Source organism: Balaenoptera ricei, chromosome 1 (assembly GCF_028023285.1).
Source record: "Balaenoptera ricei isolate mBalRic1 chromosome 1, mBalRic1.hap2, whole genome shotgun sequence".
Classification (NCBI taxonomy): Eukaryota; Metazoa; Chordata; class Mammalia; order Artiodactyla; family Balaenopteridae; genus Balaenoptera; species Balaenoptera ricei.
In genome coordinates, this window is record NC_082639.1 from 192192295 (window position 1) to 192261545 (window position 69251).

Sequence of the window (69251 nt, forward strand, 5' to 3'; positions counted from 1 at the left end):
TAGAGAGCCTTCCACCCAACAGAAGGAGAAGGAAGACACTCCTGAGACCCGGGGTGGGCACAGGAGGGCAGGGGAGGCATGAGGGTCCTGCCCTCCCCCCCCCCAACCGGGTTCCATTCAGGGGAAGGAAGAAGTGTAAGTTAGGGGTAGAAACACCCAGAGAGTTTGGTGGGGGTCCCCATGCAGGAGTCACCCTCCTAGCTTCTTAGTATATGGACCCACAAATGGCAGGCCCCTTAGAAAAGCCCAGTGGTCCCCATGGGGCCACATCCAAAAAGGGACAGAGCAGCAGATTAGGTGTCTGGAGAGGTGGTCCTGTGCTCTTGTCCCCCAGCTCCCTACAGCCTTGCTGAGGCATGTGGTGCTTCTCCAAGGTCCTGCCCCTCCCCCATGAAGCTGCAGGAGGGGCTGAGAGTGCTGACTGGCACATTTGCCAAGGAGCTGCAGCGGGCAAAGCAGCCACAAGGCTGCAGGGTGGCACACACCCAGGCTGGGAAGGAGGTTTTGTCACGACCAGGACTCAGGCATCTTTGGGGCCAGGAGAGCTGAGGTGGGGGGAGCCTGGCCAGCCGGGGAGATGGCACCGCCCCCTTAGGAGCAGCCCCAGGGCCTCACCTGGGACGGGGCAGGGGGACCTGCAAACAGAAGGCGGAGGGCAGACCCCCACTCTCCTACACCAGGAGGGTGCCCTCGGGCACCCTTGAGATAAGCAGTAACAGCCCCGATGTGCAGTTTCAATGTTGAAGTCATCACTCACCCAAGTGACTGTGAAAGAAGACAAGACAGATTGTTATAAACCAGCACCCCAGTTACCTTAAATGGGCAAGTTGGTTTGTTTCCTGCTATTGGTCTGTACCATGATCAGAATCAGAAAGCGGGCCAGTGAGTTCCCTGGAATTTGGTATAGACAATAAGGTAGCTTCCTTTTTTTTTTTTTTTTGGTATATTTAAATATATTATGTAAACAATACACATCTACAAACCTAAAGCTTTATACCTAGAAACTGAGAGATGCCCCAGTCTTGGTCAGAGACCCCTGGCCTGGAGCGTGGAGCAGCTGTTCAGACAGGACTGGGCTGGGCACCAGGTCCCCTGAGCCCCCTCCCCAGGGGCTCGGCTCTGGCCTGCAGGAGGCTCTCCCCGGCCAGTGGGCTGAGTAAGGCGTCTCTCATTGTCAGACCAATGCTGACGGGAGAGTCAGCACCAACAGCAATTAGGGTAATTGTTCTGTTTAGACGTAACCAGACTTCACTGCAAGGGTTGAGAGAGTCTTCATCTGGCAGCAACCCTAGAGGGCTGCCCGCTGCTGTCCCGGCTGTCACAGTGGCCACCCCGCCAGGGCTCGTGGAGGGAGAGCGGGGCGGACGCGAGGTCGGGGTGGGGAAAGGAAAAGCCCCTGCCGGCCGGTGGGGGGCTCTGAAGCTGCCTCCAGCATCCACTGGCGCCGCCTTGCCTGCCCGCCTTCACCCACAAACGGCATCGCCATGGAGACTGACAGCCACGCCCGCCCAAACACCTCGGGGCGGCCGTTTCCCAAGGGAAATGAACCTCGGCTCCCCCTGACCTGCGCCTCCCTCCTGCCCCGACCCCCTCGGCAGCTGAGGCCCAGTTCACAGGCTCCCCAGCTGCTCCCAGTGGAGTCAACACACTCAGGGGACCTGGAGAGGAGCTGGGGCCCCGCCTCCAGGACAGTGGGGAAAGGGGAGGAGCCGGCTGGGACTCGGGGGACCCTGGGGACCAGGTGGACGTTATGCCATCACCTGGCAGGTTGGACTCTAGGATGAGAGGGGAAAGCACGGGCGAGGGTGGCCGCAGCAGCTCCCTGGCCATCCCCATCCATAAAGGGGACAGTAGTCAAGAGGGGCGCTGGTGGCCTGGCGTCTTCTGTGGGGTGCTGCCCTCAACCATCTTGCTTTATCTAATCCTCGTAACAAGCCTGCCAGGTGGGTGCTGTCACCCCCGTTTCACAGGCTCCGAGAAATGACGTGTTTGCCCAAGAGGTCGTTAGCCGATGAGAGGTGTCTTTGTCTCCAAACATTGAGTCTTAATTACACTGTTGTGGGTCTTAAACACATACACTTGTTCAGGACTTCGCAGCCTACAAAGTGCTCTCACACCAGTAGCCTGTCTGTTCTTCAGACAGTGCCCTGGGGCAGGTGGTAGCTGGGAGACCATGGCATGTTGGAGGGATCACCGTCAGGCGGCCTGGCCTGAGACCTGTCACTCTAAGCGTGGTCTGAGCACAGGCATCGCCGAGCTGCTTGTCAGAAGTGCAGAGCCCCGGACCTGCTGAAACAGAACCTGTATCGTAAGGAGATTCCCAGGTGATTCAACACATGTTCAGATTTGAGAAGCACCGACTTAGAGCAGCTACCCCAAACCCCTCATTTCACAAGCGAGGAAACTGAAACCCAAAGAGGCAACGACTTGTCCAAGGTCACACAGCAAGTTGGAGGCCAAGCCAGGCCCAGATCTCTGCTTCGTACCAGGCAGTGTGGGGGACAAAGACCCCAGGGCAGTGCTCTTTCCCCCTCGAAACCCATCCTCCCCTTGCCTATCCACCTCCCACTGCTCATTAAGCCAAGCCAGCTGAGCCCCAGTGTGACGGTCTGTAAGAAGGTCCAGCGGGGCTTCCCTGGTGGCACAGTGGTTAAGAACCCGCCAGCCAATGCAGGGGATACGGGTTCGAGCCCTGGTCCGGGAAGATCCCACATGCCGCGGAGCAACTAAGCCCGTGCTCCACAACTACTGAGCCTGTGCGCTAGAGCCCGCGAGCCACAACTACTGAGCCCACGTGCTGCAACTACTGAAGCCCGCGCGCCTAGAGCCCGTGCTCCACAACGAGAGAGGCCACCGCAATGAGAAGCCTGTGCACCGCAAGGAAGAGTAGCCCCCGCTCGCCGCAACTAGAGAAAGCCTGCGTGCAGCAACGAAGACCCAACACAGCCAAAAATAAATAAATTATATATATAAAGAAAAAGAAGGTCCAGCAAATCCTAAGGAAATTTCTGAAAAAAACAAAACAAAACTTAAACTCAGCTTCCTGTTGAAGCCTGGTGGACCATCCTACCATGAGGATGGACCTTGGGAACCAAGCTCCTGGCCAGTATCACAGATCAATAACTGGACGGGATCCCTGCTCTGGCTTTCCTCCCAGAGAAGCACCCCAGTTTACCCACCTGAAAAGAGGCGTCAGGGCCTCCCAGGACGCATAAAACTGCCCAAGCTCTCAGAGTGAAAGGCCCATCAACAGACAGGGCCCCATTCTGTTTGCTTGTCGGGTTTAATTGTGGCTGCACCGCATTAGCTGCCTAAAGACGTCCCATTAAGCGGGATGTATGAAGCCATGGCACCCTGTGGCGGGGGGGCCACGAGGCTGACTTCCTGGCCGAGGTGTGTACCTGGCTTTGTAAATTCCTCCCAGGGAGGTGACGTCACCGTGGCTACTTTTCCCCGAGCCCTTGGAGCACATTCTTTTCTGGGTACGAGTGAAACCAAACAAAAAGTCGGTGGCAAAGGGCAAGGGGCGAGAGGTTGGCCGTCCAGTGCTGGGCGGGAGCTGCTGGCCCCTGCGTGCTGCCATTGCCGAGGGGCTGTGTCATCCCGGAGCCCCTCCCCGGCCTCAGGGGCCGGCCCTGGGTCTCACACATCCCCAGCCAGGTGCCCCACGGGCTTGCTGGGAGGCCGACAGCTCAGGCCAGGTGGCCGAGAGCGTTTCGGAGTTAGTGTCTCCGTTTCCCAGGGCGGACGCACACATCACCACACACTTGGCGTCTTAACACCAGCAATGCCTTCTCTCACCGTCTGGAGGTCAAAACTCCACAATCAAGGTCTGGGCAGGGTTGGTTCCTCCTGGAGGCTCTGCGGAGGAATCTGATCCGTGCTCCAGCCTCTGGGGCTCTTGACGTCCTGGGCTGTGGCTGCACCACCCCACCCCGTGCCTTCTTCTCTGGTTCCATCTCCCTCTGCCTTTTCCTGGAAGGACACTCGTCATGGGCTCCAGGGCCCACCCAAAACGCAGCGTGACCTCATCTCAAGATCCTTACCTTAATTACATTTGCCCATATAAGGTCCCCTTCATGGGTTCTGTGGTCAGGTCATGGACACGTCTCTTTTGGGGGATGCCACAGTGTCCCCGACGACTGTGTGCTTCGGCAGCTCTGTCCACCCCAGACTGTCCCGTGCTGTGTGGCGGGCGGGCGTGGAGGGAAAGCCCGCGGCTCGGCGTTGCAGGAAGGACCTCTGAGACTCAGCTCGGCCACTGAGTCCTGCAGCCCCTCTGGGCCCCATCCTCACAATGGGGGCGTTAACAGGGGCGGACACTTCTCTCGGGAAACTGATGGGCAGATCCCAAGAGATCAGGACAGGAAACCATTTTGCAGACTAAAGAACTAGGTAAATATGAAACAGAGTCATGAATCCATGTGCAAAAAGACAAGAGCAGAGGCAAAAACCATCCAAGCCAGCCAGTGATCCAAAAAGTACTCACTCCTGAGGGCCACCTATGATTTCCCTTTGCAGGCCTAGGAGCAAAACTCTTCATCCTGGACCACACGTTTGCCTTCCACTGTTCTGCGGTCCCCACCGTTCCCTGAGTCCTAAAAGGCCTCAAGTTTTGTCTCTATGTCACTTTGCCCACCCTCCCCGGCCCAAGTTCTGAGCTGAGGGCAGTTGCAATGGGTTTATCTGGCTTAAGCAGAGTTCAGAAGTCACCAGTTTCCAAGACAGTGGGGTGGGGGACAGAATCTTCCGTGACAGAGGCCAGGCCGCCCAGGGTCTCCTTGGGGCAGGAGGGGGCCAGCACTGGCAGATGCGAAGTGTGTGGCGAGGCGCCTTTGGGAAGGAGCGAGAGGAGCCCGGCCCCCTGGCCCTGGGGTTCCTCCCCAGCTCCTTGTCACAACGGGCCCAGGTCCAGCTCCAACCCCAGCAGGGCCTCTGGGATGACAGTACCTCCTAGAAGGAGGGTGGGGGGACAACACAGTGCCCAAAGAGGCCTCTGGCCGCGGGACGTCGTAAGAGAACACGTGGTATGTCGCTGGATGGGCGAACACTCGCCGAGCCATTGTGATGGCTCGCGGGGACCTTACAGTGAGCTGGGGGACGCAAGATGTGCTGAGTGGCACGAGGTGTGGGGGCAGCGGTACGTCCAGCTCAGGACACCTGTGGGGAGGGGGCAGCGTGTGAGCTGGGCTGGGGGGGCGTGGCTGTCACGGGGTTGAGTGCGGAGGGGGAGCAGCGGCCCTGCCAGGTGACCCCCCGTGGCTCCCAGCTCAGGCCGGGCCAGGGGGAGATGACAGACGCTGTGGGAGCAGCCTGCAGCCCGGGGCCCCGCTGAGCACAGATGCCCAGGCGCCGGCCTGCTTGTTACTGGGGCTCCTGATGAGAAGGCACCCAGACGGGCAGTCCGGACCGAGGCGAGGGGCGACACAGACCCGGCTCTGCCTCCCGGCAGGATCTCAGCCCGGCCCCAGGCCTGAGCATCTTGGCTCCCACCGGTGCCCACCCGTGGCCTGGCAGGCTGCAGCCCAGCAGCTCCGAAGAGGAACACTGCCGGGGTGCCAGCTGCCCCGGGTGTGGCTGCGTATCTGCCGGCGCCAGCGGGTGACGCACCCAATTATCAGGAGGCGGTGAGGGCTGCGGCCGGGGTAGGTGACTGTGAGACCCAGGGGTGTGCAGCACCCGCCGGGGGCGGGTGGGGGGGGGGCTCACATCCCAGGCCTGCCAGCTCTGCACCTCCCACAGCAGTTCTGGGGCTGCGGCTCCACCTCCCAAATGCCACGATTCTCCCAGCACAGGAACCCGCTCTCAGACTCCCCTCAGGCTTGTCACCCAGCCCCACTGTCCCCCAAAGGGAGCAGCGACCCGGCCCCCTTTGTGAGGCGGGATCACCAGGCCCCTCTGCCCTCTTCCGACGAAGCAAGGGGTTGACCAGATGGCCTCTGAGACCCCCTCGACCTCTGATGTTCTGAGGTTCCCAAGGTCGGTGATGACGGAGTCACAACTGCTACAGGAGAGGAGAGGCGGGGGGGGGGGGGGGGTTGGCGGGGGGGGGGGGGGGGTTGGCGGGGGGTGGGGGGGGAGCAGTTCGAGGCGGGAGCAGAACCAGGGGAGGGAGGGTCTGGAGGGGAGCGCAGGTAGACAGGAGGTGCTGCCGGAAGAGGGAAGGACGCTCTGATTATCATTAAGCTCCTGCAGTATACCAGGCACCAGGCTAGAGGTTTGATAAATATTTTATACATATTTATGGTCACAAGAAGCCTGTGAGGTGGGTGTGACTAACCTCATGTCACAAAGGAGGAAACTGAGGCACAGAGAGGTCAAGTGGCTTGTTCAAGGTCACACAGCTAGCAGTGGTCCCCAAAGCCCCTGTTCTTGTTTCCCAGGCTGCCTCCTGGGAAGGCCCTGGAGTCTGCGCTCCAGCGGCTTCCGGTCCTGCACAGCCATGTGCCTCCCCGCCCCCGCCCCCCAATCCTGAGGCTGGGGTTCTGCCCGAGCCCAAGTCCTATCGCAGGTTTGCAAAACATCACTGCTGGCCAGGGGGCAGGGCAGCTGGAAAGGCGGGTGCTGGGTTTGCCGGCGTGGGGAGCACAGAACTGGAATTTTGGGTTGGCAGAGGCGCGGGGCCCAAGCAGATCTAGTGCTGACAGCAGCCCGTTGGGCCGGGCTGGACCACGGCTGGGTTATTCATCACCTTCCCAGCCTCCCCGGCCGCCGCCCCACCCACCGCACCCAGGGAGACCAGAACTGCAGCTCTGAAAGGTTCTGAGGTGCTGGGGGACAGAGCGCACACCCTGGCCTTGTCCCTTAGCCCCCCGGCCCAGCCGCCTAGGACTCACCCAGGCTCCCCCTGCTCTCCGGGCCTCGGCACCCAGTCTTCTGCTCGTTCTCCCTCCACTGCCGGTCCTGCCCCCTCATCTGGGCTGAGCACGGCAGAGGCGGATGAATGTGCACAGGCGCCCCTCTTGTCCCAGCCTCGGGCATGGGGGGCCCGGTCACGTGCTCTCATCGTCCAATCAGGGTCCTTGCGAAGGGCTTGGGGCGTGGCCTCTGCCGTTCCCAGCCCCTCCGTCTTCCGTACCCTCAGTGGGGGCCGGGAGCCTCTCTGCGGCCCCTCTGGACCCTCCGGGGAAAATGACCCTGGACGACAGGGCTGCGGGCACCCACACCTAGGGTGGCGTGAGGTAACACCAGGAGTCAGGTCCAGGGTCTGTCCATTCCTACCCTGTTCCCCTGAGGGCAGCGAGGCTCCAGGATTCTGCGAGGGGTCAGCACAAAGTCCATTCATGCAGATCCGTGGGAAGATGACTTCCTAGATTGGTTTCTCCCAAGATGACCAGGCCAGGGCAGGAGGGGAGGGAGTTCTGACTTCCTGATGTGGGTTTCCCTCAGGAAGTGCGAGTGCAGGGGGGCAGGCTCCTTGAGCTCCCTGGAGGCGTGGGGGGATGGGCTGGGGCCGCGGGTGCATCCCCGGGGTATCCCTGACAGCAGGTGGTGAGACAAAGGTCGTGAGAGAAATCAGTGTTTAGAAAGGCAAAGGCTCGACCAGGCTGCACTCAGCGTCCATTATCCCAGAGACCTGGCTCTGGAGCAAGAGGGTGGACTCGGTTGAATGCAGTAAGCATTTATTGAGCACCCAGTGTGTACCAGCGGTGTGGACGGTGGGGAAAGAGAAACGAAGAGCACACAGCCCCTGCCTCAGGCTAAGAAGGTGACGGGGGTGGGGGTGGGGGACCATAACACAGGTAGGCACCTGCTACAAAGTGTCCCAGGAGAGGGCACTGAATTCATTCATTGTTGGGGAATTCCTCGGCAGGGATAAACAGGACTGATGAGCTGACAGGTGGCAGGAGGCAGGGGTGGAGGGTCTTGTTCCCCTTGTTTCAGGCCTCTCAGTGGCCTCTCAATCCTCTAAGAATAAGATTCAAACCCCGGATAGAGGTCTAGAGGGTCTGGCACAGTCCTGTGCTGGTGGCCACTGTATTCACACATTGAGGCATTTGAAATGTGGCTGGTGTGTCTGAGGAGCTGAATTTTTTACTTTTTTTAAATTTATTTAAAAAAATTTTTAAATTGAAGTATAGTTAATTTATAATGTGTTTCAGGTGTTCAGCAAAGTGATTCAGGTATACATATATATATTCTTTTTCAGATTGTTTTTCCTTATAGGTTATCGCGAGATACTGAGTAGAGTTCCCGGTGCTAGACAGTAGGTCCTCATTGTTTATCTGTTTTATGTATAGTGGTTTGTATCTGCTAATCCCACGCTCCTCGTTTATCCTGCCCGCCCCTTACTTCATTTAGCTGTAACGGGTTCGATCAGCACAGACACAGAACATTTCCACGCAGAGCTGCGCAGGACAGCGCTCCCTGCCCACCTGTGTCCACCTGTGCGCACACCGAGGCCACACTGGTCTGTGGGCCCCGAGGACGTGCCAGGCTCATGGCCTTTACCCCATGGTTCCCTCTGCCTGTGGCACCTTCCCCCACTGCTGAGATGGGTGGCCTGCGCGCCCCTCTCTGACCCCTCCCTGACCACCGCTCACAGGGTGAGTGAGAGCGGACCCGGCCATCCATCACAGTTTTGTCCGTGGGGACTGGCCTGCCACCTAGCCGTTTAGCACTCGGGACAGACTTACATGACGGCCTGAGTGAGCCGCACGGCAGAGGGACGTATGTGCAAAGGCACAGGGGGAGGCATCGGCGCCGGGCGAGTCAGGAGGGCTGGCAGGAAACGAAATGAGAAGGGAGGCTACTGAGAGGTGGGGGAGGGGCAGCGGGGTCCCCCAGGGAAGGCGCTACAGCTCCTGAGTTGGGCTGCCACTGGGGATCCCACTAGCTGACCGGGGACTCAGCTGGAAGAGACCAGGCAGCCGGAAAGCCCAAAGCTGCCCGGGACAGGGAGGGGGCAGGTGAGGAAGGCCTGGGCTGCACAAGGGGTCCACCCAGGAAGCTAGCGCTTCCAGCTCCGTTTGGGGTTCAGGTGGAGGCGGCCCCCTCAGCTGCGGGGCTGGAAACAGCAAGGAGTAGCTTCAACCCTTAGAAGCAGCAGGAGCCCCAAAGGCGTCCTCTCAGCCTCCACCTGAGCCAGTGCTCCTACCCGGCCCAGCCGCCCCTGCCTCCCCCACCTCTAGGAGGTGAGCTGGATAGAGGCAGGAGCTTCGTCTCTTTCAGCCTCGTGTCCTGGGACGGGCCCTGCCTCGTGGGAGATCCTCACGAAATACTCATTGAACGAATGAATCCATATTCCGCTTCTCGGAGAGCCCTGAGTGTTGAGAGTGGAATCTGGGTCCCAGGCAGTCTGCAGGACAGGCAGCAGAGGATAAGACCCCCATCCACACTCATCAGCCCAATGTCTTTGAAGATGAAATTGACTCATCTTGTTTCCGAATCAAGTCAAAATTAACTTCTTTCGAGACACTTTCCCTAGACCACCCCACACCCTGTAAACTCAAGTCCACCCACACCCACTAGGGTGTTTCACCATCTAAAGACATGCCGTTCAGAGTGTGCTCACCTCCGGGGCCTCTGCGACCTCTGTTCCTCACTTGGGGATTGTGACCCTCTCCTCTGGCCTGTCTCAGGGGCAGGGCCCCTAAGGGGCGGGGCTTGGGCAAGCAGGAGAGAGAGGTGACAGGAATAGCTGTGGCCCAGACCAATCTTCCCAGCCGGAACAAACCTCCCTGTGGCCCCAGACCTGTGGCTTGAGTCACCTTCCTTTCTTTCTCCCAGGTCGGGGATCAGACTTGGTTCAGATCCCGGCTGCGCCGCTGACTTCATGTTTCTGAGTGTGTTTTCTCATCTGCAAAACGATACCTCCTGGGGGGTTACTGGGAGATAAAATAGTGTCTGCAGAGTGGACGAACTGTTGGTGCCGGCCCTCCCTCCATCCATGTCCACATCCAGACTTTGCTTCACCTTATTATTGGGGTAGGAGAGGCAAAGTCCAGAAGACCTGATTCAAGATTCTCCTGCTCTAAAAACCCCCATAACTGACAGCTGAATTATAGAGTGTTTGGGCTACGGTGGACTTGGGGAGCTATCAAATCTACCTCCTTGCTTTACAGATTTGGTGGGGAGGATGGAGGAGGGCACCTGTCCAGCATCATGAATCGAGTTAGGGATACAGCTGGAACTGGATCCCAGGTGGCCTGGCTTTCGTGCCTTGTGATGGAAACAGATGCTGTTAAAAGGTTGGTCCATGGAAGGCTTTTAGCCACTGCTCGTCACAGGGAAATCTCAAGGAGGTAGCCCGGCACCGTCACCGAGTGCCCAGGTGCTGGATCCAGGCTGCCTGTGCTCGGCCCTGCCTCTGCCACTTACCAGCCTTGTGACCTTGTTGAGCCTGTTTCCTCATCTGAAAAAGAAAGATGATGATGCTGGTACCCACCTCATAGGATGATCGTAAGGATTCAAATGAGATGGTCTATGTAAAGGGCCCAGACTGTGCCTGATTTGTAGGAGCACAGCAAATACTTGCTGTGGCTATCAATATATCAAAATAATAGAGAAGCATCTAGAAAAACTTCATATCTGGAAACCATTTTAAAGATAATCAGTTTCAACCTCCAGGGGCTAAGTATGGCCTATTATAGCAATATGGGCTACTCCTGTCACCTCCTTCAGGGCCCTTCTACATCCTAAAGGTGGCAAAATTATCATTATTTAAAGATGTAATTAACATTTATTATGGCTAGCGTATTAGGTTGTAGATGGGCCAAATGCATGATACAATGGACTTGTATTTTTACGTGCTGTCATGTATACTTTATAGGATGTTGGGGCCCTTCTGCCATCGGTGTGCACTGTACTTTAAGGCCCATTTTATAGGACTTTTATAAGGGAGGCCAGATAGTGTGGAGGGGAGAGCACCAGCCCTGGAGTCACCAGGCCCCATTGGAATGTAGGCTTTGCCACGTATTAACTGGTGACCACGGGCAAGCTACCTCCTCTTCGAGTCAGAAAACTGCAGAGGCTGGGCTGGACGATGTCCAAGGCTCTGTCCAGCCCTGACAGACTATGGCTCAAAGCAGAATCTTACAATCTGAAGTGATAATCAAGGTCTACAGGGGTTGAACTTTGGTATCCATGACATATTGTTGGTCACATCTCTGGTTTATTTGACTCTAAGTTCTTAGGGACATAACCCTCAATTATAAAACTATTTCTGTTGAATCCATGAGGTGCTTTACAATTTTCTGCTCTGCACGTGGATCCCAGGAATGCGTTACGGAGAACAGCTGGGCTCCTGCATATAACATCCAGGTCTCAGGAAGCGAGCGAGTGACCAGCATGTGGTCCCTGAGACCACCCCTGGGCTTCTCAAGTCTACCTCACAGAATTCCCGCCGAGCATAGATTCTGAGGGTCCCTTCCTCTGCAGAGCAGAAGGGCAAGCTGAAAGTGCAGGGTGTGAGCTGTGAGTGGCAGCTACAAAGGACAGCAGAGGCGATGGCTGGAGGAACCCAGAACACAAAGAAGCGGACCGGACTGCACTGCCAGTTCAGCACTGAATGTCCAGCATGGGAACCCTGAGTGGTCAAGAAGTGCATAAATGTGCTCAGGGTCTTTTGCTAAAGGGGGAAAGGCAGGGGTGTGCTGCCCTTGGAAAGATTTCCATCAACATAGCTTTAAAATATTCAGTTCCTGTTACACACCAGATTCCCTGGCGCCAGCTACCTCGGGGCCTGAGGACAATGCTACAAGAATGAAGCATCACTACACACGCCCCAGGGAGTATGCGAGAGTGCACACAACGTCCTAGGATAATAAGTCCACAACCGGGTAGTTTTAAGGGGTAGGCTACCTTACGGTTTTTCAGTAAGGATCTGGGTAGGATTCAAATTAGACTTAATTTACCTTAAATTAGCTAGTCTTCATTTATTCATCCATTAAAACATATTTTTATTGAGCCCCTAAGATGTACCAGGCACCCATTTTAGGGGCTAAGTCTGGAGTTTCAGAGACATCCACTGTTTACCTGGTGTTTCCCCTGGCATGCCCATGCCCTGGGGGGTTGGTTACTACTTTGTGGTTTTGCATCTCAAGTCTCATCCTGGTGTGGGCTTCAGGCCCTCACCCCCTCCCCGCAGGTTGGAAGCTGTCTTAGAGCAGAGCCTTTGGACCGGGCTGTGCTCCTTGCCGTCAACCTGGGAGCCCCCATCCACAGGGCTGGCCTCCGCAGTGACCTCTGCACGGAGGCAGATGGGCATCTGGCTGTGCACGGGGCCCAGTCGAGAAAGACTCCTTTTTCCTAGAGAGAAGTCTCTCTCAGTCCCGAGCTGAGCACGCACTCTATCCCTGAGCGCGCAGGACCGGGACAGAGGGCGGCTCCCCGGGGCGGAGGCCTCACCTCGGCAGGTCGCGGGGAGAGGGAAGGGGGACAAAGGAAGAGAGAGCACGGTCCAGGCTCGGGACTTGAAGCCCTGCCCCCAGAGCGCCCGGCCCGCAGCTCAGCGCCCGGGGCTCCGCTGGAGCGGCCGCGGCGGGGAGGGGGCGGCGCCGGGCAGGGCGGTATATCCAGTCCGGCGGAGGGCGGGCCCGCCAGTGCCTGGACCAGGACGCGCCGGGAGCAGCAGCCGGGAGCCGTCACGCGCGTGTACCGTCGCTCGATGGCGCAGGGAGCCGCTGAGCACGGGAAGAGCCCCCTCCCGCTGCCGCCCAGCACCCCACACACCCCGCACACCCCGCACACCCCGCACCTCCCGCACCTCGCATTTGGCCGCTCGCTCTCCGGGCCCGCGCCCCGCGCCGCCATGAACCACTCACCGCTCAAGACCGCCCTGGCCTACGAATGCTTCCAGTTCCAGGACAACTCGACGCTGGCTCTGCCGTCGGACCGGAAGATAAAGACCGGCACGTCGGGCTGGCAGCGCGTGCAGGAGCAGGTGATGATGACCGTCAAGCGGCAGAAGCCCAAGTCTTCCCAGTCGTCCACCCTGAGCCACTCCAACCGAGGTAAAGGCCGGATGCGCGCGTGGCCGTGCGCCCCTCCTCGGCGCCCCTCCCGGGCGGCGGGGCGCGGGGCGCGCGCAGACCCGAGCAGCGGTCTACTGTGCAGCCGCGGCCCGAGCCGCTCGGCGGCGTGCTCACGGTGTTGGGGGGTGGCGGAGTGGTGGGAGACGCAGTCAGGGCCGTTCTCGGGGGCCCAGGGCTTTCTCTTCCGCGGCCTGCTCCGGGGAACTGTCTCCGTCCGCGTCCTGTCTTACCCGGTCGCCCGGGGTCGTGCGCCTCCCTCACCCCGCCCCATCCTGCCCGGACTTAGCTGCGGGATCCCAGTGGCTGGCGGGGTCTGGGGGGAGGGCGGTGCGTGGTTGCCGGGCGGGCAGGGGGTCACGGAGACCCGAGTGGCGGCCCAGGAGGGGCGGGCGGCCGGGGAGGTGGCGCACGGAGCGGACAAGCCCTTGTGACTGCGCCGGCGTGGTAGCGGGAGCCTCACACCTGGAAGAGGCATGTGTGGTTCCAAGGTCGCCCCGGGCCAGTGCGGACCCTGGGGACTGAGGCCGGGAAGGGGTCCAGGATGCCCTCTTTCCCGTGGCTGAGGGAAACCCACTTTCCCACGGGATTTGCCCTGCCCCACGCAGCTTGCCTGGAAACAAGTGCCCCGAAGTAGGGAATTCGGTGGACAAGGTTGGGAATCCCCCGCCCCCGACCCCCGCCTTGCTGGGCCCTCGTGGTGGGCACTTGTCCATCTAGGTGCCGGCCTGGCCAGCCCTCTCCTCTTCACGGTAAGGTCCCCCACCTGGGGGCGGCCAGGAGAAAGGGGTAGGACCCCTGAAACGCAAGGAGGAAGGTATGATACCTGACAGGGCCCTGTGTGGAGGATTTTTAGACCAAACGCTTTCATACAGAGCATTCCCAGTGAGAATTACACACAAATCAGGGCACCTTCTATTTATTTATTTAGCTAAATTTAGTTAAATGCTAATAAAGACGCTGCAGACTGCAAACCAGTACGGGTCAACCAAGATTTATTTATTGAAAAAAAGAGATATATTGATCAAGTCAGGTGTTCATGAGAGAGCGGGGAGAATGGGGTTAGTAAAGAGGGGGGGACAAAGGAGATGAATCCTCACCCATTCTCCCACGCGCGCGCGCACACACACACACACACACACACACACACACACACACACACACCAGCTCACAATTTCAACCTCTGTGCCCCCGCCCAAGTGGCCACTGTAGAGCTGAGGGGGAGAAAATGGCTGGCCGAGGACTCCCCTGCACCCCAAACCCAAAGGCCTGTGCGGCTGTGCCCCTTGCCCTGGCCTGGGCCCCCTACTCCTCTCCTGCCAGACCCCCGCTCAAGGCCACAGCCTCCAGAGCGCTTGCCTCCTTCCCTTTTGTTTGGTGCCTTGGTAGCTGCTTCCAGCCTTTTTTGGAAGTAGGTTTGGGAGACAAAGTGCCCCTCCTTCTGACCACAGCCCAGTCACAGCTCAAGCCCACCTCCTCTCTCCCTCGCTGAAGCCACACCTGTTCCCATCCCACAGCCGCTCCGTCCCTGGCCTGAGCTTGGGGCTCACAGCTCCAGAAAAGTCTCAGACCAGCCCCGGTGCCCCCCGATGGGGTGCTGGCTGAGCACTGTGGCCTGGCCTCTCTCTTTGTGGGTGACGTCCATCCCTCTTCTCTCCACTTCTGCATCCCAAGGTCCTCCGGGGGCGTCAGCAGGCAGGGGTGGACTCTGGTGGCTAGTGCGTCCCTCTCCGAGGGCTGGCCCTGTAGGCGTGTCCCCGCTACCCTTTGCTCTGACCAGTTTCCCCAGCGGCACTGTAGCTGGGAGAGGCCGTCAGGCCACCTGCAGCTGGTTGATCTGGTTTTCTGGTTGATCTGGCTTTGTCTCCTCGCCAGCGCTGCCCCAGCGTCCCCCGGTTTGCTTTGTGACTGCCTCTCCCCGCTTTGGTCCCTCTTTGTCCTGTTGATTTCACTCCATGTGTCTGCTCTGGTTCCCGGGAGGGGTGATTGGTGGCTGTGGAAGGACCACACCCCAGGCCATCCCCCTGGCCCACCGGACAGACTGGAATTCTCTTTCACTTGCCTGAGAGAGAAGAGCAGGTTTCTCTGGGGTCTTTGATCCTCCTGGGCCCCCGCCCTGCAGAAGGCCAGGCGCGCCCCACTGCCCGCAGAGGAGCTGCCTCTCCCTGTAGCCCGCGGAGGACAGTCAGGAATCAGCCACCCAAGGTCCTGGCAGTAGGAGTGCCTTTTGTTCTGAGCCGGCCCCACAGGGCTGCCTTCCATCCTGTCAGGGAGGGGCCTTGAGCCTCCAAGGGCTGGGTGTGGGACCCCGTGGGAGAAGCCTGGCATGAACACCCGTCTCTGCCGTGCCCTCCCCAGAACACGGGCCCAGACACATGGCCCACCCTGTCAGGCAGTCCCGGTTAGGGAGGGGTTCTCGGGGGCCGGAGACCCTGCAGGAGGAGGCTGCTTGGGACCTGCCCACCCATCTTTTCCCGAATGGGGCCCCTGAGCATTGCTGCCCACGCTTCCTGAGGGTCCCCGTGGGCAGAGGGGTAAGACCATGTGGGAAGCGGGAGGAACGTGGGGACGTGGCCGCCCAGCCGGAGATCGGGGCTGGGAAACACGGCCTCCTTGTGGCCGGCGGGGAGTCCCTGCGGGGTGGACCGTGGGGTGGGGGACTGGTGCACTGGCGTCTGGCCCGAGAGGAGACGCTGCCATGTTCATGTCCTTTCTACTCCGCTTGGAATCTCTTCCTAAAGCTGAACCCAAATCTCCTCTGATCCAAGTCCAAAGCCGCCGCTGCCACACGCGTGCACACACACACACACACACACACACACACACACACACACACAGCTCGGTGGAACCGGCTGCCTTCTGCACATCACGCCAGGGCGTCCTAACCCATGCGCTCTGCCCACTGCCCCGTGAGCCAGCATCAGCCTTGGGCCCGAGGGTTCTGTCTCCACTCTTCTCAGAAGCACCATTTCCCACCTGTGATGGTCAGAGGTGGGGGTGGGGTGCGCTGGGCAGGTGTCCTGCTCCCCGGGGCCCTCCTGGGGGCAGGCTTGTGCCCAGGGGCGCCAAGACCCCGTCTTAGGGCCCCGCTGGCCGGCTCCCTGGATTCGTGGGGGGCTGTGTCTCGGCGTGAGCCTCCCCCCGGGGAGGTTCTGCTCTCTCTCCTCTCCTGGAAGGGTCCTGCCCTGACCGCAGGCTGGGCACAGGTGTCTCTTCTGGGGTTATTTCCTCGGGACCAAAGCTGAGACGGGAGGAGGTAGTTGACGTCTGTGCTTAGGCCTGCCCCAGCAGGGAAACATCTTCGTTAACTTCAAGCGGACCAGTTCTCATTTCTTCACAGTGTCTCTCGTCTCGGAGCTGAGGGCTTAGCCAGAATTTCCACCGGCCTGTTACAACACATGCAAAAATGTCGAGTATTCTGGGGTGTTCCCCCGGATCCTGCTCCTTTGCTAAGCTCATGGACAGAGATTAGAAAACAAATAAACAAAAGAAATTCCTCTCCCCACACACGGAATTGTAAATAGCAATAAGCCACTTGTTCTAGGTTTAAAACTCTGGGAGCTACTTCTGCGATAGGGTGTGACCCGTAGAAGTTATGTGATGTTTGAACAAAACAAAATGGAGGACTGTTTTCCATGGAAGGTAGCCTCATGTGAGGTTCTTTGTAGGCACACACCACACAGGCACGCACGTATGCACACGTATACCCACCGCTGTGCACACACACACGCGTGTCCTCACGCACACACGCATTCACACACAGCCCGACTCGCAGCTTGTGCGGCGGCAGGAGTCCAGCTGGTGTCAGGAGGCTTGAGTTCTCTCCGATCTGTTGCCAACTGGTGTGTGATCTTGGGCAAGTATCTGCCCCTCTCTGGGTCTGTGCAACTGTAAGAGGTGGGGTGAGATCATCTCCAGATATTTCACTGGAAATAGATGTATAACTCACTGCCTCTGCAGACCGTTTCCCCAAACCGTCTGCAGCTGCAAAAAAGCTCCTCCCCTCAAGACACAGCCCTCACGGTTTCCTTCCAGGAAGCATCAAATCACCAAAAAATATCCCCCAAAGCACTGTTCTTAAGCATGGTTACACATCGGAATAGTCTGGGAATTTTAAAGAATGCAAGCACCTGGGTCCGGCCCCCAGAGGTTCTGGTTTAGTTAGCATGGGGACAGCATGGGCATGTGGACTTTTAAAGACTCCCAGGCGATTCTGATATGCAGCAAAGTTCAAGAATCCTTATTCTCGTCCTCACCCTCCCTCACACAGAGACCCACTGTGGGGACCACCCCCATCACAGGCACACATCTATACACACACACACACACACACACACACACACACACAGGGATGGACATCTAATGTGGCAGTTGCTGCTGCCGATGTTTTACCCTGGACCCCCCTCGGGGGGCTGAGCCCAGGCCCCAGCATGCTCCCACCCTCAGTCCAACACTTAGGCTTAGTGGTGGCCACACACAGATCATCAGAAGGAGAAGCAGGATTCCAGCAGAGCTGGGTTTGAACACACCCCAGTGTGCTTTGGTGTTTCTGTTCTGTACACGTGCCCAGGAAAGGGCAGAGACTGTGCCAGAGTGTCAGGTGGGGTTGAGCTGAACTCCTCCCGTCCAGGAAAGGGCGGCGTGTGCACGAGCGCCCCGCTGGCCTGGGTGGAGGGCAGAACATCCCCTGCGATGTTCGAGGGGCAGGAGCTGGGCTGCGGGACAGTCCGGGGGCCCAGACATCTCCATGCCCTCTTCCGACAGTTCTTCTTATTGTCTAACTTAAATTCCTCTTGCTGTGGACCTCGCCCTGCTGGGCACCCTGGATGGGAGGGATTTAGGGGGTGAAGTCAAGGCGTTTTTGAGGCCGAGGGACAGTGGGCTTCCTTTCTGAAGCTTTTTGTGCGAAGGAACAGATGTAAGTGCAGAAGCAGCTAGAAGAGGCAGGAGTCTTGTGAGAGGCAGGTTCACAGATACCGCTCTGTGTGCGGGCCTGTGGCTAGCAGGGGCGGGGGTGTGGGGAGACTGGGGTGGAGGAGAGGCGTTTCGGACAACCTCTGCCCCTGGGGCAGCCCTTCGGCCAGGCTGGCCAGTGCCTCGAGGGCCTTGTCCAGGTGGAGTCTGGTCCTGGGTCGGGGTGGGTGGAGAGCGCCCCCAGCAGACACACACAGAGAATGTACAGCGCAGAGTGTGTCGAGCAGGTAGACCGAGCGCTGACACGGCTCCGAGGGAGAGCTGGGGCGCCGGGGTGGGGTGGGTCTTCTCCAGGAGGAGCTGGGTTGGTGCAGGGTTTGGGCTCCAGGGAGAGGCTTGGCTGAGAAGGAGAGCAGGAATGTTTCAGGCGTGGTGGGTGTGACCCATGGAAAGCTGGGAGGTGGAAGGATGAGTCATCCCTGCAAAGGTTCACCTGTCCCAGTGGGGAAGGAGTCCCGGGGGTCCTGACAAAGGGCCGCCCAGTGACACAGGGAGAGTCAGGCCGCCGTGCAAGGCCAAAGGGAAGGGGTGCCTGGGTGCTGCCATGTGCAGGGTGGGTTTTCTGAGATGGCTTGTCACCCGGAGCGATGACCCGGAGTGAGGCTCGCAGCGTAGGGAGCGGCCAGCGATGCTGGTGCACGGGGAAGGCAGACCTTCGCTCTCTGACCCCGATGCTGGTGCACGGGGAAGGCAGACCTTCGCTCTCTGACCCCGATGCTGGTGCACGGGGAAGGCAGACCTTCGCTCTCTGACCCCGATGCTGGTGCACGGGGAAGGCAGACCTTCGCTCTCTGACCCCGATGCTGGTGCGCGGGGAAGGCAGACCTTCGCTCTCTGACCCCGATGCTGGTGCGCGGGGAAGGCAGACCTTCGCTCTCTGACCCCGATGCTGGTGCACGGGGAAGGCAGACCTTCGCTCTCTGACCCCGATGCTGGTGCGCAGGGAAGGCAGACCTTCGCTCTCTGACCCCGATGCTGGTGCGCGGGGAAGGCAGACCTTCGCTCTCTGACCCCGGGCTTCTGTGGGAGGGCAGATGCCTCGAGGCAGACACGCAGTTGGGCCACACGGAAAGGCCCATGGGCCCTTCCAGCGACAACAGCGGGTGCAGTGCTCCCCGGGAGGTGGGGTGACTGTGGGGCAAGCTGGTGCTGGGACCCCCCTCCCTTCCTGGGACCCCCCCCTCCCTTCCCACCCCTGGGCCAGGAATCCTCCCTGAGCATATAGCCTTGGGCGTTCTGGCTCCAGTCTCTCCCCGGTTCACCGACCCACCAGGGACCACTTTGGGTGGGAGGGGGGCGCCTGGCTGAGTGGAGTCAAGGACCCCAGTCCCCTGCTGCGGTTATGGGGACACTGAGCCTCAAGGCACCAGAGCCGGGCAGGGGGACCGTACCTCACCGTACCCTGCACTGAGAGGACAGGCAGCCTGGGGCGCGGGGACCAGGTGGGGGTCATCAGGAAAGGCTTCCTAGAAGTGACGTCCAGAGAGGTCAAGGGGCCAGTGGAGAAGTGCAGGCCATCAGAGCTGTCCCATCACTCTCAGTGAGAAGCTCCATGTTCTTCCTGCTGAACTTGACTTTCAGAGGGTGGTACTTCCCAACCAGACCCCCCAGGGTCAGGAGAGGGAGCGCTCGCTTCTGCTGTGGGAACAACAGTCTCACGAACGGCTCGCCTCCCGCCTGCACCCCTCTGGGTATCTGGCACACTGCAAGGTGTGACTGCAAGTGTGTAAGGTCTCTGGACTCCCCACCCTTGAAACCTCGGCCCAAGGGCAGCTGCCTCCTGTCAGAGAAGCAGTGCTGGCTGGTGTGATGGCAGCCTCATTCTCACAAGGAGGCCAAACCAAACAGCTCACGGTGGGAGTCAGGCAGTCTGACCCCCAGTTGCAGGTGATCTTGGGGAGATGCCTTCAGGAGCTGCCTGGAAGGGCCTGGAGGCCTTGGCCCAACCAGAAGTGAGAGTTACAACCCACACCTGTCATCACCACAATCCCCCCTGGGTCACAGGGACTGGCCTTGGAATGATGGGGTACTCCAGAGGTCATCTGCCTCCACGGCAGAGAACTCCCCACCTGTCACACAAAGGAGAATGAGAGGGAGGCGGGCAGGTACAGGGTGTGGGGGAGGATATGCTTCACCTGATGACCAAGAGGGCGAGTGACATCACTGCTGACAGACTCCCTCCCGAGCAGGGCGGAGGCCCCGTGGGAGCCTGCCCTCCACGGAGCCTCCTGGGGATGCCTCTCCCAGAACTCTGTGTCTGTCACCACCCCAGATTTTCCATCCAAAGCAGCTGGCTGACCCACGCTTGCCCTTGGGTGAGAAATCCCTGCCCAAGTGAACCCTGCCCTGCCCTGCCCTGGAAGGGGTGTCAGAAGTGGGCTGGACGGAGGGGAGATGGACGGGACACTGGCTGTCGGCCACCGGGGTTCCTGGCTGCAGCCCCTTTTCTCGGTGAGAGCGAGTTCTGGGGGTCCACGCCCATGAGGTTGCCTCCAGACTTCTCCTGACGAAGGCAGCTTTTCCAGAGCTTCCGGAGAAAGGAAGAGGCACGAGCTGCCTGCATTCAGCAGGGAGCTTGGAGTAATTCAGAGCCTCAGGGGTGTCCCTTCTGGAGCCAGGCCTGGGCCTGGAGCTTTCTGGGGTGGGGACACCTCTGGGGGCAGCAAAGGAGGTGGTGATGTAGCCTTTGATGCCCAAACTTCTTCCTTGCTGAACCCTGTCTCTAGAGAAGAGAGGTCAGGCTTCCTGAATGCCATCAGGCACGAGTCACTATAATCACACAACCACGGGACCTTGGGGTACAGAGAGGCCAAACCCCTCTTTCTATAGAAGAGGAAGCCGAGGCCCAGAGAAGGCAAGTGCCTTGCCCAAATGCCAGAGCCAGGACCAATTCCAACACCACTAGGCGCCCAGGGCAGGGGGTCTCTGCCACAGATGGCAGCCCCAGTGGCCAGTTGATCCTCCGTGATGGGGGGCATGGAGAATCAGGGGCACTGCCCCTCCTGTGAGCTGTTGGGGGTCACCTGGCTCTGGACAGAGGAGGTAGCACCAGGCAGGGACATCTGCCACAACCCAAAGCTGCCCCTCTGCTCTGTCTTCTCCCCCCAGCTCAGATGCTCCAGCGCCCACCCCCAAAGGCTTGGGAGTCTGAGGGGGCACAGCCGATGGGGAGGGGTGAATTGAGCCAGGTGGGATCCTGGCCAGACCCTTGCCCTGATGCTGGGGTCAATCCCCTCTCCCTGGATCGACTTTCCCCAGGGGCCATCACTTAGTAAGAGTGTAGGACCACCCTTGCTCCGGATGCCCAGGCCATAGAGCCATGGTTCCTAGTCTAGGAAATGGGGCACCAGGCAGGTTGTGACCTGGGGTACGGACAGCAGGACAGCCTCTTGGGCGGGGCCCGGTTACAGGTTTTGAACTTGGGTTTACAGACGGTTGCGATTCAGTGGCTGCGGCCGAGGAAGGAAGGCAGACTCGGCACGGGACGCGGTGTGAGCAAAGCCCCGGGCAGGTCACTGTCCGCCATGCTTCAAGGGCAGCAGGACAGCGGGCAGAATTGGGCTGTCCTTTCGGGTTCCCCAGCCATCCGGTGAAGGAGCCTAGCGTCCAGGCTGCCTTCTGAAATCCAAAGCCACTTTACCCTCAATAATAGTAATGACACTCTGTCCTCCCCGGAGCCTGTCGTCTGTGGGCCCCCAAGCACTCGGAAAACAGTTAATTAATCCTCACCGGGCCTCTGAGGTTGGTGGCCGCTCCCCCTTCAGCAGCTGGGGCACCTGGGAGATGCAGGAGGGGGCGGAAGGCTGGGCTCGGGAGCCAGAGTCCCGCGTGGCGTTGGCCTGGGACCCTCCGGAGCTGCCCTGCGGCCCTGAGGCTCTGGACCTGGCATGCGGAGCTCCTGGCTGTCGTCCCTGAGTGGGAAGGTCATCCTTGTGGAACTCGGAGTTGTGATTCCCTGGACCGGGACGACGGGGGCCTGAGGCCCTCCAGGCCAACTCCTGACCTGTAGGTGTCAGCCCACCCCCGGCCACAGGGGTAGACCCCCAGGAATGGGTCGGCCGAGGCCCTCGGAGCTGACCCTGCAGCCATCTGGCTGTGGAGGGGCAGGTGGAGAGAGGGAGGAAGGCGAGCGGAAGCCTGGCTCTGCGTCCGCCTCCTCCAAGGCCTCAGCCCTGGTCTCCTCCGAGGTCCGCAGGGCACCAGATGCAGAGGGGACACCATGGGGAGGAGGGCTGGGGGGAGCGAATGGCCTAACCCCTGCCCCTGTCCTCAAGGTTCCATGTATGATGACAATTACAACAGCGGCGGGACCACCAGCCGGAGCAGCTACTACTCGAAGTTCCAGGCGGAGAACGGCTCATGGGGTTATCCGGTAAGGAGCTGCTTCCCGCAGGGTGTCGGTTCAGGCTTTGTGGAGGAGAAGGCGTGTCCTGGTTGCCGAGACAGTGATGCGGGGTGGGAACGGTCCCCGAGGGGAGGCCCCCCCAGCTCTGACCGGGTCCGTTTGCTTGGCCATCATTTCACACGTGGCTCTTACTGCAGCCTCCTGTCTGACTGGATATTTCTGAATGTCTCAGATGAGAACATTTTAGAAAAAGCGTAAAGGAAACATCATATTAAAAAAAATCCATTTCCCAATATATCTGATTTGATCATAGGTTTGAAAGAAGTTTGAATTCTCATGGTCCAGTCATGTATAGATTAGATGTTTCTAGAAAAATCCCGAAGGGACCCTCTCCTCAATATGTGCTGATGACCAAGGATATGTGCCCAGGGGGGAATGTGGCTTGAGTTTGTAAGTTGGACGAACCCGCGTTCAGATTCTAGCTGTGTTACTGCTGAGCGTGTGACCTTGGGCGAGATTCTTCTACCTCTGGGTCTCAGTTCCCCCACATGTAAAATGGATATAACAAAGTCTACCTCTGGGGATTGTTGTCAGGACTAAACAAAATAATGTGCATTTTAAAAAACCTGATTATGATCATTCTTAAGAATTTTTTAAAAATATTAGCATGAGTAGAGATGATCCTAGATCCTTTAATCCTGGCCCTGCCACTGTCTTTCTGTGTGATCTCATCCCGCTATGCCCATCCACCCATTACTGAACAAATATTTCTTTAGCCCTAACTCTCCACCAAGCACCAGGGCAGATGCCCTGGTTCAACCATACAAGCCCACGCAGGAGTTTTCTTCTACCCCACAATCGGGGTGTTGGGTTAGGTGACGCCCAGGTTTTCTCCCAGTCTGCAAATTCTGTGACTTTCCTTTATTTTTGCTAATTTCAACATTAGCCTATATTGTTCTGGAAATTCTTCTGTGAGGCCCTTCAGGCCTGTGCAGCTGGGGATAAAGGCTGCTTCTCCATGGGACTCTGGGCTCCGTCTGCTTGGGCCTCAGGTTTTAGTACCTTTTGCTTTGATCCACATTGTTCACAAATGTTGGGGTCCCGGGCAAGAGAGAGGTGGGTGGTTTATGAGTTAGGTGTTCTTTGTCATCCGCTTGATTCCCTGCTACCTAAGTTCTCACTGGGGCTGATTGGCGAGGATTTGTCTTTCTTGCACGGTACAGGTTTAACTAGGTTTGCTGTGAATTTATTTCCCTCCCTGTTTCCTGATTCTTGATGTCAGTTGATACCCTCAGTGCCGATAACTGATAAATACAGTTGACTGAGCCCAGTAGGCTGGCAGACCAGGCATAGGTGTGAGTAAAGGGCTTTGACAGAAAGACTGATGACCGGGCAGAATCTGAGACGATGACCTCATAATGCCGTGAAAAGGATTAGGAGAGACCCAAGGAGGGCAGGTCCCTGGACGGGACCGTGCTGACCGCGCAGATGTTATGTGTCTTTACAATGTTGCGTTGCCCAGTCAGAACTTGGCGCTTGGGTTCCCGCCCTGGGCCGGCTGCTCTCTGGCTCTGTGACTGTAGATCAAGCTCTGATTTCTCTGGGTATCAGTGTTCTCATCTGCGCGTGCTTCACCTGTACTCAGGGGTTGACGTGTTAAATTAACTGGGACGCGTCATCAGATGGGCAGTGAGGGGTTAGTACATGTGGAGATTTGTAACCGGAACCTGCAGGGAACTCATTCTGAGGGCCTTCTTGGGAGAACCTGTGTGCGGCTGGGTTGAGCATTGCTTCTGGGCCATTATCTTGATCCTCACCGGCTCCCAGCTGCCCCTACACCCTCCCTGTGACTGTTTTCTGACGCCTGGTGAGAATTCCTTCCTTTCCCGAACCCCAAGGCCCAGCCCTCCTCACTCCTTCTGTCTGCCGCCGGGATTTCAGAGTGACTCAGGTCAGGAGCTGCCTGGGCACGTCCCGGCTCGCTCAGCTCAGGAGGGGCTCTGGGACGGGGATTTGGTGGAGGGAGGGGGATGGGTGGAAGGATTGATGCTGGAGCCGAGCACGTCAGCCGTGATGGCAGAACCGCTAGTCAGGACTTAGGGGAAGGGGAGCAGGGGGCAAGGCAATAGCGGTGCCATGGGATTTTCCCAGGGATGGCACAGCTGAGCCAGGGGAGTTCAGTGCCCCCCCTCCCAAGAAACCAGCGCAGAGGGCACGGGGAGAGAACAGGGCACGCAGACCCTACTCAGAGGAGCCTCCATCCGCCCTGGGAGGACCGCAGACAAATCGAATGCAGGTGTCGGTTGCTAAGCTGGAGGAGTCCAGCTGTGCTGCCATTGCCGGAAGTGTTTCTGGAACCTCTAAAAAAATTTTTTTTTATAAAATATAATTGTTGTTAGTGCCATTTTAGGGGCCATCTAAGAAAACCAGCCCCAGTTCTGTGTTGTCAGGACCTGTGTTTGAGCAGAAATGATATTAAGCCCTCTGAGAGCCTCACTCCTCAGATTTGTCTTCAGTTTCGAATATCAAATCAACTTCAAATAACAAAGATGGGTCACCACTGACTATATATTTTATTTAAATATGCAAAGGATCTGTGGGCACTTCCAAAAAGAAAGTTCTAAAAATGTTTAAAAAGCAGTGGTGTTACCTTATGATTTTACCTTATATTCTATATCAGCAATAGTCTTCTAATTTAAAAAAACAGATTTTATATATGTATATATGTATCTCATCATACTATTTATAATCTATGATCACTCATATCACAAGATAAGAAAATTGAATATAGAGGGTCTTGTAATAGAATGAAACAAAGTTAGTCTGACACACAAAAAGCATCAAGGGGCTTAAGGAAAAGAAGAACTGGTCCCGAGAAAGTCGTTGGCCAGCCGTTCTCTGTTCTCCTCTGGCCGCTCCAGCCTCCTGGTCCTCGGAGACCGTATCTGCTGGTCAGCACCACTGGACCCCAGAGGCCCAGGCAGGAGCAGATGAGCTGGGGCAAAGGGTGGGGCACATCCAGCCCCGTTTCTCAGAGGAGCAGACTCTGCCAGTTCTCAGAACCAGACTCGGGGACTATTAGAGACCAACAAGGTTGGCATTTCATAGTTGAGGCCCAGCAAGGACAAGGGTCACACGGCTGGTTAATGGGAGAGCAGACGAGACCCCTGGCCTCCTAACTCCTAACCTGATGGAGTTTCCTTTCATCGCTCCAGACATTTGCACTCTTCTGTTGGTCATTTTAGGGGGTGTTTTTTGGTGGTTTGTTTTTTTTTTTTTTTTGCAATCTCAATATTTTAACACTATAGCATGTTCTGGGGACTTGGAACAGACGCATGAGTTCAGATCCCTTCATTTCCTCCCTTCCGTCCCCCAGCCAAGCTTACTCTTTCCTTGAGGAGTCAGCCTCACACAAAAGATGCAGGGCAGTGGCCCCTTTTGCCTTCCGAGACTCAAGCTGGAGCCACTCAGCTGTGGGGGTCAGGGTGGGCTACCAAGTAAAACATAAAGAAATGCAATATTTGCGACACACTTATCCGACAATGTTATTTGTTGTTTACCTGATATTCAAATTTAACTGGGTGTCCTGCATTTTTATTTGCTGGATCTGGCGTCCCCAGGGCACCGTGTATTTACACTCATTCCCTGTAATAAAAACAAGACTCCCGAAGCGCCCCTCTCCCAGGCTGGGGACCCAGGCAGAATTACTTTAGGGGAGCAAAGGGAGGCTGACAGCCCCCCTGAGGTCCTTGTACGGCACTTTGAACACGTCCCCTGGGTCGGCTGACAGCAGGTTGAGGGAGGAGGAAGCAGGAAGCACTGAAGGCACAGCCCTTCTGTTCCAAAGCTGAACATGGGCCTCTGTCACGTGGGTTTGTCCTGGGTGAAGTTGCGGCAAGTGGACAGTTTAGCTTCCAGGGAAGGTTCTAGATTAAGAGGAGGGTCTCCTTTTCTACCGCCTCCAGCCCCGAATGGTTTTCCTATTTACAAATCACGAAGCACATCTAGAGCGCTTGCGCCCCTCTGGGCGTCACATGGAGTGAAATGTGCTTTGGTTATGGACGGGCCTAGAGCGTCCTGCCGGGAGTCGGTCCCATGCATGCGGCAGCTGCCAGGCGGTCTGGGCCAGGGTATCCCGTGGGGGCATCGTGCTGAATCCCTCCGCCGTGCTCAGTTACACCAGCCCAGCACTCGGGGCGGGGGCAGGCCAAGACTCCCCAGGAGAATGGCCAGAGGAAATTCTGCCTTCATCCTGGTCACTGACCCCATTTCTCTACTTTAATCCAGGGTTCAGGGAATTCCCTTGTGGTCCAGTGGTTAGGACTCCGAGCTGCCACCGCAGGGGGCACGGGTTCAATCCCTAGTCGGGGAACTAAGATCCCGCATGCCGCACGGGGAGGCCAAAAAAAAAAATTATTAAAAAAAAAATCCAGGATTCGCTAGCAAATCTTCCTCCCGGCCTCTTCTCAGCTGTAGTTGCTTAACTGATGTGTCAGTATTTGATGATCCCATCACGACAGGGTCTCCTGGACCACGTGCTGGGGACCCTCTCCCTGAGGGGGACTGGTCCTGCCCACCCCAGACCCAGAGACACCTGGGTGGCCCTCTTCTGTAGATGCGAGGGCTGAGGCTGTGCCACAGCTCCGTGGGGCATGGGAGCCCAGGCTCTGGTGAGCCACGTGTGTGCAGGGTCTGCAGGCGGCAGGGCCCAAGGCCAGGGGGCTGCCGGAGAGAAAATGGCAGGACTCTCGCCTTTGAAGCAGAGAAAGGTCCCAATAAACACAGACCCCTCCCATGGCAGGTGGTGTGGAGGGACCAGCCCTGGGCCCTCAGCTAGCTGGAAGACCCTCGGCAAATTCTTAACCTCAGCTGCTTGCCCGTCTCTGAAATAGGTGAGAATTCCTATCTCAAAGGGTAGTCGGGGCTGCAGATAGGACACACCCGATCGATCGGGTAGGAGGCCTGGATTCTGGTCTCAGCTTGGCTGCTGCAAGCGGAGGGAAGGACCTGGGGGGTCTTCACCTCCTGAGACCTTTTCTCATCCACGGAGCAAGGCTGTTGGACTAGACCTAGCCAAGGACTCCCTCAGCCCCGACCTTTCAGGGTTCTGTGTGGCTCGAGAGCTTCCTCTGGACAGCTGCGGGACCCACAGCCTGGGCCTCACGGTGGTCTCCGGGGCAGACCGCCCCCGCTGGCCTGCAGGTGGGTGAGGGCTTCTGTATGACCTCCCCGCTTTCATCTGGGCACCTCCAGGCACCTGGGGAACAGCAGGTAATTAACCCTTGCAGCAGGATGGAGAGCTGGTAGGCCCTCATTTCCTTTAGCTTCACAGAGGGGAGGCGGGCCGGTAACTCCCACTGCTTAAAAGCCCCGCCCCGCCTCCTGCCCTGCTCCCCTCTCTCATCTGGGTTCTCTGGCGGTGCCTGCGGGGCCTGGTCTGTTTGGAAAGTCTGAGGAGAGAAGGATGGAGGGGATGCAAGCTCCTGCCCCACGCGGACACGGTTCCTGCCCCAAGAGGGAGTGATCGTCGTGCTCGCCAGCCCGGCGTCCCCCTGCCAGCAGTGACTCACCCCCACCCAGCCCCGCGGGCCCCAGGCTCTCCCCCAAAGAGGATGCTGCTGCCGGGGGACAGAATTTGTCCGACGGAGGAGGAGGCGAGCGAGCGGGTCCACGGGCCGGCCCACCGCCCCGCGCCGGGCTCCCCTCCCTGTAGGAGCAGCGCCTGGCTGGGCATCACTGAGGCTGGAGGCATCCCCTCTGTTCAAACTCAGACGCCCATGTCGGGGTGTCCCTTGGGGTATCCCTTGGAGTGGCTGTGTGCGTGGGGGGGCCCTGCTTTCTGTGCCGGACGATCCTGCTGCCCCCCGGGCCGGAGCCTCCTTCTGGGCTGATTCTCACCGAGGGCTGCCTCCAGCCTCTCGGAGAGGCTGCTCTTCCTGGCTCAGGTTTGCGGGGGCAGGGACTCTTTAGGGGCCAGCGGTGAGGTGGAGGAAAGGCCACTGGCCTGGGCGTGGGGCTCCCCAGCGCTGCCCAGCGACCGCTGCTGGCCCTCCATCCCTGCCGGGCCCCGGCTGCACCATCAGACTGTCTCCTCGGCTCTGACGTCCTGTGTTGTGTGTCCTCCCTGGGTGGAGAGAAGTCGGCACCGTGGGCTTGTGAAGGGAGAGGACCCGGCCCGCAGATCAATGCAAGCGGAGTCCCAGGACAGGCTCCAGGCGGGGAGCTGGGCTTGGGGGCTGCCCTTAGCCGACAGGAGGGGGCAGAGGGGTGCCGCCAGGCTTGGAGCTGGGACCGTAGCCCCTGGGCTGTCCTTTGTGAGTGCTCACAAGGCACAGGCATCGCTCCGAGAAGGGCAGCTCCAGAGGCCAGGCCCAGGAGAAGGCAGGATGTCACCTGTCACTGTCCCAGTTGGTGGACCCTTGTGGGGGAGGGAAGCAGGCAATTGGTCGCAATGTCCAGAGAGACACGTCCGTGCAGGGGACTCAGTGTGGCCACTGTGTGGTTGGTGGGAGCATTGGGCTTTGCCAGCCCTGGACAGTCTGCAGGGGCCCCTCCCAGATGAGGCTCAGGAAGGAGTTCCCCCTCCTCTGAGAGAGGACCAAGCCTGGTTTTACATCTTCCTTTGGCTTTAATCAACCTGTCACTTCCGGTCAGCGTCTTTCCCCAGGAAGGAGGCTCCCCCGTGATCTGCCTTTGTTCTCACCTTCCTTCTCACACACGAGTCACAATAGAGCCGCTGAAACTTTAGAGGGAAGATTTGAAGAATCAAGGACAATTGCAAACTTCTTTATTTCGCTCCAGAAGAAAATTAGTGAGTTTTAGTTTTGCCTTTTTTTTTTCAAGTCCTGACAAGAACTAATCGACTGAGCCAACGAGACTTTAAAGCCCTAACGCTCTAGTTAAAAACAACTAACAGGGGACTTCCCTGGTGGTGCAGTGGTTAAGAATCCGCCTGCCAATGCAGGGGACACGGGTTCAAGCCCTGGTCCGGGAAGATCCCACATGCCGTGGAGCAACTAAGCCCATGCACCACAACTACTGAGCCTGTGCTCTAGAGCCCGTGAGCCACAACTACTGAGTCCATGAGCTGCAAGTAGTGAAGCCTGCACGCCTAGAGCCCGTGCTCCGCAACAAGAGAAGCCACCGCAGTGAGAAGCACGCACACTGCAACAAACAGTAGCCCCCCGCTCCCGCAACTAGAGAAAGCCCGCGCGCAGCAACAAAGACCCAACGCAGCCAAAAATAAATAAATAATTAAATTTATTTAAAAGAAAACAACAACAAGTAACAGACGAAACACCAGCGTGAGAGAGGGTGTGATGAAATGCTGGGGTTTGCAGCACGAGCTCCTTAACCCTCTCCGGGCCTCAGTCTCCTGGTCTGTCATCGGCGGGTGGGACCAGGTGACCACCCAGCCTTCTTTCCTAGCACCAGCCCTGGTCCCCAGGGTCCTGGAGGTTTGGGGACGGAGCCCCGGGGTTCTGGGTTAGCAGGCAAGTGCCGGCTTTGCCAGGACCACCACCTTCATGTTTGGTGGGCTGTCAGTGGGAGGAAGTCCAATCCTCAGAACCCCTTGAATTATGGAGCGGTTTGAACGTATACAAGGTAATCCTGTTTCCACTTCCCAACCTGATCCTTCCACCTTTGTGAGATCTGGACGGGTGAACTGATTCCTGTTATTCCGATTTTATTAGCAGGGAAGTCAGGCTACGGAGAAGTGCAGGGGCTGGCCCGGGAGGTACCTCACAGGTAGACTGGGCAGAACTGGGTCCAGAGCCCGGTCAGCTCTGCGTGGGGTGTCGGGGGCACGAGGAGGAGGAGGAAGGGTCAGGACCTTGTCTCCTGCCCGGCGGGCGAGTGGCAAGGGCTCCAGAGCCGGGAGGGAGGAGGGGGCCCTGAAGGAGGCCGCCAAAACAAAGCCCTGGGCAGGTCGTCCAGTGCCTGTTTTCTGGTTGCAACTGCCTTTTGTCACCAGGCTCCGGTGACAAATGCAGCAGCCTTTCCCGGGTAGGTGGATGAGGACCTCACCCCTCCCTAGGGTGGGGCTCAGCCTCCTCCCCCAGGGCCCCACCCTGGCATGCCTCTACCAAGGACTTCCAGCTGCAGGAGAGCAAAACTTAGCTGAAAACAAAACTCTAATCGGGGCGGGGGCGGGCGGGGGTGGGGGGAGGAGGTGGAGACACAGCTGGGGAGGAATGCAGCTTTGGGGGCTCTAGCAGGAAGCACCCCCCACACACACTTGCACAAGGGCGTGGCCCGGAGTGGGGTGAAGACAGCCTCCTGGGTTTGTTCCGAAGCTCTGAGCTAGGCTGGGGAGAAGGGCGAGTGTGACTCGAGCGGGGCTGAATCGACACTGAAAGTCAGAAGCCTTACAGGACTGGCTCTAGTTGGGGAAACGGAGAGGCTCAGAGAGGTGAGGTGACTGTCCAAGGCTGCACAGCCACTCAGGGAAGAACCAGGACTAGAGCCCGACCTCTGGTGCCCCTGCCTGGTGCTCCTGGTCACACTGTCACAGGAGGGGACCCTGGCCGCTGGAGGCAGCAGAGTTTCATCTGATCTCTGCTGTCAGAGTTTTTACAAAATCATCACACCAACTATTATTTACTTATTTTTAATAAACTTCCTTTTAAATTTCAGTGCATTCATTTTGAAAAGAAACTTTGTATCAGTACCTTGAGAGAAAAAAAAAAGTATCCTTTGCCATAAAAGAAGGCTTAACCATAATTTAGAATCAATAATAATAAGTAGAATGAAAACAAATCATTGTTTAATTCCAAATGGGTAAGGCTTTTTTTCTTTCTGCTCAGAAAGGGAGGTTGGCAAATGTTAAAGACACATCCTGGCACCAACCTGGACCTTCTCCTCACGGTAATCAAAGTGAAAAAGAGTTTTCTATGAGCCTCAGTGCTAGTTATTGGCTGTGCCCTTAAATGCCCTAAAGTCACCTCACGACTGCCGGTGGAGCCTGGCCCACATTTGGGGAGATTCCGGGTCATAAGCTCATCATGCAGGATAATTTTCCCAAAGCTGGTCCAGCGGGTCAGGTAGAGCCGAGGGTCAAGGAGAAAGGTGACCAGGTGGCGCCGCCTCCCCTCACCAGTGACTGCCCTGTGCCCAGCTGAAGGCCTTTTTGAATGGAGCATTTAGATATTTTCTTTTCTTTCTTTTTTTTTTTTTTAATATTTATTTATTTAGGCCGTGCCAGGTCTTAGTGGTGGCATGCGGGATCTTCGTTGCGGCATGTTTTTTGGTTTTTTTTTTTTAGTTGTGGCATGCAAACTCTTAGTTGCAGCATGCATGTGGAATCTAGTTCCCCAACCAGGGATGGAACCCGGGCCCCCTGCATTGGGAGCGCAGAGTCTTACCCACTGGACCACCAGGGAAATCCCTTGAATGGAGCATTTGAAGATGAGGTTTCTGGCCAAGGTCTGTGGCCCTCTGTACTAACCCAGGGCCCGCCGGGCACCAAGCCCTGCAGGGTCAATTGCTCCTGGAGAGGGTCGGCAGGAGACCCCAGGCTCTCCCCATCTCCCTGCAGCCCTAAGCAGCTCTGGGAGGCCCACAGAGCTGGGGGAAGGGCGAGGTGCCATGGGAGGAGGCCTGGAGGGAGCTGGGGGGCTCGGGGCAGGCCCTTCTCCTCCCTCTGACTGCCCCCGAGGCTGAGAGGGAAGTGGCTCAGCTTCTAGAGACCCAAGAAGCTCAGTAAGACTCGGCTAATTGCAGGAGACTCCGGGCTCGGCCTCAGTCAGCAGTCTTGAAGTGATGTCCTGATTTCTCAGGGCAGCTTGTGTGCACCAGGAACAAGCAGGGGTGCAGGGCATGGGGGCCCGCACTCACTCCTCCGTGCCCTCCCTCTCGAGACCCCCCCCCCGGCCAGCCCTGCTGCGATCACAGGCCGCCTCGCCCGTAGGCGTCTCTTGGGACAGAGGGCCTTCCAGCCGGGCCCTGTGGGCAGTAGAGCCTTACCGCGTGTCACACAGCCGGTCAGCTGCACTCTTCTTAAGCGTTTCCCACCATCGGCCAAAGCAGAGGAGCAGGCCTCTCTTGTGTCTGGGGCCCTGGGGAAGGGTTTCTAGGTGATGGCCAGAGAGCAGCCCGAGGTGGTGGTGAAGCCTGTCCTGCAGGATGCCCCTAGCTGCAGAAGCACTGGGCCATTTAGACTTCACTCATGTCACCAGACTCTGGTGGCCAAGCGGCTGGAGGACGAACACCAGGAAGGTCGGAGGCCTGAGTCCTGGTTCAGGGTCTACCCCGTCTTAGCCTCATGGCCTTGGCCCAGCCTCAAGTTGTCCGAGCTTAAGAGGTGCTCTCAGAGAGAATACAGGTGCCGCTGCCTGTCCTGGCCGCTGCTCGGCCAGGCGGGAGGCGGAGGCTGTGGGGTTCCAGCGGGAGGATGAATGGGAGGGCGCTTCACCACCTGTGAAGTACCAGGCCTGCTGTGCGGTTCTCAGGATGAGCTCAAGGCACTTGCAGGGACCTACCCGCCTGAGTCGACCCCCAGCCAAGTGATGTGTGTCCCACACAGGCAGGTGTGCACGTGGAGTGTGTGTGTGTGTGTGTGTGTGTGCACGTGCACACAGGCTCGTCTTCCAGTCGGGGCTCTGTCACCAAGCCGTGGAGGGTCCGGCCAATCGTCCCTTCCTTCCTGTGAAATTCCTGGCTGTCTCCTCAGTGGGAGTGGTTTTTTCACCAAGGAGTCTCCAAGGAGCTCTTTTTTGGCCAAGGAAGAATCTGCCCCTCAGGATGTTGCCGTCTTGCAGCGTCTGGCCCTCCTCTTACGGCTGGCAAGTGCCTCCTGGCTCAGGGCTCGGGTGGCAGTTCAGGGGCACCCCCAGTCTCCCTGCACAAGGTGGGGTGCCTGGGCCAGTGGGATCTCCCTGACGCTCAGGTGTGCTGTCTCAGGAAGCTGGCACCTCCTCGAGGTTCAGGAGTTCTTTCACGTGGGAACCTTGGAGGGGCCCTCACTTTTCCCTCCCCAGGATGAACCATCACGGGGAAGAAGGGGTCGGCCTCTGGGTTCAAAAGTGACCACAGAACACGGGGCTCCTGGGGGGCAGAAGGACCGTGCCTCGGACAGTTCTGAGCCCATGAGAGAGGTGGCCGAGGTGCAGGGATCCTTTGCCTCTTGGGTCTGTTGAGAGCTGCCTCTGAAATGCAGACACCTGCCAGGGGGTACTTCCCAAAGTGAAGCCTGAGGTTTCCACGTACAAAACCTGAGGTTCTTGTTCCCCAAACCCATCCTGGCGGGTCAGGAGCTGAGAAAAGCCCACGTCTCAGGTGTGCAGGGGGAGAGGTCCAAGAACAGAGTTTCAGAAAATAGTTTCTCCCACAGTTCAGTGATGAAACAGGGAGCAGGATGTGAAGGCATAGCTGGATGCTAGAGCTGTGTGCTGGGTGCTGGAGCTGGGAGTGGGGTCCTAGAGCTGGGTGCTGGAGCTGGGAGCTGGATGCTGGATGCTGGAGCTGGGAGCTGGAGCTGGGTGCTGGAGCTGGGAGCTGGGTCCTGGAGCTGGGTGCTTGGTGCTGGAGCTGGGAGTGGGGTCCTAGAGCTGGGTGCTGGAGCTGGGTGCTGGATGCTGGAGCTGGGAGCTGGGTGCTGGAGCTGGGAGCTGGGTCCTGGAGCTGGGTGCTTGGTGCTGGAGGTGGGTGCTGGATGCTGGAGCAGCTGGGTGCTGGGTGCTGGAACTGGCACCGTTGTTTTTTCAGACATCACATGTCATGGAGGCCAGCTCTCGGCAAGGTGCTGGGGCACACAAACGCACTTTGTCCCCCCCCTCCCGCCCCGTCGCCAGGAGCAGCAGGGGCCACAGTGGGCCTGACCCTTGCCCCCGGCCTGAGAGGCAGACTTGGAGCCTGGAGCCCAGGAGGGCAGGTGGCTTCTCTCCCCAGAGTTGTGACCTCTGTCCCTGGAGAGAGCAGCACCTCCGTGAAAGACCCACAGGCTACAGTCTGGAGCGTCATAGGCTCTTTTCTACTTGGGCTTCATGGTCCAGATACTTCAGAAAACTTTTCTGAATTACGCATGACAGTTCTTACTCCTGCCCTAGTCACTGGGAGTTCAGTCCTGCCCTTACAAAGTTATAAGGGACACGCCCGTGTTAACCAGCTCTCTGGTGAAATCTCTACTCTCAGAATGAACATCAAAACTTTCTTCTTTTTCACATTAAAGACATTCAGGTGATAAAAGATGCCCAGCCCCCGGCATTGAATTTCAGTTTCAGATTTCTGTGGTGCCTCCCGTGAGCCTGGGAGCCGGGCCTCCATCAGTGTGGTCCAGTTCGCAAGCCGGGGTCCCCCCGAGTGGGCACTGCTGGTCACTGGCTGCGGGTGACGGACTCTCGGGGGCAGCTCCTCCCGCCCTGAGGGACTGCCTGGCCGGGGTACCCACATAGCCTCCTCCGGGCCCACACGGCAGGGCCTCCGAGCCGAGGGGCTGCTCCGTCTGTCCTCCACGCTCCGCTCGAAGCCGCGGGCCAGGGAAGGAGGGGAGGGCCGGCCCAGGGCGGGACCCCTGCTCCTAGCCAGAGAGGGAGCAGTGCCAGGGGGTGGGGGCAGGGACCGGCACTCCCCCCGGCCGAGGTCCCACCTTTGGTGACTCAGGCCGGTGGTTCCCACGCTGATGCAAACTGCCAAGTAAGCAGCACCCCATCCCCGGGGGACCTCCTCACACCCTGGGCCCTAAGTTTCCCCCCCGGGAGCCCTTGCTGGGAGGGGACCTGTGCCCTCCAGACCCCCCGGGCCACCACGCAGCGTGGGAAGGCCCCCCTGCTGCCTGTGAGCGGCTGCGGTGCCATCCCGACCGCACTCCCAGGAGGAGGGAGGCTTGCTGTCTGCTTGCTGCCCCGGGGGCCCGGCTGGGTGCTGAGTGGGGTGGCAGGTGCAGGGAAATGGCCGATGGGGTCTGTCCCTGAGGCGTCTCTAATCCGGGTCCTTTCTCAGGAGCCCCCTCCCTGGGCCACGAGGGCGAGGACCCCGTGAAGCGGCCCACGCGCTGGCTCTCACGGGAGGACATTGGAGGTGACTCTTCTCTGAGCGCGCCTGGGCAGGAGGGTCCGGGCGTGTCCGCCCAGAGCTGGTTTGTCCAGCCCCGCCTGCCTGGCGAAGCTTGGTTTCAGAAAGGGCTCATCAGCGGACACAGACCCTCTTTTCATCCGGGCCCGCCTGGCGCGCCCCTGGCTGCTGCAGACCGAGGGGGGCTCGCGGGGGGCCGCCCGCACTCGGTGCTTTGAGGCCCTGGCTCCCGGGCTTCTGTTGCTTTACTTTGGCCCCGTCGCCCTGTAGGACTGGCTTCCTTGCCTGCAAATGAGAGGGTTGGCCTCTGCGAGCTTGCTGACTTCAGGAGGAATGGAAAGAGAGATTACGTTGAGGGCCCAGGGCGGGGGTGAGAGCACTCAGTGGGGGGCAAAATTCCCCTTTTCCACGAAGGAAGGGGAGAGGGAGAGAAAATGGGTTATAAGACCCAGGTCACTAGCAGAGCAGGGCGGGGCTCTGGGAGGCTCCCTGGATGGTCCCAGGCGCTGAAACGTGTCTCTCTGGACACACTGCCCAGGCATCCCTGAGGCTGCGCGGCCCAGCCTGCTCTCTGGCCGAGGGGTCAGCTGTGCTCCCGGGAAATCAAGTTTCTAGCCTCTGGCATGTTTTGATCCATGGGCCATCCCACCCGAGGCCAGAGTTTCCCAAGGAAGCATGAGATGACCAGACCACGGGGTGTGTGTGTGTGTGTGTGTGTGTGACTGTCCTTTGTAGCCACAGCAGAGGATGCTGCCGTCAGACCACTCTCTGGGCGCGGGGGTGAGCCCGGAGCCCCGGCCTGGCCGGCACCACCCCGCGCTGCCTTGCTCCCTGGTCTAGCCCGGCGGCTGCTTGGGACCCACAAGGCAGCGTTTGGAAGCGTGTGGGGTGTTCTCACTGGTCAGAGTGGCTGTGAGGTGTTACTGGTACTTAGGGCCTGGGGGCCAGGGCACCAAACAGCCCACAATGCTTGGGGCATCCTATACAGCGAAGAATTGTCTGGCCTGAAGGCCGACATAGCCCACGCGAAGAAACACCAGCCGTGTCATCATGAAGCCACCTATCTGGGCGGACCGGTCTCCTCTGTTTTTCTGAAACCCATGGAGGCTGTCGTGTGGCCGTGGGGTGAGAGCAGCCTGGGCCCTGGCAGCCAGCGTGCACCCCCTTCCCAGGCCCTCCTGGCTGCTCAGGATCCTCCCCCTTCCCGTGCCCACGCGGCCGCTCCTTCGGCGAGACCCAGAGGCAGCCAGCCTGGCCCCAGTCCCGGCGTCAGAGGGACACTTACGTCATGCTCTGAGCTGAGCGCCCCTCAAACATCCGTGCACCGAGTTCTCCCAACGGCCCTGCACACTGGGCACAATGATGTCACTTTACCAATGAAGAAACCAAGACGCACACGCCCAAGGCCACCCATCAGGCAGTTGACGTGGGCAGAGCTCAACCCAGGCCATCTGGCTCCTGAGTCTGTGCTCTTGGCCCCCGAGTCTCCCTCTGCTGCAGAAGTCTCAGCCCACCGAGCCCACAATGCCCCTGTCATTTCAGGCAGATAGAAGAAAAGGGCAAAGGGCACAGGCGTCAGCTAGGCCACGGGCCGCCTGCTCTGGGAGGGCTTGTCGGCGCCTTGGAGGGGAGCCCAGGCCCCCTGTGCGCTAGGAGGGGACGGTGCCCGGCCGAGAGGAACCCTTGCTCACGCTTGTCAAAGCGACAGCAAAGGTCCTGAGGGCGGGAGAGTCGTCCACAGCTGGCTTGGCCACTGCCAGCCCGCCAGCAGACCGTGCCACAGGAACCAGGTGGGGTGCACGATGCGGCTGTGGCTGAGAAATGCTGCCCCACGGGGCCGTTGCCTCCCCCGTACCTGCCTTCCCGCAGCACAGCCGGCACCCCGGCCCCTGTGGGCAGCGCCCCCCGACCCCTGGCCGGGGCAGGAGAGCAAGCCCTGAGCTTCGCCAGCAGGACGGCGTGTGCACTGGGTTTGGGCCGGGGGAGCGTGTGGACTCTCCGGCGTCACTGTCTGGGGTGACGACCAGGACTGTCATCCCTGAGGACCAGGGGGGCCCAGCCTTCCCTCCACGGCGCCATGCCATCTTCCTCCCCCAGAGGAGGGTGGGGTGTGGCCGCCAGCCTGAGGCCTGGAGGCCTAGCTGCGTGTTTCTCGTGTGCCGTGCAGGTTGCCCACTGAGGATGGTCAGACGGCGGCCCACTCCTCTGACTTCTGCCTCTTCTTGTGCCTACCGTGCCCCACACACCAGTTCCCTTTGGAGTTGGCTGGCTTGACCCAGTTTGGGGGTGAATGCCTTGCCCGCCTGAGTGCGTAGCTGCACGCGTGGGCGGAGCTGACCAGGGCGCCTTGGCCAAGGTTGACAGTGGGTGGCTTCTGAGCGCTGGGTGTCACTGCTGACGGAAGGTGACCCACAGGTGGTCTCCTGCTGCAAAGGCTCTCCCTGCAGAGAGGAACGGGGCCCGGCCAAGGGCCAGTGGCTAGATCTGGAGTGGAGGGGAGTTCCCAGCCGCCCGACGACTCCCCTGTGTGTGGGCACTCACACACACATGCACACACACATGCACACACACACTCACTCACGGGGTGGGGCGGGCAGGCTCTGGGCTGCTGGACTGGCCCCAGCTCATCCTGGCAAAGCTGAGTCCCAGGTCGGCACCTGTGTGGAGACATTTTCTCGGGCTGCATGTTGATTCTCTAGTCTCAGAACAAGTCAGAGCAGGCAGACCCACCGCCTGTGAGCTCCTGGGAAAGCTCCTCGGACGGCCATGTGAGGGCTTCGTTCCCACCAAGTCTCCGGCTTTGCAGGCTCTTCCCAGGGCACCTGACTCCCCAGCTGGGCTCACACAGAGCCCTGGGGGCGCCTCATTATTATAAGTTTCCTGCTGGATTGAGCCCTGCCCACCTCTCCCCTGCTGCCAGCCTGATGGCACAGCCTAGGAGGCCGCCCTGGACCCCTGCTGCAGCCCCGGACCAGCCTCCATGGGTGCAGGAGGCCCCGGGAGCAGGATATTTTCCCCCTCTGGCCTTCGAGGGGGTCCCCCTAGAATGCCTCTTGCCATTTGCTTCTTGACTTGGCAGACAGGAGGCAAAGATGAGGAGTTTAGCAGAGAAATAGCAGTGGAAAGAAGTCCTGGCCAGAGTAGGAGGAATTTCCCTGTGCTGAGTACAGGCGGCCAAGGCGATTAGGGGCTGCTGGTGTCTGGGAAGTGCACGGGGTGGCAGGGCGAGGGCCTGGGGGCTTGTGTTCAAGTCCCACTGTTGCCCTTCCCTCTATAGGAAGGCCCCTCTCCTCCCTGGGCCTTTGACTCCCCTCCTGGACCGGGCCCACTGGGACCGGATCAGTGGCTGTCAAACTTCTTTGGCTACAACCCACAGTATGAAGTACATTTTACATTATAGCCCAGCCCTTTCTACCAGCACTGCACTCTGATATTTTTTATTCCAGTATATATTATTCAATCCCATTTTAAAAAAATGATGGTCACAGTCTGCTAAATTGATTTCATGATCGATAACGGGTCACAGCCTGCAGTTTGAAAAGTAGTCCGAGATGCTGACCAGGGTTCCCTCCACACCAGACATCCCGGGATTCTCTGACCATCGTCACGGGGGGCTATATCCCGAGGCCGGCTGGACCCAGGATCCCGGGTCGGGACCCTCGGCTAAGGCTCTCTCCCCTTCTCTGGCCAGATCTACAATGGGACCCTTAAGCAGGGGGCAGACAACAAGCACTTCAGCTCCTACAGCCAGATGGAGAGCTGGGGCCGGCAGTACCCTCGCAGCAGCAATCCCCCCGGCGCCGGCAGCGACATCTGCTTCATGCAGAAGATCAAGGCCAGCCGCAGCGAGCCCAACCTCTACTGCGACCCCCGCGGCACCCTGCGCAAGGGCACGCTGGGCAGCAAGGGCTACAAGATCCCCCAGAACCGCTACAGCATCTACAGCACCTGCAGCAGCCAGAAGGCGGTCAAGAAGTACCCGGTGCGCCAGGTCTCCTGTATCTCCAAGCAGGACTCCGTGTACGTCCAGCCCACCTCCTGCACCAAGGACCAGTCCTTCAGCCACTCAAGGGCCAGCTCCAAGTGAGTGTCACTCGGCGGGGTGGGGCGGGGGGGCGGGGTGGGGCATGGGAGACAGACCTTTAGCCTGGGAAGTTCTCAGCATGGAGACACTGAACAAGCCTGTCGAGTGTGTGAGTTTTCAAGGGTCACGGGGAATGAACAAGGGGAGGAGAATCGGAAGCTAGCTGGGCCAGCAGTTCTCAAAGTGTGCTCCTCTGGCCAGTAGCCCCAGCATCACGGGGGCACTTGTGAGAAACACTCCTGTCAGGCCCTCCCAGACCTCCAGCTCAGAAACCCTGGGAGGGGCCCGCGGTGTGTGCGTTACCAGCCTGCAGGAGATGGAGACCCTGCCAGGGTTTGAGAATCCCTGGGCTTGGGCGTGTAAACCTCTCCCCACGTTCTGAAAGAGCAAAAGGGTGTGCCCTGGGGTCAACAACGGGAAGAGCCGGGTCCATCTTACAGGGCAAAAGACATAAAAACTGGTAAGATCTAGTGCCAGGGGTGGGAATGCAGGAGATGGAGTGGGAGTCCTATAGAGAACCCTGGGCATGGGGTGGCTTGGGGATGGCCACGGTGTCTCGAGGGTCTTGAGGCCTGCCCTCCAGGGCTCAGAGCCCAGTGAACCTCGGAGCTGTCCTCTGTCACCACTGAGTGGTCCTTTATTCATGTATTTGACATTCACTGAGCATGTGTGGTCTGTGGTCAGAGCGGGGAGACAGCCATGAAGAGAACGACAGCCCAGGGCCATCCTGCAGCTGCAGGATTAACCCCCTTCCATGGAGCCCAAGAGCCTTGCAATCTTCATCTCTAACCCTCAGAGCCCTTCCAGGCTAGAACCTGAGGAGAAACAGGCACAGAGACATTAGGTAGCTTGCCCAAGACCACACAGCCGAGGCCACACCCTGTGCCCTCCCCTACTCACCATGCTGTCCCGATCATAAGCAGAAGCGTTATAAAGCTGGCCCTCTCCTGGCTACTCAAAGGCCGTAAGGGGTATTTAGGATGCTCCCGAGAAGGACTAAGAAGCCTCTCTCCCATGGAGACTGACCAGGGCAGCGCCTGGCCCTGGCTCATTGCCCCAAACTGGAGGCCCCAAGAGGAGAGGGTCAGGTGAGCCATGGAGGGCGTGAGTGACAGGCCATTTGGAGGTGATGTTCGACTGGCAGATTCTGGGCGACAGTCTCTCAATGAGGATGGGGGAGACTGGGGAGCTCTGCCCCGTGGGTGATCTTTCCAGAAATGGAGTCGGGCACCTGCTACGGAAAGGCATGAGGCTGGTACACATGAGGAGTGTTTCTCCCTCTAGAAACGCCGGGAAGATTTCTAGGGGGCAGGGCTGGGTGCCAAGAAGGAGCTGTCCCCGCTGTCTTGTGGGACCCAGGACACAGGCAGCTGGGGAGGCAGCCTGTAGTCAGCACCCTGGGAGCTGGTGTGGGCCCTGGAAGAGAGGTTTCCTTTCCCTGGGAAGGCAGTGGGTCTTCAGTGGGTCACGGGCATGGTGAGGGGAAGGGACGGAGGCACCCCTGAGCCCTGATCAGGGCACAGTGCAGAGAGCAGTCTTGCTGGAGCAGACCTGCATTAGGGCTAGAGAGTGTGCAGGACACAGCAGAGCCAGACTATTGGGTTAGAACATGGTTGTTCTAGTTTTGTGGCTCAGAAAAGCTGATTATCGGCCATTTCGTGTGGTTCGACCTAACTCATGCCCTTGGATATCAGTTTAAGCAGTTTGAACTTGAACTTGCAGTATGAGAAGCTGCTGATGGGGACAACACAGTGAACAGAGCGTCCAGACTGCTCATCTGGGAAAGGGGTGTAACATTTTGGATGGGAGTGCTTGGAGAAGACACCAGTTGCGGGGGTCTCACTGTAGTCCCAGTGAGAGTGACCATGGTCAGAAGGAAGGCAGTGGCCGTGAGGATGGAAGAAGGAGTAGGTGTGGGAATTTTTGTGTTAGAAGAATTAGCTAGACTTAGAAATGAAGGGAGGAGAGAGAGATGGATGCGTGGATGGGTGGGTGGGCGGGTGGATGGATGGATGGATGAATGGATGGAGAGAAGATGGGTGGATGATGGATGGATGGAGGGAGGGAAGATGGATGGATGGATGGATGATGGAGGGATGGAGGGAAGGAAGATGGATGGATGGATGGAGGGATGGGTAGATACATAGATAAATGGGTAATGGATGGATGGAGAGAAGATGGATAAATGGATAGATGGATGGATAAATGGATGTGTGGATGGAGGGAAGATGGATGGATGATGGATGGATGGAGGGAGGGAGGCAAGATGTATGGATGGATAGATGGATGGATGGATGGATGGAGGGAGGGAGGGAGGGATAATGGCAGGACGTGGATAGATGGACAGGCCCCCAGCCATTCTCTTCCATTTTCCCAGTACCAGGCACAGACATGAGAGATGGCAGAGTGGGTGGAGAGCTTCCCCTCAGGAATAGGGTGGAGGTAACTTGCTGCTTGGACATGAACCCATGACAGGGCCTCGTCCCAGCAAGTGTTTGCGGTGGGGTGAGCCTTCCCCCTCCTCTGGAGGAGCTGCCCACAGCGGGGCCTGGGGCTGCCTCATTCTGGCTCTCGGGCGCGCAAGGGGGATTCCAAGCCCCCGTAACCCTCCCACACCCCACACCGCCCGTCCCCACAGGATCTGCAGCGAGGACATCGAGTGCAGCGGGCTGACCATCCCCAGGGCCGTGCAGTACCTGAGCTACCAGGACGAGAAGTGCCAGGCCATCGGGGCCTATTACATCCAGCACACCTGCTTCCAGAATGAGCCTGCCAAGCAGCAGGTGAGTGGCCTGGGCGGGGCCTGGGCGGGGCAGCCTGACCCTGCACTTGAGCTGGTGGGGGCATTTGCCGTTGGCTCCTTCTGCCCCAGCCCAGCTGCCTGCGGCCAGGAGTGGGCCTGGCACTGCCCGAGGTCAGAACGGGCATCTTAACCCTCTGTGGGAGCAGAGCCCCTGGTGGAGGGGACGCCACTCGACCGTGTTTCCTCTGTTGGTCGTGGAAGAGACACTTGGTGACGGCCACGGGTTCAAAAGAGACCCCTCCTCAGATTCCACTAAGGAGGGACGTCTTCCTCCACTTCAACTTCCTCCCCCTGCCCCCTCTCTCTGTTTCTGTCTCTCGTCTGTCTCTGTTTCTATGTCTCTCTCTGCCTGTGTCTCTCTATGTCTTTGTTTCTGTCTCTTTGTCTCTCTCTCTGTCCCTGTCTCTGTCTCTCTCTGTCTCTGTTTCTCTCTCTTTCTCTGTCTCTCTGTCTCTTTCTCTCTCTGTTGCTGTCTCTCTGCCTCTGTTTCTGTCTCTGTGTCTCTGTCCCTGTCTCTCCATGGTGCCACCCTCTCTCACCAGGCGTCTGTGGTGGAGAACAGGGCTGTCTGTGTCTCTAAGCGTGGCTGGCAGGGAGGACTCCTCAAGTCCTCTGCTGTCAGCCCAAGGGTGCAGTCCCGTGAATGCATTTCCTAGGGTGCGCGGGGTCCATCTGCATCCAGTTCCTGCTGTATGAGGAGGCGTTTCCACGGGGGTCTCCCCGCCTTAGGGTTCTGAAGTGTGTTCCCGTCTGGTCCTCACCCCAGGCTCCTGAGGAGGAAAGCGGGGCTGGGGAGGAGGGGGCTCAGGGAGTCCCGGCTAGGATGCGGGAGAGCTGGCGGCTAAGTCCTGCCTTCGCTCCGGGTCTGGCCGGTCACTATCACTCTGCGCTGCTTGTTTATTTCGGCCGCCCTGGGTGTTTCGGTCGGAGTGAAGCTGTTCCAAGTGGAGGGTCGTCAGCCCGCCTCACCGCCCTGCCCGGCGCTTGGCGCCCTGTCCCGCAGGTGTACCAGCTGGGCGGCATCTGCAAGCTGGTGAGCCTCCTCCGCAGCCCCAACCAGAACGTGCAGCAGGCCGCGGCCGGGGCCCTGCGCAACCTGGTGTTCCGGAGCACCACGAACAAGCTGGAGGCTCAGAGGCAGAGCGGCATCCGCGAGGCCGTCAGCCTCCTGAGGAGGACCAGCTGCACGGAGATCCAGAAGCAGCTGACCGGTGGGGAGCCCGGCCACAGAGAGTGGGGCGTCTGGGAGGCGCTGGGGCGGCCACAGCCCAGGACAGGGTGGGGCATGGGCGGCCTCAGGCTGACACCCCAGGAGTCCCATGGGACCGGTGCTGGCCAGGTTAGTCGTGTCCAGCTGGTGACCCTGGGTATCGTGTCCCTCCATCCATCTGTCCATGTCCATCCGTCCGTCCATCCACCATCTATGTGTGAGGGATAGAGGGCGGGGGTGGAGGCTTGGTGTCCAGGCAGGACCCGTACTCAGCAGACCCTGGGATTTGCAGGTGAAGGGGAGAGAGCAGGTCAACAGGTCTTCAGCGCCTGTATCCAAGGCTTGTGCCAGCAAGCACTCAGGGTGGGGACACAGGGCACAGAAGTCACCGAGGAGACCTTGAGTGGGACGGGGAAGATGGGACCACATACAGAGCAACAGTAAGAGTTTCTGGGCTGACTTTTGGGTGGAAAACAGAGACCGTGAGAAGATTCTGAGTGCTAGCATTTGTATCAGAAAACACTGCTGAGTCTGATGTGTTTCGATCAGCTTCCCTATGTGTAACTTTGACCTGCACAGAGAATTGTAGGCGCTCTGCCCTCAAGAGCCTGCCGTCTAGTTGAGACGTGGGCAAGTGGGCTCACGGGATGATCAGATGACAGAGGCCCGTCCGGGAGGTGGGGTCCAGCCGGGGGTGGCACCGGGTCCCTGGTCTTCCTGACCCTGGCGGTCCCCACCCCCAGGGCTGCTCTGGAACCTGTCCTCCACCGATGAACTGAAGGAGGAGCTCATCTCGGACGCCCTGCCCATCCTGGCTGACCGGGTCATCATCCCGTTCTCCGGCTGGTGCGATGGCAACAGCAGCCTGCCCCAGGAAGCCGTGGACGCTGAGGTCTTCTTCAACGCCTCCGGCTGCCTGAGGTGAGGGCGGGGGGCGCAGCCTGGCTCAGCCCAGGCTCAGCGGGGCAGGGCGCTGACGCCAGCCTGGCCTCCTGGGCCGACTCCCAGACGCGGCTGCGCCCCAGCTTCCCTGGGCCTGGTGGAGGCTCAGGACCCCGCCATCTCTGCTGAGGGGCTCTTCCTTAGGAATCTGAGTGGAAATGCTTGGATCTGAATAGCTAAACTGGCTCAGCTGTTTCCCCTTCTTCCACCCCACAAAATATGCCTTTCTTGTGCTGTCTCGAAGGGCATTTTTAGATACAGGTCTGCTGATGGGCTCCCGGCTGGGGTGCGAACAGCATCTGCCGTATTCCTCGGCGTGAAGATGGCACTGCTCTGCCCAGAGTTCCCTGAGTTCTGCCCCAGGGTGTGGCAAAGGCCCTGGAGGCTGTTGGCGGAGGGACCTAGGCGTGCTGCTTCCAGGGGGGTGGGCGGTATGGAGGTGGAGCTGTGGAGCAGATCCCCCCTAAGGGTCACACCTCCCTCTGACGGGCTTTGTCTTCCCCAACTCCTGCGAGCCCCAGCACAGGGGTACAGTTGGCTTGGGCTCCTCCCTGCCCGCCTCTGGCGGCAGCCTCTGGGGAGCAGAGAGGCTAGGGAGAGGCAGAGCGAGGGTAATCGAGGACTTTGTGGGGTGGCAGCAGTCACACCCCACCTGCACCAGGCAGAGGGGCCCAGACTGCCCGGGTGGGAGTGAGCCCACTGCTGGGGGCAGAACACAGCCTCCGCGGGGAGGGACGTCCAGTCCCCTGCCCAACAAGTGCCACGAGGGCAGGGTGTGTGCCTGGGCTGCCAGCGGCACTGGAGCCCTGGACACATAAAAGTTACGGGCCTGGGGAACCAGGTGGGCAAGAAGGGTGAAAAGAGCCGAGTTCCAGTGAGACCCCTTCCCAGCCTCAGCCAGGACTGAGCAGGATTGGCTGAACGATTTCTCTTTCCTTCCTTGGTCCTCATTTCTGTTTCCCGCTTGTTCCTTTCCTCTTCTCTTCCCCCCTCCTCTCCCCCCTGCATCTCCTCCTCTCCCACCTGTCCCCCCCCCCACCCCTCCCCACCCGCCCCATGTCCTCCACCAGGAACCTGAGCTCCGTGGACACGGGGCGCCAGACCATGCGCAACTACACGGGTCTCATTGACTCCCTCATGGCCTATATCCAGAACCGCGTGGCGGCCAGCTGCTATGACGACAAGGTGAGCGTCGCCCCCAGGTGGCACCCCTGAACCTAGACTTCTCTCTGTCTCCAGTCAGTGAGGGCGGCCTGGGACTCCAGGTCCTGGTACTTTTCTCTCCCAGATTCCACAGGGCAGGTCTGCACTCCTGGGAGCCTTTAAGGCGTGGCCTGGTGGCCGGAAGGGACCCGGAGCCTGGCCAGCAGAGGGGACGTCTGGAGGCTGAGCACCCCGACCGTTCCCTGGCGGGTGGCGCCCGAGCAGTGGTTACAGGGGCAGGTCCTCTCCCGCACTTAGAGGCTTTGTGACTGTGACACTTCCCTCATCTCTCTGTTCCTCAGTTCACATCGTATCTACCTCGGGGGTTGTTCTAGGGACTCAGTTAATAAGCAAAACACGAAGAGAACTCCTGGCTCAGGGTGAGCTCTCTGTGAGCGTCCGCTGCCGCCCCCAAAGGCCCTGGTGGAGCCACCCTGTCACCCCCCAGGACTCTGGACACCTGCCCAGACAGACAGAAAGGGGAAATCAGGGCAGGAAGATAAACTGGAGGCTGAGGTCCTTCCGCACAGCAGGACGGAGACTGGCGAGCAGTCCCCAGGGGACTGGCCAGGCGTCACGGCCCCTGGGTCCTGCACACGGTTTCCCCGGGGAGGGATTTTTGTCTCCTGCTCCCTCCCCTGGAAGTGACAACCGGCTTCAGGAGACAGCCTGTCACTTGACTGCTCAGACTGGCCTCAGCAGCACCGTGATCTTCTGCTCTGGGTGGAACACCCCCTCCACCTGGGTGACCCCGGGCCCTGGAAGTCAGGGGCTCCCAAACCCCAGCAGGGCCGGACATCAGGAGGGCAGATCTGCTGCCTCACCCCCGAGCCGGGAGGGTTTACGGAAGGAAGGCAGCAAAGATCTGGGAGCAGCTGCCACTGGGAACTTCTTGGACCGTGGCGGGGTCTGTGCTGGCCCAGGGCAGCCCGAGGGGCCCGCCCTCTCGTTGGAGGGACTGTGGCAGCAGGGACTGAGCCGGGCGTTCGGGGGCTGAGCAGAGGCTCAGCGCCGTCTCTGCTCGGCCCCCAGTCTGTGGAGAACTGCATGTGCATCCTGCACAACCTCTCCTACCGCCTGGACTCCGAGGTGCCCACCCCCTACCGCCAGCTGGAGTACAACGCCCGCAACGCCTACACCGAGAAGTCCTCCACTGGCTGCTTCAGCAACAAGAACGACAGGATGATGGTGAGCGTGCGTGTCTGTCCGTGCGTCTGTCCGTCTGCTCCCGCTGAGTCCCCCGGATCCCACCGCCTCGTCCACCCCACCTCTCTGCCCTGCTGGAGCCTGAGACCAGTCCCCGGGGATGGACCCCTGCCCGACCTTGGCATCTTAATGACACTGGGGGTGTGTGTGCTTGGGATGTGGGAGCTGCTCAGACCCCCAGAGGCCAAAAGCTCCAGCCCCCTGTTTGCAGGCCTCGTCTCTCTTGCTGTGTGACTAGTAAAGTTTCCCCCTCTTCATCTCACCCCTGAAGATGGGGGGCAGCCTGGTTCCCACCGCCCCCTGAGCCCCCCAGGTCTCCCCAGAAGCGGGGGGCTGCTGCGGAGGGAGGATGGCTGCCGTCACCGTGCCGGCGGTGGAAGCCAGGCCCCGGACCACCCTTGTCGGCCCAGGGAGGGTCAAGCTCAGGCTGTGACTCTGGGAGGGGTGGAGGCGTCAGGGCGTGAGACCCACAGCAGCCTCATAGCTGGGAGGTGGGGGCAGAGCTGGCCTGGGGCACCGAGGATGCTCTGTGCCCCGTGGAGACGGCAGAGGGCACAGTTGCCCCTCACCCACCGGGGAGCAGCTGCAGTGCACAGAGGAGGGGGCAGCGGGCGCTTGCTCATCTGGGAACCATGACCTTGAGGCTGGGGGAGCGGAATGCGTGGGTTCGGCTCCTCTCGACTCGCTTCTTGTCCCCAGAATGACAACTACGACTGCCCCCTTCCTGAGGAAGAGCCCAACCCCAAGGGCAGCAGCTGGCTGTACCACTCGAGCGCCATCCGCACCTACCTGAACCTCATGGGCAAGAGCAAGAAGGACGCCACCCTGGAGGCCTGCGCCGGCGCCCTGCAAAACCTGACCGCCAGCAAGGGGCTGGTGAGCGCCCCCCGCCCTGCACCTCTCTCTCCACCCGCAGTCCGGGCTCAGCTCTCCGCGTCCCCATGAACCGGGGCCTGCCTGAGTCAAGGGTCTGGCATGCGTAGGCTCTGGGCCAGGCACTGGGGACGTGTGGAGGGAACATCCTCAGCCCCTGGGAACGCCCAGGTGGAGGACAGGGGCTGTGGAACCCAGCTCTCCTGGATTCTGTCTGTGCCGCAGAATCTGCCTCCTGGTGTCCGGCCCTGGGCTGGCCTCGGGCTGTGCCTGGGATGGGGGACAGGATGAAGGGCGTGTTTGTGGTAGGAGAGGAGTCTCCTCTTTGCTGAACTGACAGGGGTGGAAATAGAGGGTCTGGGGTGTGGGCAGGTCCAGAGGAAGATGTGACAGGATCGGGAGAGGTTTTGAGGCCACAGGCAGGGCCGGGTGGGGCCCTGGGAGGCACGTCTGCAGCCACCCCGCCCTCCTGTTTGCTCAGGACAGCAGGGGGCGGGCGGAAGGAGGACAAGGGTGAGTTGAGGGTAAAGGAGGAACCCCCACTGTGAGGGGATAGGCCGGGGGTCCTCGAGAACCCCACACCAGCCTGGACCAGGTTACGGCCAGGATGGCTTTGCTGCCAGCGGCCCGGGTGGGCTGACCTGGATTGCACCTCCACGAGGCACAGGCCCCGCTCTTATCCATCCTTGACTCAAGTACGTACTGATTCCACAGAAGGCAAGGAGGTTGGCAGAGGATGGTGGGCACTTCCTCAGGTGACAGGTGCCCTCGATCAGAGGCTTCACGTGAGCAGTTAGTGCCGGGAAGGGTGAGGCCGGCAGAGCGGCAGCCGCTGGCACCGGCTTAATCTGGAAGTTGACTCTGGGGCCCCTCCCACCGTGAATGAGGGACCGGAGACTTCCCTTCTTCCCTGGGCTCCAGGCTGCCCCGGGTGAGGTGCAGGTGCGTGTCTGCCCGGGGCTTTGTTCTGCAGTCACCCGGGTGGGAGCAAATGTGTGTCTGTCTCTGCTTCCAACATGGAAGAGAGAAGGTTCTGAGGTCTCTCGGTTTGGGGTAACTGGCCCTCTCCGGCCTGCCGGGCGGCCTGGGGAGGCCAGCCAAGGCCTCACTCGTCCGTCCCTTCCCTCAGATGTCCAGCAGCATGAGCCAGCTGATCGGGCTGAAGGAGAAGGGCCTGCCTCACATCGCCAACCTCCTGCAGTCGGGCAACTCAGACGTGGTGCGGTCCGGAGCGTCCCTCCTGAGCAACATGTCCCGCCACCCCGCGCTGCACAGGGTGATGGGTGAGCTCCGCGTGGCTCAGGCCAGCCCCCACCCCCTCGAGGGGGACCCCCGCTTTCCAGAGCCTACCGAAAGGTTACCCTCTGACCGCTCCCTGGGGTGGGGGGGAGCTGGCCCAAGAGAGGCTCGGGCACAGGAAGGGGCAGGTCACCTGAGGATGGGACACAGGTGTGCGAGGTCCCCTACGGTCCCAAGCCCTGGGTTGGAGCCGCCAGGCCTGGGGCCCCATGGGAGCCCTCGGTCACCTGACCCCGTGCCCTCCCCTCCTTTCTCTCCCAGGGAACCAAGTGTTCCCAGAGGTGACCAGACTCCTCACCAGCCATACCGGCCACACCAGCAACTCGGAGGACATCCTGTCCTCGTCCTGCTACACCGTGAGGAACCTGATGGCGTCGCTGCCGGGGATGGCCAAGCAGCACTTCTCCAGCGGCATGATCAACAACGTCATCAACCTGTGTCGCAGCAGGTGGGCAGGTTGGGGCCCCTCCGTCCCCTCCCCGGCCCCGCGGAGCAACAGTACTGCAGCCTGAGCAGGCCGAGTGGTGCCGGGGAGCTGTGCGGTGCAGGGCGGGGGTGGCGGGGAGGCCGACCAGGAGGGAAGTTCAGAAGCTGAGCTCTAACATCCAGGCCTCGGGCAGCACACTTCCCGGCCAGGGCACCGAGGGACACTGAGTCCTCGTGGGCCAGCAGGAGGCACGGAGCAGCAGACCCAGCCTCTCTCACCCACGGGCCTCTCTCCTCCGAGGACAAGGCCAGGGGATGGGACCGGGGCCCCGAAGAGAGTCCCGGGTACCTCTAGGCGGGCAGGGGCCTGGGGTTGTGCCCGCTGTGTAGAGTGACCCCCAGTGGGGCTGTGCTCTCAGGCACCCAGGGGCTGCCCCACGAGGAGGTGAGGGGGGGACGGAAGGGGGTGTTCGTTCATCCTCAAGTTGCTGGAGTCTCACCCCTGATGAACTTCCACCCGTGCAGTGCCTCCCCCAAGGCTACAGAGGCCGCCCGACTCCTCCTGGCTGATATGAGGTCCAACAGGGAGCTGCAGGGGGTCCTCAGACAGGTAAGGGCCCACACCTTTCACCCCTGCCGGCGAGGCTTTCCTGCTCCTTCCCGGCCCTGACTCAGGTCCGTGAGGCTCAGGAAGGGAGAAGCCGGCCCCTCGGTGACTGGGATCCGGCCGCTGACACATCTCAGCCCAGGGCCTGAGAAGATGCTGAGGGAGTGGAGGACAGAGGAAACCCAGGAAGTGCCGCAGAGGCCTGGGAGTGGGGGGTCTTCTGGGAACGAACTGAGAAGCAGGCGGGCCAAAGGCACATCACGCCCTTGGGGGCACGTGTGCACTCTGGCTGGGAGGGCGGGTTTGGGCTGCATGACGAGACCCCATCAAGTTTAGACTGAAGGGTTTGCTTTTGGCGCTGGGAAGCCACTGAGGGTTGGGAGGGGAGGGTTACATGCCGAAACCAGCCCTAGGAAGGCTCCCTTCATGCACTCTGCAGGACGGAGTGGACACGAGACCCGGCTGCTGGATTTGTCCGGTGGCAACCTTGCCCCTCTGTCCCCAACACCTCCCCCCTCCCCAGCCGCACGGTCGGGTCCAGTTCTGTAGGAGCCCTTCATGCTGCCTGACCTCCTTTCCCATCTCGGGGGCAGCCGCTCTGTAGACCGAGGTGTCAGCAGCGGCGAGGGTGGAGGAGAAGGGCAGGGGCAGAAGAAACCGGCGGGTCGGGCTACCGAAGCTCGGGCTTCCGGCTGGAGACCCTGTGTTTACGTTTAGAAACCGATCAGCCAGGGAAGTGGGGGAGGGTCGGGGGCTTTTGAGGGAGGAGGGAGGGGAGCCCTGATGGAGAGGTGGAGTCTGGGGTCTGCGTGCGGGGCCTGGGGAGAGAGGCCAGGCTGCGTGCAGACAGCTGCGTGTCCACGTGGGAGAAGCCACGGGCACGGGCAGCATGTCTGCAGAAAAGTCTTGGGGGACAAAGGCGGAAGCAGGGAGAAGACCCTCCCTGGGGGCCGAGGGGAGAGGGGGCAGGAAGGGAGGAGGAATTGCTGTGAGGGGGCAGGCAGCGGTTCCCAGGGCTCCTGATGGACAAGGAGATGGGAACAGGAAGAGCCTGGATCTGGGGATCCAGAAGTCTCTGGTGACTCTAGGGCACAGCTGTCAAAGGGGGGAGGGGGAACCCCATGGGGCCCACTGCAGGGGGGAGGGCGGGGAGCTGGGGGGGGACCTGATCACCTCAGTTTGGCCAGAGGGAAGGGAGACAAAAGAATGGGTAAAAAGCTGCCTGTTTAATGACATTTCTGCAGGAAAAGTGAAGGAGGAGGAGGAGGAGGAAGGCGGGGAGCGGGGGGTGGTGACAGGGTCTTGGAGGGTCAGGAACTGCCTGACCAGGCAGGGGAGGGGATGGGAGGACGGCCCCCTGGGCAGGAGGAGGACGGCTCTTCCTCCAGCGCAGTGGGGAGACAGACGGGGCCGTGGAGCCACCGTGGTCAAGGGTGGCCGGGGCCGTGTGAAGCCACTGCCGGTGTTGGCCCTTGTCCTGCTCTTTTGGGCAGGTGGGCTTGGCCATGTGACAGCTGCCAGGAAGGCCTAGTGGAGGGGAGGTGGGTGAGAGGACCAGGGAGCGCTTCCTCCAGCTGCTCCGAGGTGGCCCGAGGGTTGGGCTCACCCAGATAGGGAGGCGGCACCCACCCAGGACACACAGAGAGTCCCCTCGTTAGGCTCTCCTGGGCCGTGCAGTCGGAGCCAGCTTTGACCACAGCCCCGAAGGGACTGGGCTGGTGCTTCGGTGCTCAGCCATCTTCACGGGGTTGTTGCATCCCCAGTGAGGCCGCCATGGGCTTGGTCCCTCCTGCAGACCAGGGAGACGGGGCCCCGGAGTTAGCCTTGACTTGGCCAGTTGGAGGACAGCGGGGCTTGGACCCAGGACTCGTCTCTCCTGGGACCTTCCACCACATCCTGCCAAGCTTGGCAGGAGAGAGCCTGCAAACCTGCAGGGGATGGGGATGGGGGGGGGGGGCGGTGGGGATGATCACGTGGTCCATGCCCAGACCAGGTGGGACCGGGGCTTTGAACCGCCTGCCTTGGGCCCCTGCATCCCCACTGGTCAGTGAGCGCTGACGAGGCTCTCAGAGGCCAGGGCTGGAACCAGGCACCCCTTCTCAAGGGCTGTCCTCAATCACTCCAGAGTATTTAGTGAGCACCTGCTGTCTGCTATGAGACATACAGGAGTAAGATTCAGTCTCTGCTCAGCAAGCACTCGGGGCTGGTGAGGCCGGAGGTGGCAGAACACACAGGTAGACAGAGCCCATGACCCTTCCGCCCTGCCGGGCATGACCTCCCTGCCAAGAACTCTTGTCGGGATTTATTTTTTTAAAAAGCGGGGCCAGTCAGAGGAAGAAACAGACAATTTTTCTAATCTGATTTCGGTGGCTGCTCTGTTTCTAGAGCGACAAGCACTAGCTAAACCCTCACGCCTTGATTCAGATTTCTGTGATGGCAAGTAGGATGTTCCATTGTGCGGAAGGCCAGACCCATCTCACTCACTCGTGAGCGTCAGTGACCTCATGCTTGGTCACACGTTTAATCAGGCCAGTTTTAGCCCCGACACACGTGCAGAGTGTGTCCAGAGAGCTTGGCGCGAGCTCAGGGATGCTTGGGGGCAGCCTCTGACCGCGTGGACGCCCACACTGGTCCGTCCGGTGATGTTTCCTGTACCTGGTGCTTCTCGTCCACAGCAAGGTTTGGATCGGAACATGCTGGGAACCTTAGCTGGGACCAGCAGCCTCCGGAGCTTCACCTCCCAATTCTAAGCAGAGGCTGCCCAAGCAAGTTCGGCTTGCAGGTAAGAGGCGGCCCATCCAGGGCAGGGGGCGCCCCCAAGACCCCTACCGCAGCCTCAGCCAGTCCCAGAGAAGGGAGCCAGGCGGTGCTCCCCAGGGATGCAGAAGCATCCTTCAGTCCAGCTGACGCACGGTGAGGCTGTCTGTGAGGACAGCCGTGTAGACTGCCCGGCCAGTGACCATCGCACACAGGACGTTAGGGGCGTGCAATGTCCTGGTAGCATCGACAGGCCAGAGGTCTGGGCAGAAGTGCCGGGTACAGCCGTGTGCGTTGCACACTGCGCGACCCAGGTGGTGCCGTTCACGTGGACTGCAGTGTGAATGGCGCCCCTGCGGTGACACCATGTGTCGTTTTGGGTTTGGGCTCCTACAGCTCACCACCTTCTCCTTTTTATAATCCACCTTCCAGTCTCTGCAACGTGCCTAGTGTGGACAGGCTTGCTTCCAGCTGATGATTCTAGGGACCAAAACCTCAGATCCAATATCTGTGACAAAGGCTCATAAGCCTTAGCCTTCATTAGACTCACCTGGGACGCTTGCTAAACTGCACACTCCTGGTCCCAGCCCCAGCAGTTCCGACTCAGTGGCTCCGGAGCGGGGTCCAGGAAAATACATTGTTAAACAAGCATCCAAAGTGATTCTGATGCAGATGAGCCCAGGACCACGCTTAGATGCTCAAACCAGACCTCGTCAACCCTCCCTCGAGGGTCAGCAGAGGCAGCCCTGGGGTAGAGCCAGCATCTCCGAAGAGCCAGGGGTGAGGACAGGGTCTTCTGAGCTGAAGGGGACTTCCTAGTGCCCCAGCGATCGCCAGGACCCCAATCCCAGCACCCGCGGAGGGTCCTGGTGGGGGAGGGGCTATAACTTCAGTCCAGATGAAGGTTCCCTTAGACCTCAGACACCCACTCCTGGCAAATGGGCTCCAACAACATGAGGACAGGAAAGGAGAGGAGACCAAACCCAGCAGATGCCTGACGCGCGCAGTCACGGCGTTCGGTGCTGCGCTGGCCCCCGGGGTGGGGGGCAGCTCTGACCCAACAGGAGCGACCTATGAACGTGTCGAGGGCGACCCTGACCCCGGGCTCAGGCCTGGGCGCGTCTGTGCGGACGTGGTGAGAGGGGGACAGCCCTGGCGAGACCGGCGGCGTGGCTCTCCCCCTGTGGGCACTCACTAGAGGCCTTGTCCTTTTCCAGACGTGATACGATCCAGCTGAGAAGACTCGGGCCTTGCTGGAGGGGTATTCTGTCCAGCTGCACAGTATTGGGAAAGGTTTAACCACAGCTGAGAGCAATCCGGGACGCCGTGGACGACAAAAATACTTTTAGATTCTTTTTTTTTTTCCTTGGGGGAACTGACAGGCAATGGGGGTTGGGGAGGGTTGGGGGGCCTTTCTTGAGTTAAGGGAGCTTACGTCTGATGTCAATACTTCTTTTGCCGAGAAACGGTACATATACATGTGTATAGTGTGTGTGTGTGTGTGTGTGTGTGTGTGTATTGCCGCGCACGCGTGCGTGTGCGTGTGCTGAAAGCAGGACCTCAAACTGCAAAGAGCTGTGTGAGCTGCCGGACTGCAGCTCCCGGTGGTGGAGGGACCCACCCTCACGGGCGCGGACGCTGTGTGCTTTGGGTTTAGCGTCCCCGTCGTCCTGATCTGTGTGTGCCGGGGCAGGGGCCACGCCAGCACCAGGCCCACGGGGACCGCTGCAGGGGGAGGGGCGCGGTGGGGAGTACCTGGGCCCGGGGGCTCAACCCCCGCTAAGAGGCAGCTCTGCAGGAAGGGAGGTTGGCGGGCTTCGGTGTATCTCCTGGGAAGATGTAGTTGTGCGCTTGTGTGACCCAGCCCGCGGTGCCACGGGGCTGTCTGCAAGATGGGCCGGGACGGGCACACCGGCTTTGCTGTGTGAAGGCTGTCCCGAGGGTAGGTGCCAGAGAGGGGGCTGGCCACTGTCACGGGCTGCGTACCCGTCAGAGCAGCCTCAGCCTGGCGAGCCCCTGCCTTCCGGGGGCTTGGAACCCACTTGTTGCAGGAGAAAGAAGGCAGAATGGTGCTCAAAGCCCAGGAGCTGTGCAGGGAATGGCAGCTTGGTCCTAGTATTCCCAGCGGAGGGGCAGGCTGGGCTGGGCAGGGAGTCAGCCAGGAGGGTCCTGCCCAGTGCGCCTGCCAAGATCCAAGCGAGGGAGTGTTTTGGGTCCCAGGAGACTTGCAGGAAGGGAATTTGGGTAGACCAGGAAGGGGAGCCGCCCCCGTCCCAGCCAGAGGCCGCTTGCTTCTTCCCCGACCCCAGTCCTCTGTCTGTACTTTGTGCAAACCACAGGGCATGTGATAAGAGGCCCCCCAGGGACACTGGCCACCCCAGACCCCAGGTTCCTGTGCATTTCAGATGAGAAGTAGAGGAGGGGCCTCCGGAGAAGGGCTGTGTAAATGGTCCTTGGTCTGCACTGTAGGACAGGGCAGGACACAGCGTCCCCGCCGAGCGGCACTGGTGGTGATCAAGGGGAGCTGGCTGTCTGGTCCTCCCTCCTCCCTCCTCCCCGCCTGGAGTTCCCCCCACGCCCCATCCAGCCCCGCCGCTCACCCCAGCAGTCAGAGCCTCTGCACTGAGGACCCTCCTGATGAGAGATGTGGCAGCAGGACGGGACTGGGGAGGGGGTGGGGAACAGACCCGAGATGACGGGCCACGCAGCCAGGCGTACTCCGGTGCTGGGTCTGTGCTGCGTCCTCCCCGCCCCTCGTGGTGGCGGCTTGCCTCTCTCTCAGGGCCCGTGGGGAGCTGGTCCCAGTAGACTGTCCCCTCTGTCAGCCCTCAGGGCCCAGAGGAACTGGTTTCTCAAAGAAACATGTACGGAGGCAGGCAGTGTTGTAAGCACTCTGGATACATCAGTGAACGGAGAGGCCACACCCCTGTCTCACGTTCTTCTGGAGGAAAGAGGGGCCCTGGGGTCCCTGGCTTTAGGGGTCCCCAGTGTGAGAGGACCGTCCAGTCAGGGCGAGAGGGAACTAGCCGATGACCCTTTGGAGGTGCCCCTTCCCTCGGCTTTCCTTCCCCCGCAGGGTCAGGAGCCGGGGCCCGGCTTCTGCCTTGGGGATGGGCAGCTTTTCAGACCCCCGTGGGCCAGGTGGACAGTCAGGCCGGGCCTGGTTTTGGTCACCTCTCTCATGACTTCTGAGGCCAGCCAGCTGGGCCTGTCACTTTGGAAGAGGCAGACCTTGGAGGGGCCTGTGGATAAATTTCCTACAGAAGGAGCACGGGGTCTGCTGAGGCCCAGCTCAGGATGTGAAGTACACGTCGGCCGCGCGCCGCCGGGCTCGACACCCGGCACGGGACAGTCCAACGCCGAGTGGGGGAGGACCCTGTCCTCCCTGTCGCTGCCCCGACCCAGGGCCTCCTGCGCTTAACACAGACCTGGTCACACTGGCCACCAGCAGCCAGTGCAGCGGGGCCGGCCTAGCAGCACAGACCCAGCTGGTCCCGGGACGCAGAGGCGGAGCTGCTCCCGTCCACCCTGGAGCCTGGCTGAGGCGGGGGCAGCTGGGACAGTGAGGAAGGGGCTCTGGATGGGCAGGGAGGGAGGGTGGGGCACTCTGCAGCCCGTCCCACCCCGCTCCACGTTTGCGGAGGAACCTAGTGCTGGCCAGGCCCGTTTCCCTGGGGGGTACACTATGCATTTGCTTTTTTTGGAAATGTAGGAAATCAATAAATTGCTGGCATTTCTTTGAACATTTTCGAGCAGTGGATTATTGGGGGAGCTGCTGAGGACCGAGGGGCTTCTCACTTCCTCGAGGGATTCCCTCTCACTGACCCTGCGCCAGGCAAGGACTGGGGTCACCATGGGGGGGGGGGGCACCACCCGCTCCGAGTCCCACATTCCGTCCTCATCTCCAGGACACTGGTGTGGCTGCCCTAATCTTACAAATAAGTCACGTGGGGCTTAAGGAGGGGATAGACAAGCCCAATGTCCCACAGCTTGTAAAGGGAAAGCCACCCCCAGGGGAACATGTCCAGGCAGGCACCTGGGGGACGTGAGCTTTCAGGGCTATAAAAGGAGCTCGCGTTTACTGAAAGCATGTTCTCCCTGGGTCCTGCAGGACAGGCTGGGGCCCCCTGCCTCAAGAGGCTCGTAAGAGACACGACAGGCACATGGAACTTTCTAAGTCACAGGGCATAAGCTTCCAAGTGGTGGTCAGACGTATGGCTGTGGGCTTCCAGATGGAGGAGGCTGGAAAGGCTTAGGGAAGGCTGGAGAGGACTCTTCTCAGCCTGGGAGGGCAGTGACCTCTCTGTAGAGCCCATGGCCCTGACCTCTGGGTCATCCCTCAGTTGGTGACGGTCAGGAAGGCCAGGGAGGAGGGCTGTACCTCAGCCTAGCGGGAGAAAGACGGCCTATCTTTGGCCCAGATTGTTGATACACCAGGTCTGGGGCCTCCAAAATGTGAGATCAAGCTACAGATTCAAAATCAATAAGCATTTGGACTTCACTGGTGCCGCAGTGGTTAAGAATCCTCCAGCCAATGCAGGGGACACGGGTTCAAGCCCTGGTCTGGGAAGATCCCACATGCCAAGGAGCTACTAAGCCCGTGCGCCACAACTACTGAGCCTGCGCTCTTGAGCCCACGAGCCACAACTACTGAAGCCCGCGCACCTAGGGCCCGTGCTCCGCAACAAGAGAAGCCACCGCAATGAGAAGCCCGCACACCACAATGCGGAGTAGCCCCCGCTCACCGCAACTAGAGGAAGCCCGCGCGCAGCAACGAAGACCCAACGCAGCCAAAAATAAATAAATTATTTTTTTTTAAAAATGGCTGCTTAATTAGGAAAAAAAAATCAATAAGCGTTGAATTGGTAAGCTGTCACTTAACCAGAGCGTACGCACAGGAAAGCGCACGGCTTCAGCGCAGGCGGCTCTGTGAATCTCTGCCAGCCGAGCCCAGAGCGCCAGCCCCCGGATCAGGAACAGAAAGTGACCGGCTCCCAGTGGCCCTCAGGCCCCGCTTGTGCCTGTCCTGCTCTCCAGGGCAGCCCCTGTCCTGACTGGCCTGCGCTTCTTATAAACGGAGTCGGAACGCCCTTCTGCCCTCCCCGCAGCTCATGTTCTCGGGGCTCGTCCCCTGCTGGTCCGAGTCACGGTCACTGCCGTGAAGCAGCCCTTTCGCGACGACCCTACGATGCAAAATACAATGTTCCGTCCCCACCGTCCTCACGTCCAGCGTTTACGAACGTGGAAACCACGTGTGGATTCGTTGTCTCCCTGCCCAGTCGTCCCCACAGGTGATGTGATGACAGAGAAAGTATACCTGACGGTAAAGAACTCCGACCTGTATGGTCGGTGGTGCATTTAACGTGTACAGGTGCTGAAGGGACGTGATCTAGCCGTCCCTGGTCAAGAGGGCGCAGCCCCTTCTGGCCCCTCAGAGGATTTGCAGATGGGAGTGGGAGGCCTCGGGGGTCCCAGGGCAGAGGGAGCGCAGAGCGGGGGCGCCAGGAGCCGCTGCGAGCCTGAACTGTGAGGAGGGGTCTCCTGAGTCCTGAGCCTGAGTCTCCCAGACCCCAGGTCCAGGTTGCCCACAGCCCGTGCGCCCCGAGCCGTGACGCCGTTTCTTCCCAGAGCCCAGGCCCTGGAGGCCCTGCAGGCCTCACTCCTCACCTCTTGGCACGCAGGGCGAGCTGCCACCCAGCACCCCCGAGAAAGCGTGAACGCAACCTACTCATCCTAGCAACACGCTTTTTACTTGAGGGACCACAAAATAACCCTGTTACCTTGCAAAGCCTTAGGGTGGTCGTTTTCTTCCCCTGGTGAGGCAGGCAGAGCTCAGGGCACTAACGCCCACTTCATAGACGAGGAAACGGGCCCAGGGAGGCTGGCCCAGAGCCACACGGCACGGCCGCGACACAAGCGGGGCGGGACCCGGCCTCCTGGGGCCCAGCCCGCGGGGACATCCCAGTGTCAGAGCTGAGGACCCCGTAAACGGCCGGACACGGGGGCTCCGCTGTGTGTCATTCAAGCTTCAGTGATTCGGGCGCTCATGCTGCCTGAGGCCTCCTAGGATCTCACGTCTGGTGCCAGGGCTGCTGGGCCGACGTGCTGATGAAGAGAAAGTTCTGATCCTTGGAAGATCAGATCCCAGAAATACTGTGAAGATCACCCCGTCTGGTGCCGGCCGGTTAGCTTGGTTAGAATATGGGGCTAATGAGAGCGAGGCCACAGGGCAAAATAGGCCTCAATGACCCCAGCAAGTGTCCCCCAGCCTAACTGGTCATCCTTCGGAAACTGCCACTGGCTCGGCAGAGGACTAATGTCACCGACCAGCATGTCAGCCCTCTCGGGGACGCACGTCAATGCCGACGAGCCCCCTGACGGTGGATCGACAGGGACCCCACGTAAGAAAGGACTTCATGCCCTTTAGCCAACCATTCGGAGGTTTCATGACTGACTGGTGAATTAATAAAAAAGCACTTTGGCATTTATCAAGTGGTTCTGAATCTCTGGGCCATAAATGCCACCCTTTCCACTTTTAAGGCCATTAAAATCCCACCCTCTGCACCTCTCTCAGAAAGAAAACTTCACCTGGGTCTCCATGACCAAGGGGACCCCCGCTGAGCCTAGTGTGTCGTTCTGTACCTCCCCAGCCTCTCATCCCTGCATTCTGGGGCCTGAAGTTGTCCTGGAGGACAGCTGGGCCGTGGGGACAGGTAGACGTACAGAGCAATGACCGCACATTAATCACCTACATCTTTATATCAATGCCACAAGGTAGGCATGACCACTCCCAGTTCACAGATAAAGAAACTATGGTTCAGAGAGGCTGAGTAACTTGTTCAAGGTCACACAGCTAGTAGGTGATAGTCTTGGAATTTGAACGTGGTCTGAGGCCCAGGTTCCCACTCTTCCCCCCTTTAGCTGCATCTAGACAGCAGTTGCCCACAGTCAGGCCAACTCCCACACTGCCCTCCGGGGACTGCGTGAGCCCGAACCTTGGCCCCCGCCCGCCCCAGCTCCTGGCCAAGCAGGAGGGGGGATACCCAGGGTTGATGCCCGGACCCTACAGCCTCCCACCTCAACGTCTGCCCGAGGCGGGAGGCCCAGCCGATGCAGCTGGCAAGTCAGGCGTTGAGGACTGGCCCTGCCAGCTCTACCTCCGTCCAACCACAGTGTCACCAGAAGCCCAGGCTGCCACCCACCCTACAGGTGGGTGAGACAGGGTGCTTCCCTCTGCCCTTTTACAACCAGCAGGGGTGCCAGCTCCAGGCCAGGCTGGTGGATTTGAGAGAACCATCACATTTGGGACCCAAAACAAAAGCTGGTGAGGACAACCTGCCCCACAGACCCTGGGCAAGGCGACGTCACCTCCACCCCACGGCCACTGTCCAGAGGGCGGTGGGGAGAAGCTCCCCCGGAGTCAGCTTCCCACCTTCCGAGGGTGCAAGGGTTCCTGAGCGCCAGAGAGCCTCACATGAAAGCCTTTGTAACTGGTGTATGTGCATACGTGTGTGTGTGTGTGCCTGCGTGTGTGTGCATGTTTGTGCGCGTGGGCATGTGGTGCATGTGCATGTGTGCGTGGGTGTGCATGTGCATGTGTGCATTGTTGCATGTGCGTGCATATGCATGTGTGCATGTGTGTAGAAAGGAATCAGATTAGCATTTCCCTACGTTATTCCCACAGGACGTTCTTAGGTGCTAAGTGACAAAGGAGGTCTAAGTTTTGGAGACTCTGGGCTAAATGAGGTTAAGCAGTTAGCGTTCTTCACTCAGGACTCCCAGAAGCTTTAAGTGCTTACACACGTGGGAGCAGAGAGAGCGAGAAAGAGTGTGGAGGTGACGTGAGCCCCCCGCCCCCACCTTGTCTCCCTGCAGGGAGCCAGTCTGGGCCACAGTCTGCCTGAGCCCAGGTGAAGGGGGATTCTGGGGCCCCAGGCAGACATCCCCCTGGAGCACGTTAGTGGCAGAGCAGCCGGGCATGGCCTGAGGGGGCCTCTGCCTCAGCTGAGCGGGTCCCACGGGGGCGGCCTCCCAGGGGAGTTGGTGTGTCCAGGTTTCAGCCAGCAAGAGAGGCTGGTGGGCAGGCTGCTGTCAAAGGCGGATTCAGGATGGGGCCCGAGCAGACCTGTGTCGTTATTTACAGAATTTGAGATGCCCCCTCCTCTGTCCCCAGTCAGCCTGACCAGCTGACCCAGATTCCCAGAATCTCCATCTTGTCAGGGTTGGAACAGCAAGAGTGACCTCGCTCAGTAATTCCCAAGCTGTAACGTGCGTGTGGCCCCTTGGAATCTGGTTAAAATGCAGGCTCTGAGCTTCTGCGTTTCCGCCAGCCCCCGAGGGTGCTCCTGCCGCCCGTCTGTGGACCACACTTAGCAGCGAGGTCCTAGCCAGTCCAGGAAGGCTCCCTGGAAGAGGAGACCTACGAGAGAGGGGAGACCGGAGGGAAAAGATACCAGGAAGCAGAGCTGTGGCTGCAGAATAGTAGGAAAGCGGGGAGAGCCTGACAGCAAGCCCTTTGGGGGCCTGGACTTGAAGCAGGCACGGGGTGGGAGGCCCAGAGGAGGCCCAGAAGGTGGACGCCAAGGCCCAGCAGCCGGCCAAATCTGCCCCGGGCCCCACGGGGAGGGTGACAGTAATTCACTCGCAAGGCCTGGGGACCCCACCCAGGTAAACCCTAATTCCTCGGAAGAGGGGTGTGCCGCCAGCTCCCCCCGCGGCTGGGGGCTGCAGGGCAGGGCAGGGTGGGCCCGTCTTCCCATGACCAGCGGTCCCAGGCTTGACTCAGGAAGGAGAGCGCAGGAAGGAGGGGCGGCCAAGGCCCGCCCTGTGCCCTGGGCTGGGTGAGGGGAGCCTAAGCTGGGGGAATCTGAGGGGAGGCAGAGGGGGGCTGGGCACCCCCGGGAAGGAGAAGGACAGGGGACACACACAGTGGCCGAGCTGCCGGCAAACACTCCCAGGCCTCCCCCGTGTGCCAGGCGCTGCTCCGAGCTCTCACATCTAAATAAGCTCGTTTCATCCTCACAGTGACCCAGTGGTCACGTCACCCCGTTTTACAGACGAAGAAACGGAGGCACAGGAAGGGCACTTAGCAAGTCTGTGATAGAACTGGGACTGATCCAGGGCGGGTGGCTTCAGAGGCTGTGCCCTTAACAACGGGCTCCGGGGCACCCATGGGCTCCCCACTCCCCACCTGCCCCCCTCCCCGGCCCAGCCCCAGCCCAGCAGGTGCAGGATGGGGTCTGATGGCCAGAACAACGGTCCCACTATCGGCCGGCAAGGCAGCCCAATCTCCTTCCTGGGAAAAACTCCTTTCCTACTGGTCCCCCCCCCCCCCCCAACCATTCACTCAGGGCCCTGCAGCCCTGGCCTCTCCATTGCCACCAGCTGAAAACTCTGTGAATTCCCTTCCAGTGATAAATTCTTCTGAGTGTCAAATATCCAACTGCCCTGGCCCCAGGGCCACGAATCTCTCTGCTACTTTCCCAGCAGCAAGATTCTCTCTGACCTTTTTAGAACACTGGGGATGGGCGGCCCGTCCAGTGCCAAGCCTCAACTCCCTGGGGATAAACGGTCATTCATTCATTCATTCAACAAATAGTTACTGCACACTTTGTGTGCCAGCCACACCCTTGATGCTGGGGATTCAGATGGGAATTCGGCAAAAAAGACAAATCCTGGGTCTCTTAGAGCTTACAGTGAATGGCGAGAGACAGAAGAAAAACAAGATAAACTGAAAACACACAGTATGCAGACAATGAATAATAAAACAGGAAAGGGGCCGGAAGTGCCACGGGGAGGGGAGGGCACAGCGGGGTTAGCCTTTGTGCCAGGGATGCCCACCTCCAGGAGATGAGGTTTCCTTATGAAAGTCTCATTTTTATCTCAGTAACGGCCACAGCCGTGCCCCAGGGAAGCCCCTTCCCCGCAGGGTGGTGGGTCAAGGCCCCGAACTTAGCCGTTTTGGTTTTTTCAACTGTCACATCTTAGTTATGAAGACTCCATCCTCATCCATCTCAAACGCCAGCTTCGTAGTCAACTCACAGCTCCCCGCCTTCCCCTCCGCCAGCACGCATAGACTTGGGGGGACAGGCCTGCGCTCTGCCATCCCCCATGCCTCTTTCCACGCGGACCTCACGCGTGGAGGTGGGCCAGGGAGAGGAGACGGCAGCTCTTACCTGGTCCCGTGGGTATCAGACCATTCCCCTCCCCTCCACGTAGAGGCTCCATCGGGTCCTCTGCTTCATCGTCCGCAGGCTCAGAGGGGCCGGAGGGCGCCCGAGAGGCGGGTCGTGGAGGGGACAGTCCAAGCTGCAGACTCGCCGGACTGCAGCTCTGGGCCATGCTGTGATGCGCCCACTTCTCTTCAGGGACACTAAACTGCGCTCCGGGTCCCCACGCTCCCAGCCCCCCAGCTTTCCACAGTCAAGCCCCCCAAACCGCCTTCTCTTGCCCTGGGGGAGGGGTAGCTACTTCGAGCCTTTCTAGAGCTTACGGTGAGCCCTCCCCATCCTGTCCCCTGCAGCTGGTCCCACAGCGCCCTACGCGCACCTCGGCCTCCGTGGACGGGAGAAGCCCTGGAAAGGCCAGGCCTCCCTAGCCGTGGTAGCCGAGGCCCTGGCCAGTGGCCCAACCTGTTTCTTCCACCCCATCTCCTCTGACTCTGGGAGGACCTTGAGCCCCATCACAGCCCCCCGTCCAAGCTCCCCCAAGCCCCACCGGCCACACGCAGTCACCCCTGGGCCCCCTCCTGGGTCTGGGGGTGTCCAGGGCACACACAGGTGGTCCTCCCACGGAGGACGCGCCTAGGGTAGAGGCCTCGCAGGCCCTGATCGTGGCAGGAAGCCGGGGTGCCAGGCACCCGGACTGTGGCTAGAGCAGCAGTGGTGGGAGTGCGGGCACTCCCGGTGCTCACACGGAGGTCACATGAGTGAGGCGAACACCGCCACCTCTCAAGACTTTCCTGGTAAAGGAACCTGCACGGGCTCAACTCCTGGGGCAAATGCCCATCTCGCTGTGGTGTGTCTCTGAGCAGCTCTGGTTCAGAGCAGCCGGGTCTGGGGGCACGTCCCTCGGGCGACAGACTGCTTTTCCCACCAGGCCCTCCCGGGTCTGGGGTGATGCTGGAGGGACCAGGTGAGGCGGGGCTGGGGAGCGGATCAGAACCTGCGCACTGGAAACAAAGCAACCTGCAGGGCACTCTCGCCACAAGATTCTACACCAGCAGATCTCAGACCCCATCTCTTCATCTCCTCCACCCCCAGCCAGGACCACACCTGCCCCACCTGCTGCCCCACTGTCGCCATGGTAACAGCCTCCCACCTGTCTCCCCACGTGCCTTCTGGCAGCTTCACCGCCAAAGTGATCTTTTTTGAAACGTAAACCAAAGTGTGTCCTCCTGCCTAAAACCCTCCGTGACTTCCCATCACCCTCAGAGGAAAATCGACCCCCTTCCCCCGGCCCCCAGGACCCTGCCGGCCTCCCCGACTCCTCTCCCACCTCCTCTCGCCTGGCTCCTTCAGGCTCCGGATCACACCAGCCTCCCTGCCCTGCATTCCCTCTGCTCCCGGCAGCTCCGCGCTCCTCCTCTGTGGACCCCTGTTCACTCTGGGCGCCAACCCAGCCATGGCCCCCACATTCCACATGTGTGTGTCTAAGTGTGTACATGTGCATACCTCTATCTGTATATTAGTATCTATCTATTCATTGGCTTAATGTGTTTACTTTCTCTCTCCCTGGTCTCTGAAGACCTGGAGCACCTGCCCTGTTGCCAGTTATGACCCTGACAACAGTCACTACCTGCCTTAGGCTCTGTGCTCGCTGCGTGTGTGTTGGATTCACGGAAGGATGGATGAGCCTCACGGTAGAAAGACTGGTCATCAGTCAGACCCGGTGCTCACACGGATGTCACATGAGTGAGGCGAACATCTCCACCTTTCAAGATCAAAGTTGTTCTTCTTCTAGTTTCCGTTGTTTGGGGTTGATTCAGTGCTTTGACTCTACAAGCTAGTACAGCTATAATGTGACGGTTCTGCCTTATTTTCCCTCCCCGTCAATATTTGATGTTCAGATGATCAAATCCCATACCAGACAGGCTGGATGAGAAAGATCTCTTCCTCCATCCATTCACCATATGTGGGTGGACACTGGGCTCCAGAGATGAACACGCCAGGGCCCCAGGAAGCTCCCAGTGTAGAAGGAGAGAGATGAGAAAACCAACCACCACGGCTGAGTGGGGTGAGGCCGATGTTAATCTGAGCAAGGACAGCGGCCAGACCTCACGCTCACCAGCCAGACTGCCAGCAGAGTGCCCGCGGAGCCATCAAAAGCTGGCAATAGACAGGTGTGAATGTTATTTCACACTCTTTTCCCCACCATCAGGACTGCTGCACGCAGACTTTGCATCGTATAATCAGAAATTATTCAAACGTTTGTTGGCTGAAATACAGAAGCAGTTGCTTGAAAATATGCTTTTCTTGGTTTCTATCAGACACCCAATTTGGTACAAAGCGTACCATGCAAATAATTTAAAAATCATAATCAAAACAACAAAGGTCCTGCCCTGCATGGCCTTGGATGAGTCACCCAACTTCTTTGAGCCCCAGTTCCTCACGTAGCGGGTGTTATTTATGTGGGCCCTGACTCGGTGTGGGACTGAGATATCACACGTGAATTACACATGGTGCCCCAGCGCACGGCAAGGGCCTGATGTTGATCTAACATCATTTGTCTGTGTCGTCGAGGAGCTGGCTTGTGAGTTATGCCCACTACTCACCGCCTGCCCTGGACCCCAGAAGGTAGGAGATGTGGAACCAGAGGGGTGACCACGTCAAGTCCAGAGGAAAAAAATAACTGCTTGTCCATTACCACCGAGCAGAAATGAAGTGACCCCTCCCTTCATTCTCAGCAACCTGCACCCGTGGCTGCTCCTCCGGGGAACTGGCAGGGGAGGGGTGGGTGGGGAGAGGGGAGGGGTGCGGCAGCTTGTGCTGAACAGAGTCTCCCGACCCTCCCTCTGCAAGCCCAGCACGATGATCTCAGCCCCATCTCAGCACTTCTCAGCCCGGAGCCTGCAGGGGGTCACACCCGCCTCCACCCCGCCCTCCGCTTTCCTAAGAGCAGCCCTGCCCGCCTCCTGCGGGGTGCCAGTGCCCGGGCCCCACGTTATGCGGAAGCTGCTTTGGGACTGGGGCCCCCTGAAGCTGTGCAGTGCAGCCGGTCTGCGGAGTGCCCGGGGCCTGGGCGCTTAGCACCACGTGGAAACAGTTTTCTCCTGAGTCTTCCAATGAGAGCCATTTAAATTCCTGTAGCCATTGGGGTGGAGGCTGAGAACCAGGGATGAGCGGGTGGGTGGAGCCGAGGCTCCGGGAGGGTGCCGGGGAGGGCGTGGGGCGCCCAGACCTGACCTCTGAATCACAGGCCCGGAGCGAAGGGCCTTCAGCGTGGGGCTCTCAGGGAGGCATCGCCCGGGAAGCCACAGGAGCTGGTCTTCCCCGCAAGACTGCTGGCAAAACAGTGACTTGAGCGAGGCCCCGAGGGATGGACGGGAGAGCGGGAAGGAGAGCCGTCCAGGGACAGGGAGGAGATGGTGGCAGTGGGAGCGTGTGGGACGTTTGGGCGAACAGAAGAGCTCGCTCCATATGGCTGGACTGCGGGGGCTGCAAAGGTTCCCTGGGGCCAGGGAACAGGCCCAGCCCCTCCACCCTGGGGTCCCTCTCTGTGCAGTCAGGTGACCCAGCAGCAAAGCAGTGACACGTGCTTCCTGATGCCCCCCAGCCCCGTGGTCGCAAGAATGGGCTGTCATTGCCCCAGAAGGGCGAGGCCCCTGACTGAGTCCCCACCCCTCCGGGCAAAGCCCCCTGGAACTCCCCATCTGCTGCTCATTCCAGAGCCACCTTCAGGCTGGCCTCCCCGTGCTGAACGGGGCACATCCCCTGTCTGGTCCCCCAGCTCCCAAGGGGGCAGAAAGGCCAGCCTTGCAGGCTGACGGGCAAGGCAGAGAGGCTGCCAGGAGGGGCTGCTGTTTGTGGGCTGGTGGGGAGGGAGCAGAGCCCAGCCCTGCCCTCCTGCCCCGCATCGACCCAGGCCCCCCCAGCCGGCTCCCAGGGTTCCCGGGGGGCGGGGTGGGCTCTGCAGTTGGGGAGGTTTGGGGTGCTCCCAGCAGCAAGGCCCACAAGCTAGGCAGTCCTGGCTCTAGAGCCGTAGATCCGGTGCAAACCCCAGCTTTGCACTTACTAAGTGAACGGCCCTCAGACAGCGCCTAAACCTCTGAACCTGATTCCCCATCGACAGGGGATGTGGCCTGGGGACCGTGGGTGGTTGGCCAGAGAGGACACGTGTAAAGCGGCCAGCACAGGCGTGCACGGGGCGGAGGGAGGAGCACATGAGGGCGTGTTGTGTGTGGGGAAAGGGGTGAGCCTGCCCTCTCCCAGGCATTTCTCCAGTTCACACTGTCTCCCCCGAGGGCGGCCTGGCGGGCAGGCTGGACTTCCCGGGGAAGCGAGCCCAGAGAGGCCAGTGCCACGGCGGCCCCGCAGGGACACAGACACCTGGGCCAGCGGGAGAGTCTGGCCAGGAGGAGCGCCACCAGCCCCCCCCACCCCTGGCCCCAGGGCGAGTCCTGCCCCACCCTTTCCAGAAACCAGGCTGCAGTATCAGGGGTGGAGCCCCAGCTGGGAGCCAGTTCTGCCGCTTCCCGTGGGCAGTGGCGCCAGGCAGGGACGGCCAGCGGCAGCCGGATCATGCGGCCCCCAGCCCCTGGGGTCTCTAAAGGAGAAGGCCTGGCCTGGAACCCAGAGAGAAAAGAGGCTTCTGGGGGCTCCGTAGACCCCGCACAAGGAGGCCCAGCCAGGGCCCAGCGCTGCTGACCTGGCTTCCACACACCTTGAGCCCTGGAGGGGGCCGGTGACAGGTTACAGCCAAAATAGCAGAGACAGCGGCCAACATTCATCACACACTTGATGGGCAGTGAGCACTGTGCTGGTTACCGCACAGGTGCGGCTCTGTTTTTCAGATAAGGGAACCCAAGCACAGAGAAGGCAAGCAACTTGCCCAAAGCCACACAGCTGGGAAGTGCAGGGCTGGACTTCGACGTGCTCTCCAGCTGGAAGCGCTGGGTTTCAAGGCAAGCAGGCCCCAGGAGAACCCGTTGTTCTCTCTTAGCTTTTCCACCTTGAAAGTGGGCATAATATGAACCAGCTCTGCCCGGGACGCGCACCAGTGTGGAGAGAGAACCTGAGGGACGGGAAGGGTCTCCGTCTCTGACCCAGAGCCTCGGAGCCCGGAGGTCATTTTCCCTGAGCACGTGGGTACACAGGGGGCCAACAGACCCCCGATGCAAGGGGTGTGGCCAAAGCAGGGCAAGGTGGGGCCCGGAAGGATTGGGGTGCCTGGGGTACAGGGGACGCTGGGCACAGCAGGGGTCAGGGTGTCTGGTGGGCAGCTGGTCAGGACACCCAGGCCAGCTCCTGGCCATCCCCCACCTTTAGTGTGTGGTTCTGACCCGGCTGCGTGGACAGCACAAGAGTGATGGAAGTGAAAGGAAGAGCTGAGGGGGAGGCGGGTGTGCCCCGCCCCGGGCACCTCCACATCCGGAGTCCATCGAAGGGTTTCGGTGCACACGTCGTGGTCCCCCCGCTTCCCAGGAGAGAATGGGGAGAGCGCACACCCTTGCCTTGGACTTGGAAGGGCCCCCTGCCCTAGGCTCTGGGCCCTGGCCCTCACTCACTCTCTCCTTGGTGAGCCCGCCTGCCCAGACCCTTCGCTTGCGGACGGTGCTTATGGAAGGGCACACAGGGACCTGCTGGCCTCCAGCCAGAGGCGGCACTCGGGTCAAGGTAGGGCTCGTTTCACGATGCCGGGGTGGGGACTGGACCACCTGCCGCAGGCAGAGCACGGCCAGCTCTGCATGGGGATGGCGCTGGGGCACCCGAGGGCCTCTCCTGGACACCAGGGGACCCCAGGAGAAGAGAGAAGCGGGACCTGGCCTCAGGGAGGTTCAGAGTAAGGCAGCGAGGCTGCCCTCCGCGTCCGCCTCTGCACAGGGTTTTCAAAGGCAAGACCATGTCCATTGGAGCAGAGAGACGCTCATGGGGACCCTGTCGGGAGGGGAGGTGCAGCACTCGGGACCGAGACCTCACCATCATTCCGTCCTGCTGCTCCAAGGAGAGGCTGGGACACAGGAAGCAGAGCCCGTGGGGACTTGGTGGTGGTTGGAAAATTCTGGTGTCCACTTCTGGGCTCGATGCCCCTCTCTCTGGTGGCCGGAGAGGGGACCATTACGGAGGAAGGGCTGGGACACTGATGCAGTTGTCGACTGGGGAGCGTGAGGGGGGCCGTGCCCAGGAGCTCCGGTGGGTCTCCCGGGGGCAGTGGTGAGAGCCCCCCGTGGGCCCGAGGGCCTGCCACCTGCCGCCCTGCCCTTTCGGGCCTGTGCAGGGGGCCCTCCTGGTCCCACCACAAGCGCTTGGGCTCCGTGAACGCGTCAGGCTGGCCCCCGCTACCAGGGCCTATGTCTGCGCTGCCCCTTCCCTCCCTGCCCGCC

The 69251-nt window shown here is 59.9% G+C and overlaps 1 protein-coding gene across 1 annotated transcript; it reads left to right on the forward strand.

The window, feature by feature from the left end:
• Window positions 1–12751: 12751 nt before the first annotated feature.
• Window positions 12752–54071, forward strand: PKP1 (plakophilin 1). Its single transcript, XM_059906285.1, has 14 exons — window positions 12752–12953; window positions 22220–22317; window positions 38993–39384; window positions 42024–42168; window positions 43192–43399; window positions 44142–44319; window positions 45411–45525; window positions 46576–46731; window positions 47449–47625; window positions 48752–48905; window positions 49183–49369; window positions 49873–49957; window positions 52630–52736; window positions 53929–54071. Exons 1-13 carry the CDS (start codon window positions 12752–12754, stop codon window positions 52702–52704), a joined length of 2172 nt encoding a protein of 723 aa, XP_059762268.1. The 3' UTR covers window positions 52705–52736; window positions 53929–54071.
• Window positions 54072–69251: the final 15180 nt, after the last annotated feature.

Coding starts and splice junctions, on each gene's coding strand:
- PKP1 (XM_059906285.1), top strand. CDS start 12,752: ATGAACCACTCACCGCTCAAGACCGCCCTGGCCTACGAATGCTTCCAG. Junction 42,169..43,191: donor ATGAGCCTGCCAAGCAGCAG/GTGAGTGGCCTG, acceptor CCTGTCCCGCAG/GTGTACCAGCTGGGCGGCAT. Junction 46,732..47,448: donor ACAAGAACGACAGGATGATG/GTGAGCGTGCGT, acceptor TCTTGTCCCCAG/AATGACAACTACGACTGCCC.